Here is a 71,663-nt window from a genome sequence, read left to right as displayed (position 1 = left end):
ACCTGGAAAATGAAAAATAGAGCAGCTGGCTCTGGGAAAATGTGTTCTGCTTTGGGTATTTTTAAAATAGTTAGAGATGTAACTTGGTGTATACCTTAACAAAGGGAAACTCTGCTTAAACTGAGTATAAGCAAAAAGCTGTGAAGCTGTAGATAAGCAGTACAGCAGAAGGAATATGAACATCATAAAGCCCTTATCCTTAGAGCTGCGCTGGGGAACATTTTTAGTCTTATTTTCTTAAGTGTTAAGCACCGCTTTGTTGGGTGAAACTTGATGTGGTTGTACCTTCTTAGTGAGAAGTGGATGAGAGCTGGGAAACAATTGGAGCTTTTATCAGCCCCCTGGCAATTACCAGCCCTAGTTCTGCTTTCAGAAACACTGTCAGATGAAACTTTTGCCTGTTGTGGAATGGTTGGCCTCCATGGCTGAGCTAAAGAGGAAGGTCAGTGTTGGGTCTGCTGCTGGGTTGCCAGAGAGGAGGCTCCTCCCTTTCCTGAACGAATGCACTCATGTCACAGCTGTGTCTGTGCCTGCCCAGATTTTTTTTTTCTTCCGGTTTGTCCCTAGCATTCAGCAGAACTGTAGCTTTCAGAAACAGGCACCTCTGGAAGTTACGGAGAGAACTTATTGCTTCATTTTTAGAAAAAGCCCTCCCTCCTTTTGTGTAGCTGTGAGTGTCACATGCTACTGACAAGGTAAATAATTGGCCTGATGTTACTGGGAGCCCGAAGAACTGGCTGCTGTTGCTTGTGTCTGCCTCAGTTCTTCCCCAGCACTTACACTGCCAAAACAAACAGCTTCCTTCCCAATTCTGTTCTTATGACTGTGGTACCTAAGGGTTCATGAAGAGAATACAAGAATGAATGCTACCTCTCTTGTATTTCTGACTTCAGTCAGTAAATCACTTGTTCTGTGGTGGAAATACTGAGTAGTGTATCATGTTCCTAGCCTTATCTCTACTCTGAATTGCTTTGTTTAGCACAATTAGGGTTTTTTGTACTTCAGTGTTTTAGGCCAGACAAAACTTGAGACTTTTAGTTTACGAAAATCACTGCTTGCCTGCTCCCCTGACTCGTTTCCATAGTTAAAAGGGCTAACTCTCTATGGACCTGTATTTTGAGTCTTGAATTACTGGAGCATGAAAACTCACATGTTTCAGTTGGTAAATTATTCTTTAAATTACTGAAGTCTTTTTTTTTTTTTACACAAAATTTTCACTTTGACACTTCTTAAATGCTTTTCTAACAGTTGCAGTCCTACTTGCTTTTCCTACTGGAATTATTGATAACACTCAAATTTCTCTACTGTGTTAAAATGTAGTTGTCAACTGCTTTTTGACCCAAATAGTGTTTCCTTGTTTCTCTGGAGGTGGTAGGATGAAGATCTCTCTAGGGTACTGTACGTGCCTCTGACTTTCCACTTGTAGGCTGGTCTTTTCTTGCTCTTCTTGCCTTCATGCTGCTCATTTTCATACTTTCTATAAACTTTGTGAAGAGCTATTTTATAGTTCTTAGTCTCCATAACAGTTTTCCAGAAGTAAGGTGGTCTTCCCAGGTTAAATCAAATAATGTAGTAATAACAATGTAAGTACATTAAAATATGGGAATAGTCTTTCTGTGTCTTCCACCACTACAGTTTATTTTAAGGGATGAAACAGCCAGGGGGATTTTTTCCCCAGATATCATAAACAATCAGCTGATGATTCTTGTAATTGGAAAGGCATTTACATGAGAAGTCAGCCTGCTTAACAGGACTTCCTTTATTTGCTAAGTGTATGTTGAGGGGAAACCTGAAAACTTAAAACAAAAACAAAACAAAACAACGCCATCACCACCTCCAAAGCTTTCAGTTTGAAAGGTTTTACTTTGTCTTTACACTGGTGATTTAAATCTAACTTAGCGAATCCATGGGGCAACACATGGACCAGAGAGATTTCATAGCAGAAATAAGAATGTTCCAGGGACCCCTCAGCAATAACAGAAGAGTGTCATGTGATAGAGGAGTGCCTTGTAAAGGGGTTCACTGTGCTCTGCAGAGAGCTGTTGTTCACTCTTGCAAGTGACAGCAGCAGTGAAGTGGATGAGAACGCTCATTTCACTGTGCCATTGCTTAGGAAAGCTGATACAGTTCAATTTTTCTGTACAATCTTATTCCAATGCAAAATTCAAATCTTGTTAATTGGAGAGGTGATGAAAATCGGCATGTATAGGGAGGGGAAGTGATGGTCTCAGGTATTTTTAGAACCTATGGGCTTCTGCACGTTGAAGTAGTGTTTTCCTTTCTTCCTATGTAGGAATGTATTTTTCCTCTCATTTTGTGTTGACTTAGGCTTACTAAATTTTCATCAAATGTTGAATTTGTCAAATCTATAAGATAGGCATCAGGCTTTTCCCAGGCAGAGCTGGTTGCTGTCTGGTCCAAATGTGCATGTTTCTGACATAATAGGTATGCCTAGGTTTCTTGAAAGTCTGAGAATGTAATGAAAAGTTATCATTTGAATGGCTTGTGTGAACCTGCAGTAAATAACTTGGGTGCGACTGCTAATATCTGGGAGAAGGACTGAAGGTTTTCCCCGTTCCTGTGACTTAGAATACCTTGACAAGTGCAGATTTAGACAAGTTCCTGAAGTCATTTTTAGGTTGAAAAAACAGCAAGAAAGAGGGAAGGTATCTGCTGTGTTCTTAAACTGAAAGCCAACATTGTGTTAGAAAATGCACTGTCCAGTCAAGTAACATTAAAAGAATCCAGAGTTTCTGAGATTTGTGACTGCAGTGTTGATACTAGACAAGAAATCATTCTAAGTTTCTGTTTTTGTTCCCTGTGACACAGGGGAGAGAGGGAACTGGTTTCTGTATCTTAATTATTCAGAATTTTAAAAGCACAGTTGTCATAACTGTAAAGTTTAAAATAAAAAGTAAAGGTACTTTGCCTGGTTCCCGTATTTGTCAACGACTTTAGTTTTCTTGCTTTATCTTATGAGAAATGTATTCCTGCTGGAGCAGTGGGGGAAAAAGCAACTGAGTTTCTTGTTCTGAATGTTAGTATCGAATGTTATACACATAGTGGTTCTTGTGTCGTAAAAACTAACCATAGCTTTCTCATTTCCAGTTTAAGGCTTCTTTGGCTAAAACTTAATCCTTGAAAGTCACGATCAGAAACTGGTTAGACTTAGCCCACTTCAGGTTCTGTGACCTGTTCTCTTTGTCCCTTTTCCAGCAAGGGTGTATTAAGAGGAATAAAAAGTAGTAATACTTAGTTGGAAAAGTGTACTTATGTTGATTGTTGACCTTCACATTCAGTTTAGCCATTTGTCTTCTACAAAGATGTTTCTGATACTCATCTGTTGACTTTAATAATTGTTACTGTAAGTTCTTCTGTATTCGTACATGGAAAAACTTTGAGAGGTTTTTGATGGACTTGAATTGAAAATGACTGTTGAATTCATTAGTGTACCTTCTCTGAACAGATCTTTGTTTTTCTGTTTCTTCCAAAGGAACTTAGTGACTTAGCTCGTGATCCTCCAGCGCAGTGTTCAGCAGGTCCCGTTGGAGATGACAGTAAGTAATCCTAGGCTCTGTGTTTTGCTCTACTAACATGAAGCATACCATGCCTAGATAATAATGCGGAGTTTTTCTTTTGTAGTGTTTCATTGGCAAGCCACAATTATGGGACCTGTAAGTATTCTAATTCTTGTGATGTAATATTAAATTAGTAGCTCCTATTCAGGAAGAACCTGTGTTTTTTTTATGTTGTTTTTTTTAACTCCCATTATCAGGCAGTAGCTGTAGAGGTATTCCTTACAGTAACAGAAAATGAAAGAGAAAATAAATTAATCTGAACGCAATTTAGTTGCTGGGTTACTTATATCAGGACTCATGTTTGGGCTGAAATAATTTCTATCATGTGAACTGTTATCACCTTATTTCGAGAAAATGTTTACGTTTAACTGTTCCTGCACTTCAAATTATGACTGAGGAGAATCCTGTTCTTTAAATGTACAGTACACAACTGAAACCTGAGTATTTGTATTTCTTGTTGAAGAAGGCAAATACTTGTCCTTGCTAAAAGCATAACATGCAAGCACTTGACATCTGCAGTTCTCAGGGCTAATTATCTATATTTAGAAAACTTTTTATAACTTGAGACCAATATCAGATGCCAGTAGGACCAGAGCCCCAAAGTTATGCTTCTGGTGAGGGTCAAAGTAGGAATTAAGCATCAATGATGCTGAATTGCCCTACTTCTCTGTGTAGCTGCAAGCATGTTTTAAGTAGATCATCACTGAAAGTTTGCTTATCAGAGGTTGACTTCACTGGAAAAATGGCTTCCCATTCCAAATCTCTGGTCCTCATTGATTGTAACTAGGTGCCTTAAAAAGATAAAATAATTTGAAATGCAACAGATGTTCTGCACTGTACTGAGTTTGTTTTCATGTGCCTGGTGTCTGCATGGTCATAAGGTATTGAAGATCAGTTGATTTTTAAAATGACATTATTATTTTTAGCTTCTGGTTTAACAATGTACAGCTCCTTTCTTTCCCTGTGTGCTTTCTGTGGCGTCAATCAAAAAGATCTGTATTCCTGCTTCAAAATTGTCCTGACAGTGTGGTGTTAGTAGCTCAAGTGCCGCTTAGCGCCTTTAATAAAAGACAAGGGTAGTACCAATCATCTGGCACTCCTGCTTTGCTATAGGATATTACATAAGCTGTGATTTTCTTAGTAAGATGCAAGAGTGCTTGTATCAGCTTGTATACTTGACCACATACAAGAGGTTACGTCTATTGGGAGAATTTCAGTGGGATATTGTGTAAGATATGACCTGCGTGTTGCAGAATTTCGTTTGCTGCTATTTAGCTAAGAAAGGCATAATGTTATCTTTCATTGGTGTGAATGTTGTTACAGTGAATATTAAAGATTCAGTTAATGAGTAATTCAGAAGCGTACTCCGTGTCCCATGTCGTTTTTGATAGCTGTGAGCCTGGAGTTGTGTTGTAGCTTTAAACAGCAAAATTGTTATCTTTGCTGTGGAGATTTAATTGTAGTTTGAATGAAAAACTTCTCGCAATATCTTTCTTCTTGTAACTAGTAACTTGCACAATCAGTATTTAGTTGATCCATTTATTTTCTGCTTCCTATCAGCTTTTTCAAAAAAATGGAAGCCTTAATAGTTAAGGCCTAAATTATCTCTGCGATTGTTGCCTTGTTGCAGGAGTAATGTGTGGTACTCTCCTATACCTGATAATGCTGAACTTCTTTCACAGAAAAGAGAAAGTTCACTTTAATCTTAATGAGGTTTTGTTTTTTTTTTTACCATCCCCCTCCACGCACACACACTCTGAGGAACATGGAGTTAGCTATATATTGTTAGATTTTTGGAGTGCTAAGGGACACCGAAGTTAAAGGTGGAACTTACGGGAGGCCGTTGGCTGTTGTAAAATTGGGTGGTTTTAACAAATGCATTCCAAACACTATTAGTTTTTGAACTTGTTACACAGTACTTCCACTGTGTTACCATTCAGCTGGGCCATCTCAGGGAGATTGAGGTGCTTTTGCCAAGTTGTTCCGAGTGGAATGGCAGAGATTTCTCTGAAGTGTCAGCTCAGAGAGGTCCATCTGGAAGAAGAGATGTCTGTTCAGTATCACATACCAAAGGAAGTAGTAATTGAATTTTAAGTATGCCTGTTACACTGGTGTCATAGACAGTTCAGCCATTTAAACAAGTTTCTTTGTGTATTTAAAAACAACGTTGTCTTGGTATTTGTCCTGAGGATGATAATAGAAGAATTGTTTGTTTACTTTGGCAGAATGACAGTCCATATCAGGGTGGTGTATTCTTCTTGACAATTCACTTTCCTACAGACTACCCTTTCAAACCACCTAAGGTAAGTATTGTTTTCTCATCTGTGATGTTAGCTGTCTTTAAGGAACCAGCTAGGGGATAGAAAATGCCAATATCTGTGTTCTAATGTTGTCAAGGACTTGATTTTTTTGTGCATTCTTACAGTATCTTAAATGCCCAGGCCCTCCTCTATAACAGAAATTGTTATGTTTACATACGTTTTTAGGAGCAAATTCATGAATTCTGAATGTCTTGGATTAGTGTTTGGTTTTATTTTTGTTTTTCTTGATAGGAGAGCTTACTAGCTTTGTGTTACAACAGAACTCTTGCTAAGGGGGCTGTAAAGTCTTACAGTATAGCTGTGTGGGTTATTCTATAAAGACATGACTCTTGGTAAGCACTTGAAATCAGTGATGATTGTATCTCATAGAACTTGGCAGTAGTTATGAAATAATAGCTGTTAAAACTAAAGAACAGCGTGTCTCCCAATTTTCTTACAGTATGACGATGCATGCTGAAGTAACCATAACACGTCGAATTCTTTAGCTTCACAGATGATGCTTTTGCTGTGGTTCAAACACTTTGGTTGAGCGTCTTCATCATCATGTAGTCACCTGTGATTATAGCACAGCCCACCACTTGCCCTCTCTCTGAATTAGTTGGATTTTCAGCGTACTTTCAATTAATCTGATGGGGTTTATGGCTTAATTCTTTTCTTTTGCAGGAAATTGAGTTGACTAACAGTTTGACTGAGAACAGAAGGTGATATTGTCATAAACCGAATCAAACTCTTTGTATCTTTTTTTTGTTGTTGCAGGTTGCATTTACAACAAGAATCTATCATCCAAATATTAACAGTAATGGCAGCATTTGTCTTGATATTCTAAGATCACAGTGGTCTCCTGCTTTAACTATTTCTAAAGGTAACTTTTGTGAGGGAGAGATGTTTCCATCTGGTGTTGAATTCTATGCTTTTTGCTTTAACACTCTCGGGTTTCTGCTCATCTCTTGAGTTTTCCTTTAAATCCATCCTGTGTTTTTGCCAATGTAATAATGATATCTTAAGCTATTCATAAATGAAGGCCTGTTTTTTCAAATACCTTATTTTAAATGGCTGTTGGAAGGCCTTATCTGGCTGCTTATTTGCTGCAATATTCTTAGCAGAGTGTACTAGCTTCATCCCAGAGTAAGCTACTAGCATTTGGATTGAAGGACTGTGGTGGTGTATTCCAACCTGAAGTGGAGACAGTGCGTGTTTCCCTCTCTCCATGTAAAAATACGTACTTGCATATCAATTTAAAGATGGCCTTTCATTTTTAGTAATGAAATCTTCATATTTTTTGGTCAAGTCTGTCTAGGATTGCATGCTGCACTATGTTGTCACATCTCTGCAGTTAACAAAAGTGGTTTTTCATAAATGCTGCTTCTAGCTGCTGTGTGCTGGCTTTGCATGAACATCATGAACTAAACTCTGTGGTTATACTTGAGAATACATTGATTTTATGCTGGAGTAGAGGCTTTGTTGTTTTTTCACTTTAATATACTAAATAACATTGAATACTCAGTTGTCTTCATGATGATCAGATTCTTTTTTGCCTCAAAGGTACTGATCACTGTAGCTTCAAAAGAACCATCAAAGTTTGTTCATTATTTCATTTGTTTATAGAACTTGTAATTCCTGTCTGTGCAAGGAGTAGGTTTGTGATCTGGATGTGGATGCTCTACTTAGTTGTCACTATTGTTTTTCTTTCAAAATTGCTGTGAGAGTAGAGGATGCAGACTACATCAGTGTTACTCTTATTTACAACATTTGTTGTAGCTTTATCGATGCAAAACAGGGTATACTATCTTAGTACAGAGGAAAAAATCAACCTGATAAGAAGTAAATGAATAAGGCCTAGCTTTGGTAATTGAAACGTGGAATATTTTTGTCATCAGAATACAGAATAACATGCTTTAAATTGACTGTTGCCTTTCATCACAGTACAGGGGATAAACAACAGTGGTGTTCTTACGTGTGCTGAAAGCTATGAGAATTGGTTAAAAAAAAAAAGCAACACAAATTTCTTACAAACATTTAAGTTATCATATCTTGCGTGTATTTATTTAGAGTGGGCTAGAAATTTATTTTGGCCATATGTCAGGGGAAAAGTTATTTTGGGTTCTCTAGTGTCTTGACATTGTGCTGATGCAAAGAACTGTGCTTGAAGATAATTGCTCCTGTTTTGTGATTGACATTTATTTTTTTACAGTTCTCTTATCCATTTGTTCACTGTTATGTGATCCAAATCCAGATGACCCTCTAGTGCCAGAGATTGCACGTATCTATAAAACAGACAGAGACAAGTAAGTACAGATTGCATAAGAGCAGTATTCTAAGAAACTTGGTGAAGAGTGCTTTTTCAAACAGTAGTTGTACTGAGTGAGCCTTTTAGTGGGAATCTGAAATTGAGTGAACAGTGTGTCAAAGCAGTATCTGTTTTTTATTAGTAAGTAATTTAAACAGTGGGGCTTAGTATCTTTGAAATTAAGGGAGAAGGAAGCTACCTTTTTCCCCACAAGTATGGTGATATTTGAAAGTATATGTTGCCCATTTATTGGCTTACTACGCTTAAATGGGTTACGTATTCAGATGGAGGAGAAGACTGCTTTGTTTTGGTGCTCTTTTTAGTACAACTTGGTCTTTAATTTGAAAATTTCCCCGTGGGAAAAAAAGCTTCATAACTTTTTCCCATCTGTATTGAAACAATTGCTTTTTATTCCTTAACACGTTTTAAACTTTTTTCACAGATAGAATGACATAAAATAGCCTTCGTTTGTTTTATGTAAATATATTAATGCTGTATATACTTGTCCAATTAGGTACAATAGGTTAGCAAGAGAGTGGACAGAGAAATACGCTATGCTGTAGGGTAAGAATATCTGCACATTAGGGTGCGTTTAACAAAATGGAAACTTGTCAGCACTTGAGTGCTGCATGCTTTAAGGCACTGGATTAACTAACAGATAATGGATGGACCAGTTACTGAACTTGAATATTTAACAGCTTGATCTGTGGTTAGTGTGAAATGTATTGGCCAGTCACTATTTCTCACAGATACTGCTCTTGCATGGCAAAAAAAAAATAAAAAATTAGCAAGTTTGAGCCAGCTTGTCAACTTGTTCTGTCAAGTATTTACCCACATTTTGCCAGAATTTCGTAAAAAGTGATGCCCTGGAAGCAGTGCAGTGTAATCAGACCTCATGCATAGGTATGCAAGAATTTGGACAATCCAGATTTCAACTTCTATTATTCACTGGTGTCTGTCCTTATACTGCAGACTAGGAAAACATGTGGGGATTATGTTCTGCTTGAATAGTTGAAAATTAACTTCTTACTGACAAGCATGGAGTTAAGTATAAACTAATTGTCAGCTCAATTCCTGAGGAGGTAAAATACTTAAAAAGATAATAGTATTCTTTGTAAAAATTTTCTCAGCAGTATATTAATATGAAAAGGAAGTACGAAGTACAAAGAAAACTTACTGTTATTTTACAGTTAAATAAAAACTTTAAAATTGTATATGCATTGATACTATTAACCAAGTAATCTTTACTTATGGCATGTGAACCCCTGTAATCTTTATCTAAAAACAATATTCAAACAAAACACTCCCCTTGCCCCTCCTATCCAAGTGGTCTATATTCCTTCCACTGGAGTAGTTATTCGCACCTTCTACTTGAGTAGTTACTCACAGCAGATCTCTAGCAAACATGCTTGACTTGAGTTTGATCAGTTTCATATATATTTAAGAAAATCCTGGTTTGTCTAGGGAGGGATTGAGTTTTTTCACTTCATTATTAAAAATGGACTTTTCTTGATATGAAGAGAATCAGGAGATGGGATTAAAGTAATACTTAATAATTCCCAGTTTAGGAAATTGTTATTTTCTTGCTGGCAGTAACTCAGTTCTTGTTCTTCACAGGTACAACAGAATATCTCGGGAATGGACTCAGAAGTATGCCATGTGATGCTACCTTAAAGTCAGAATAACCTGCATTATAGCTGGAATAAACTTTAAATTACTGTTCCTTTTTTGATTTTCTTATCCGGCTGCTCCCCTATCAGACCTCATCTTTTTTATTTTTTTGTTTACCTCCTTCCATTCATGCACATGCTCATCTGAGAAGACTTTAGTTCTTCCAGCTTTGGACAATAACTGCTTTTAGAGTCTGTAAAGTAGTTACACAAGAACAATTGCCCAAGATTCAGAATTTTTTTTTAATGGAGCATGTGTATTTTGTGGCCAATGTCTTCATTCTAACTTGGTTATGAGATTAAAAAAATACATTCCTCATTGCTCTAACAGATACTGAAGATACCACCTGAAAGGGGTGAGAGGAGATGGATGTTCAGTTTTCTCCCATCAAAGAAGTAACATTGCTGTAGCAACATCCATCTTGTTACAAACCTAGTGTTAGAGAACTGAGGTTTTATTATATACATTTGCTCATAACTGATGTGTCTGGAGAATTGGTACTGAATCTATAGCATCAGCAGAACAGAAAATGTGATGTATCTTATGCATGTCAATAAAGGAATGACCAGTTCTTGTTTTACAGAGAATGGAAATTGGAAGTCAAACATCCCTTGTATTCCAAAATAGGGTCTAAGAACATTTTTGTAATTCATTTAAATTTTGTTAGGAGGCTTGGAGCTATTAGTTAATCTGTCTTCCAAAACACTGTTTAATATAGCACTGAATAAATGATGCAAGTTGTAAATGGATGAGTGATCAACTAATAGCTCTACTAGTAATTGATTTATTTTCTTCAATAAAGTTGCATAAACCAATGAGTTAGCTGCCTGGATTAATCAATATGGGAAACAAAATCTTTTGTAAAAGCAAAGCTGGTTTTTGTATATACTGTTGGGATTTGCCTCATTGTTTAACATCAAATAATGATGTGAAGTTCAATCGAGTGAATCTTTTGCCATTTTCAGTTATAATGCTCAGTCTCTTGCAGGTTGACACATTGTTCGGCCTGACGTATGCAGAATTAATAAGCTAACATAGTAGTGTAGCCTTAGTAGTGTGCTACACGTGGTGCTGGGAGCCCAGCGTTCAAGGATGGACTTGGGACCCAGCAGATCTGAAGTGGTGTATTGCGGAGATGTTTCCTGATGCACCTGTGTTTGCTGACTGAGAACCATTTTCTTCATCTTGTACGCTTGACAGCTGAAAGATCTTAATATGGGAGTAATCATGAGGCAAAAACATAAAATAAAGTACTGTTTTGATGTGGGAATTGTCATGAGGCTGTGTTGAAGTGAATTTACTATGTGGGATGTTCGTTACCATTGAAAAGGACTTGTTCAACCATGCTGCCATTTACATTAATGACTATTTTAATGCAACAGACACTTTCCTCATGTCAGGTGACTAAACGTGAATAAAGACTCATTGCTATTGGATTTTTGTTCTACAAGAAGCATTGTCTTGTGCCATTAGTTAATCTCTGCAGCAACAAGGGCATTATTAAGCATCCGGCTTTCCTGTTTCCTGTCCTCTTCCTTCATATTTTTCCTTGTTTGATTTTTTTTTTGTCTCCATTCTTAACATCCATAGCTTCATTTTCTCTAGTCTTGTATAGTCTTGTACTATCAGTTTATTGTGCATCTGTGAATTTGCATCTGCACCACTGTTGCACAGCTTGTAGTTATGTACATTCTGATTCCTTGTCCCCACATGGATGTGGAAAGCTAGATGTAAAATAAATGTTAAACCTTAATTTTTATAAAAAAAGAAAAAAAGAAAAAAAATTGAATATGTAGTTGGACATGGTTTGTTCCAGTATTAATATATTAAAGTGATTTTTTTTAAGTTGGCTTGAAATTAAGAAAGCCAGGCTGTCTTTAACAGTGCATGCCTCACTGAAATGACATGTTTACAGGTTTGTTTGTGAAGCTGCAGTTCATGTAGTATTTCTGCCTCACTAACCAAAGGTCTTTACTTGTGCCAGTTTTCTGGAATTGAATATACTTGAAATGCAGCTGCCAGTGGCATAGCAATCAAGGTAAAAGAGTGTATCTGTAATCTAGCAAATATCTTGCTCTTACCTTTGTGGTAATTGTGTTAATATAATGCTTATTACTTTGTCTTGGAGCCGTAGCCACTCAAACCAGCATTGTGATCAACTAGAAAGATGTGAGATGTAAGGCAGAACTCAGTGAGTTGTGAATGAGGGAGGTCAGGAAAGAAGATAGTGAAATATTGCGTGAACGATGGAAATTTTGCCTGGACTGCTGTGTATTTCTCATGTACTTCCTGATGGTAGGTACTTGCAATTATTTTCAGTAAGTGAAATGTATGTATTTTGATGAAAGAATAATTGGTGAGGTGTAGGTGGTATGTATGTGTGTCAGAGATCGTGCTCTTATGTTTATGAGATGGGCAGTAGCAAGTGTTCTGAGCTCAGAGCAATCGTGGGTAATGTGCAGGCTTCCCCTGAAGTTGTACTGGGGCTCAGTCTTGAATGCAGAGGGTGTTGAGGAGAAAATGGTTAGCACAAGCCCAGAAGGAAATAAAAGAATTCAAGAACTTCTGCTGAAACAGAAAGGTTAAGAAGTGAATACCTTACTAAGTCAGTCTACCTAGCACAAGTCTAGGTCTCAGTTGTCATGAAACATACGGAAGAACAGAAGTATGATTTGAACTTGAGAAAAGTGGAGGTTTTGGAAAGCACTGAAGTTGAGTTGTCCTGCTCAGCTCTGTTTATTAAAAGACTTACTTGAGGATGACAGGTACAGTAATAGCTTCAGAACTCTGGAGCCAACTCCATCCTAAAGTACTGAATTGAACAAAATCTCATTTTGTAAATGGCTTTTATTTGAGAGTTATAAGCAAAGTATTTCTGAAACAGAATTCTATTTTGAAGCAGATACAAGAGTACAGTCTGATTACTGTGGAGGGACGGAACTGCAGTCTGGTAATTGATTAAAAGACAACTAGGAAGTGTAAGTGTGTAAACTGTACTAGTCCTGTTAGATTTGGTAACTACTTAGGCAAAAAGAATTAGCATTAATTAAGAGGACTTGATCACTTAAAGATTTGCAACCAGAAATGAACTAAATAACTAGCCTTTTCTGCAACCTCTGCCGGTTGTTCTTACAGTTTTAGTTCAAATACTTTACTATTATAAAAAAAAAAACAAAACACTCTTATCCTGATTCCTAGTTGAGTGTTGAGTGAAACAAATCGGCATAGGATCAGGGAAATTAGAGAAATAACCCACAGTCAGTAAATGTTTCTTAAGGTATAAAGGTTATTTCATTGGAACGTGGGCTACACTGTAATCCCCTGAATTGAATCCCCCCCTCATTCCCCCACATCTCCCTAAAAAAAAGAAAAAAGCTAACTTGCTGTATGCTGCAGTTCTTTGTGTTGTTCAAAGAATGCTGTTTCACCCTAGTGTCTTCAACATTAAATTGTATAAATTGGAGAAATGTTGTATTTTGACTATGATAGGCAATTGTGTATGTTTAAAAAGTAGTTGGAATTGGGGCTGAGGTATTTATAAAGCTGAGGCATACGTTTTGGGAACAGTGCAGGTTCAGTGCAGAGAAAGCAGGGTGAAGGAAACAACTGTGGTTGTAAAGGGAAGGTATGGAAGGTGAGGGTGTGCGGCCTGTGTTGTGAAGTGCAAACGCATTGTTGTCAAACAGCCTGCATAGCGTAAAGTCAACTGGAAGTAACCTACAGTAAGATAACTCATCAGTTGTAACTTGAAGCGTCCAAGCTAGCCTGTTGAAGAGTATCACTTTAAACTTCGCTTTAGGAAGAATTAACTCAGGGTGTAGATAATAAAGCGTTTGCAGCTATGTATAGAATTATTTCATAAGCAACTGTTTAGTTTTTTCTTCCACACCATCCATTGGAAGGGCTCAGCTCTGAGAATAAAGTGTTTTCAAGCAGGGAGGTTTTATCAGGATGTACATAATGTGAATCAGAACACGTGTTTCAAAAGTTGTTTCTGTATGGATGTTTTTGACTGATCTTGATCTGTGGTAATAGCTGATTGACTCTTGTGGGGCACTGAATAGGATCCTTTCAGCTGCTCTGAGGGAAAAGAAGCCTATGTTTGTCTCTAAATCAAGCCTCCTTTTTTTTTTTCTCTGATCGGGTAAGCCTCAGCGTTTCTTACCTCACTGTGTTCGATACAAGTCTTAAAGAAAAATAAGATAGTCATGATTCCTGACTTGTGTTTTAAGGAGATTTTCTGGAATGCAAATTTGGATTTTAAAGTCAACCCAGGTCTTGCCATCGAAGTTAGGAACAGTGAGATGCAGCTGTGCGTACTGCACATGGCATGTATTTGTAAGTCCTTCCTCACTGACTTATTTGTGAAGGTAAACAGTAAAGATGTGTCATAGCTTTGGTGTTTAGTACAGAGCTGTCGTTTCTTTGGGGAAGGATGTTATTTTGCTAAAATAACATCTACAGAATCTCCACCATGCTGTTACCCCTTTGATAATGAGTGCAGTACAGTTAACTATCTAATTCATAGATCCCTTAGAAATGTAAGAATCTGATAAGTATAAGCTTTCTTTTTTATTTCCTCTGTGACAAGGATTGGGAAACTTACTGGAATAAGTAAGAGGTCCAGATCTCTTTGTAAGGTCTCTTGGTTGTTGTACTCAGAAGAGCATTGAGGAAAGTATCACTGTTGGCTGTTATAGGAGGTCTCACTTGACAGCCTTAGTGGACATCAAGATAACTTCCAGAACATGTTATTGATAGAATGCTACTTTAATAGGACTGGTGAGTTCTGGCTGGAGAATTGAGTATTAGGGACTGAATGTTATTCAAATCTTGATGTCTTAAATTCTTGCTTCTCTTCAGCATGTGGTCTAATTGATATGTACCTTGAAAATTTTGAAGTACAAATTTTGTTCAGCTTTTTTTGCACCTCTGTTCTTCCACCTTGCCCTTCCACTTTTTTCCTTTCTTTGGAGCCTATAAAGATTTCATTCTTGAGTTATAGGAGGCATCTGTAAGAACATAAAGTGCTCACCCCTGAGAGATTGTTGTTTGTTTGTTGTTCGGTTTTAAAGGCTAGAGCACAAACCATATACAGAGCAGTTCAGTTGAAAGCAAGATGCCAAGTAAAGTATGGGACATTTAGAGAAGGCTCTATTTGTTCAATTGTACTGTGATCTGAGTAGAAAACCTTACCACATAAATTTATAAAATCAGACTGCCTGTGTTATGTGTATTTTTATATATTAAGCCATTGTGTGATTCTGCAAATTTCTTATGCCACTGTGCATAGTAGAAATAAACACAAGCCCCCTGAAAGATGCAGGGTGAATGTAGTTTTCTAGATGATTCTTTTGCACTATTTTTTTGCTTTTTTTCAGTGTAGTAGTAAATATTGTATTTACTTTATGGGTATAAATTCTTCAGGATGAGATTACCCCTATGCAATTGTAGGTGCTTAGCTTTGCATAAATGAGGGGTTTCCATACACGCAGGAAGTTGAAGTTTTGCACTGGTAGGTAGCAGTGTTATAGAAGGCAGGACAGAGTTCTCCATGGTTTATCTGGAAAGTGTTAAACGTGTAAGCCAATGTGTGTACTTGAGTACATACGGTTTTTACTAGTGTAAGTGTTCTTTGACTTCAGTTTTTGTAGCATAAAATAATTCTGTTTTGGACTAACAGTTTGCTTGAGAACGGGCTCTAAGCTCAGCAGCAAGCTGCTATGGGACAAATGCAGATATGGAACCTAGCCAGTATAAGAGGGTAGAACGAGTCAGTTGAATCTGACTGCTTTCTGTTGCCAGCTATTTTAACTGCTCTTATTAATGTTTTTTACAGTTTGAGTTGTATTTCAAGAGGATATTCCTAAGTGATAGTGATGCATAGTGATTTATGTTTCCTGAGAAACCATTCCAAATTCAATGAAAGCTACACTTTGAGGTAAGGTTATACACCATCACAAGCACTTGAACTAAATGGGAGGGAGATGCCTGCTAGTTAGCTAGGTTTTTCTCCACTCCTATTTACTGTCACCTCTTAAACTCAGAATTACCATTTCAGTGCTAAGGATGTGAATTCTTGATTTTCTTAACTTTTTGTTTATAAATTGAGAAGGAGAGGAAGTGCATTCTGTTTGTATTAATTGTAGGTTATATAAGAAAAGGTTGTGCCTTGACGTAACACAAGTAACCGTCAAGTGTGCTTCTCCATGTGATATTTGAGACACTGACACAACTGGTGTAGAATACTACAGGATTTCAGAAGAAAAAGCTGATGAGAAGTCAGGCTTCTGGAAAGCCATTGACTAAGTGCTTTCAAGCTTTTGGATAACAAACTATTTAAAGGAAATTAAGTTTCTTTGATTAAGGTTTCTTGAAGGAATTTCCTTGAAACAGTTGTGTCATCTTACTGGACACACATAATAGGTATCACTCTGTACTTAGCAAAAACAAAAGCAACCTCATCAACAACTAAAATATAGGGATATGATAGGTACTGATGAATAGGTAGTGATCCAGTGGGGAAAATTCTGCTCTGTAGTTTAGTTAGGCAGAGTCTGGGGTCCCTGGATGCTTCTAGCTTCTGAACAAGGATTTTAGGCAGTTGCTGGAGCATGTTATGCTTCATGAGGTGCAAAAACATGAAGGAAAGATGTGGAGTAATGGTTAGAATATTACTAGCAATCTTTTGGAATTGTTCAGCTTGCTGCAGCAGTTCCAATTGGGATGAATGTTTTCAAAAGTAATGAAAATGGGTTAAGCTTTCTGAGCTCTTAGATGAGTAAAGGTGTGAAAACTGTGTATTAATATTCTGTATCTAAAGAGCAGATGTTCTGAGGCAAAGAGTAGGAGAGATCACTGTTGTTAGTGCCACAGAATTTTTTAAGAGAAGTTATCATGTAACATATGCTGAGACATACATAATGAATACTTGAGGGTGTGGACAGTGGAGAGGGCAGCCAGCTGTACCTTCTGAGCCAGCTGCAGCTAACTGATAAGCTATTCTTGAAGAGTTCTGCTAGGAGGAAATAGCAGTAATTACAGTTTGTGGTTACAAGATTGTGGATCACTGCCAGGAAGCTGGAAGGATAAACAGTGGTTCAGCATCCCTGGTCTTAAGAGAACACAACAGAACAAACAGGAGAAGTCTTGAAAAATTTCCAAGTTCAGATGGCCACCAGGAAGTTTACAAAACAATCAGTGACTCTTTTCAGCAATGCAGTGGGTTTTTTCTTGCTTGTGTTCATGTGCCCACTGTGAACTGTCAAAGTGGGTTATGGCAGAAGGAAGCATAGCTGTACCTTTGCATTCTCCCAGTAGACTCCCATGGCTGTGCAAACTAGGGAGGACTCAGAAGGGAATGCTGAGGAAAAACTGTGGTTATTTGTCGACTTGCTAGGCTTACTAAGCGACTTATTAGACTAAAGTGTCTAATTAATTGTTGGGATTTGTTTGATTCCTTGGTTGCTTTGTTTTTTGTTTTTTTAAATCTTTAGCTTCTGTGTGGTCTGATTGAAGTTCCACAGGGCGTAGTTCCAGACCTTAAGAACTATTTGTCAGTATGACAATATCACTGCTGATGAAACTGTTCAAAAAATGTGGAGAGAATCAACATAATAGAAGCTTGGGTCCACTTCCATTTTATTGACAGAAGTTTTCAAGATGATTTTCCACTTTAAACCTTTAAAATAATGTTCAACATGCTTAACGTTTTGAAATCATTACTGTTTTCTGTGATGAAGACAACCTGTGAACAAGAGAGCCTTTGGAAAGTACTGCTTACTAGTGCTTATTTTGCTAGTATGTAAAAAGTGGCAAAAACTGAGGTGTCTGGTCACTCTTTAACTCCATAATAAAAATTGAAACTATCTTCAGGATATAGTGGTACTTCTGTGAAGCAAGACTGCAGAATATATGCAAAGTATTTTACGGTCAGAGTTTATATTGCAGTTACAGTGTAGCTTCCTCATTTCCATAGATCAGTTCCAGTTCACACTCGCTACAGTTACTTCTGCGCTTATCTGCGATCCTAGCGTTGAGAAAACAATTTTACCATTCAGCTGGGACTCTTGTGGCAGCTCTCAGAAGTATAGGCAATAATTTGAGCGATGTACTGATTATGTGGTTCCACGGTGCTGAGAAGTTAGCTGCGAACAAAAAGTGCGTGAATAGTATCTTAACAACTCTGCTCCCAGAAGAGGTGAGGGTTCTTTCAACAAAGTCCGAGCTGGAGGTTCTTCTCACATTCCTCTTCACAGTGTTTATAGCCATAAAAATACTGCCTGCCCCCCTATTCCAGTACAAGTATCAAAATGCTCTAAACTTTTGACTAGTAGCAAAAGAAGAAATTCATAGTCAAAGGCAGTTCTTATTCTGTTTTCTGCAGTAGTTGAGTCTTGCTTCCTTTTTGTTATGGTAAGGATCAAAATGAACACACGATACTACTTCTTAGGTGAGTGTGTTTAAAGTACTATTTTTAAAGCTGTTTATGTACTAAGGTGTTTTGGAAAAGCAGTCCGTAGTAAAATATGTCCACTTGATTAACATGCATGAGTTGATTTCTGTAACTCATGCCTGAAACATTTGTGCCAGTGCACTGAGTGATGTGCTAGGTAGTAACATCCTGGACTGCAAGAGGATGGAGTTCCTTTACATTAACATCTTGTACTGGAATCATTTGGATGAGAAGAATTCTTTATACGTAGGCAGGCCTTTCAATCTTGTTGTTGTGTTGAGCAGAACTTGAACTGGGTCATTGGTTAAGAATTCTAGCATTTCTTATAAGTGTTTCAGGAAGTGACACTGGAGTGCCAACAGTTTTTATTGAAGTTATTTTGTATGTTCCTGGGAGCTTGTGGAAATGAATAGGAGTGGTGTCCTAGTGAAGTCCATAGCAGGTACATTACCTCTAGTTAGGATCTCTGTTTCTCCATGCTTAACCTGCCCCAGTGATTTGTCCGTAGCAACTGAACTAGCAAAGAAATACAGCTCCCAAGTGCTTTGACAGCTTTAAATCCATGTAAGTTTATTCATCTAGTTTATCATCTCTAAATTTTTGTTGACTTTCTCACAATGTTCACCTGCAAGGAAAGCATTCATTAAAACTGTAGGATGGAGCTAGTTTTGTGTTTAGTGTAACATGTTTGGTATGTCCTGCGCTCAGCTGACAGTGCTGAGTGAAGCACACTGCCTTAATAAAACTGAAGCCTGTCAAACCTCTATCATGGGGGAAACAGTTTGTTGCTCTGACAGCCACATTTTGAGGGATTTCATTTCAGGTGTTCAGGGACAAGTCATATGTTGTGGTTACAGATGATTAGTTTCAAGACCTTCAAGAGAGGTGAAGCAAGTTGTTTTGTACTACTGTCCTCATATATACTACTGTATTCCTGTAAGTGCTAGAGAATCAGTTTTGATTCTAGATATGTTTTAAATTCTGAGAGTCCACAGTAGCTTAGTCAGTGCCATGTAGTCTTCAGACAGTGCCTGTCTGCATGTGAGACAAAGAGTAAATGACAATGGTCAGTGTTATGTAATCTTGTAAACAGATTCATTGTTTCAAAAGCGTTTATAAACCAAAGAGAAAATAGCTATGAGAGTTGCTTCTTCTGAAGAACCTGTCTTTAGAAACATGATCATGGTAGCTTTTGAGAACCTTATGCCTTTTGTGTCTATACCATAAATGGTGGGGCTTGGAAACCTGAGTCCTGTGATTTGAGCCCATCTCAAAACAAAATGTTACGTTGAGGTACAAATACGGCTTTTTTCTATGGACATACTTGATCAAGTTTAAGGGCATAATCAAGGTATCAGCTGTCTTTCTGCATATGCAATTTTAAAATTCCTATTGCTTTTTTTTTTTTCCTCTCCATACAGTGTTCTCCTAGAGCAGTAGTTTTCTTTCCACATACTTACCTTGAATTACAAGTGGTTATTAGGGCTGAGCAATTTTGGTTGCTGGTGAAATACCCTTGCAATGACCTACAGACTTAATTATAAAAGAAACTTCAGGCCTACCACTTAGATCTTCTTCTTCTATTTTGTTCACAGTAACCCAGTACAGTGTTCTCTTTTAGATGAGGATACATCATCAATACATCAGTAGAAGCAATGCTAATTTATTTCCTCATTTTTTATTATTAGCTTCCTTTTTTGATAGATTCAAGATAAACATAGAATAGTCCTGAAATCTTTCCGTCCTTTATAAATTCATAGCTGGAAAGCTCTCTGTGCTCTATTGCTTTTATGCCAGCCCAGAAAGTAACTGTTTTGCATAGCAGTTCTATGTTTGTAGAGGCAGTCACGAAACAGAGAATATGCATTATACACAGAAGTTAAAGCTTTTGTGCATGTGCTGCACTATCAGAAGGGATATGCAATGATCTGAACACCGGTCCTGTTTTACATCAGTATTTAACCAACATGTCTGCATCAGTGTTGCTGCATCAATGCAAAGCTTTGTGAACACAAGGCCTGTACTACTTTGTGGCAACCTTTAGCAGAAGAATGATACAGGGTGGACGGGTGGGGGCAGTAATATCTTAAAGTACTGCAGCCAAATCTGCGAGTTTAAAACCTTTTGTGAACTTGAATTTGAAAGAGAAAGCATCCACAGCCTGTCATGATGATAGAGATTGCATAGCAATTGGAAACAAGACTTAGATTAATGCAGCAAAATTTGGACTGCTTCAATTGAACTAGACTGAATTTATTCTAATATTGTCAAAGATAGGCTCTTGCTCTCAGCTGTTTGTCTTAGTTGATAAAGAATATCTGCTTGCAGCCTTCAGGTAAGAATTATAGTAACCTAAGTATATGGCATTTCAGAAAGATGGAATATTTTACATGATAAAAACTGTGCATGTCTTAAAAGTTTAACACAACCTTTCAGACTGTATTATCATTAAACAGTAAAAATTTTATTTCTTTAAAAATACCCTCAAAGAAACAACAACAACAACAACAAAAAAAAACACCCTAAAACTGAGACATGAAAATGAGACATGATTTAACTTAATTATAAGCCTTGAACAAGGAAATGGCATGTTCTCAGAATACTTAATTACAGCATTGTTTTTAGGATTTTTTTGTGAGTTGTTTCAGTCAGCCTGTAGCAGAAAAATAAAAAGCGAAGAAAACACGGAAGTACAGTAAACATCTTGAAACACAGTTTCCTTCTTACTGGGAAGCTACCACATGACTTGCTGGAAAAAGCTCTTTTTTTTTTTAAGGAAAAAAAAAAAAAAAGCCAGCTTGCAGTTGTACTTTGGTAGCATTAAAACTTAGTTCTCTGTAAATCTTGTTGAGAAGTAATATCCTAGGTCGTCTCTCAAGCAGCACCACCATGTTTTTGGTGTCATATGAGTGGAATTTAAGATAAATGCACTGAATTGTGTGACAGTCCCAAAAGCTGGTTTGCATTACTATTTTTACTGAATTCTGCAACATGTGAAGCTAGCTGAGGTACTCAGCTTTCCTTGACAATACTCTTTTTTTTTTTTTTTTTTGTCCAATCTTACTAAGGAATAACTAGGAGCTGATCTGAAATGGGAGCTGGTTTTCAATTAGTCAATATTATATGAATATGAATTCCTGTCTTAAAAATTCACACACAGTAACCATATTTAGATTTCTGCACAGAATTTGTTGTCAGAGTAGGCCCCGACAATTCCTTTCTGAAGGTAATAGCAGAGTTTTTCAGTGACAAAACAAGTGTCAGCTGTTTTTCAGACCAGAATTTCTTAGAACTGTGCCCCTCTACTCTGAAAAAATAACCTGTGATTTTATCCTGTGTGTAGATGTATGGGAGGGCTGATGTTTTTGTTTTAACTTGAAATTAAGGGTTGTAGACTCAAAAATGTATATTCTTCCAAACCTCCCAAAGACCTATGAGAAAGCCAGAAGCTAAACCAAATGAACAAACCAACAAAACTCTGGTTATTTCTATTCTTGTCTGTAATCACTCTTGCATTCTCTGCTGAATGCCAGAAGCAGCAGCCTGATCTCATGTGTCAGCCATACTTTAGTCTTATGTGACTTAGTCTATGTATGTATGTTGTTGAAATAATTAACCTTTTAGCATCCTAAAATGCTTTACGTGTTTATTCCTAGATTTACAGTCTGTGATTATAGTCAGTAAGGAAACATGAGGACGGAAGTGGGAAAACAGAATAGAAAGGAAACTTCTGCAGTTAGTTGAGGTTTCTTGAAATGGTTGGTTGCATTTCTATGCAGAATCACACGTAGGCACCTCGGTATAATTTTGCATTCTTTGGATGTACAGTGACTTCTGTTCTAAAGAGGAAAAAATGATATACAACAGAAAGATGGTAGTGCTAGTGGTAGCATTACTACTTTACAGCAATTTGCATGGTTTTCTGTTTCTAACCATATTTCACCTTCTCACTTGAGTGTTAGACAGCCTGTCTGATTCTGAAGAGGCTGATAAGCTGAGTGAACATTTTTCAAATCAAAGTGCATGGCCTACGTTGGGCTTACTGTATCAGTAGTTTTGTGGGACAGTTAATTGGCTGTGCTTTAAGAACAACAAAAAGCTAAAGCCTGGAATTCTACAAGCAGCAATCTAGGGTCGTGGAGCAGCCGCTGAAAGAAGCGCATTCAATTTTATGTTGACATATTGTTGACATTTATTTGCACCCGAAGAAAAGCAAAACAACCGATCCTTCCGCTCATCCTTTTCATTCCTGTTTGTGAGCTGTGTCTGAAGGAACTCAGCCAGCAGGTTTTGGAGAGGATATTCGAGTTGCTTCTTTGTTGTTCTTACTTCTGCTCCGTAACCAGCTTTTTTTTTATAATCAAAACTCGCAGCAGCTGTGCTAAGCTTTATGAAAAAGCAGAGTAGGAGGGGGACACTCGTTCTGATTTTATATCCCTCTGTCATTTTAGAAGGAGAAAAGCCGTACGAAAGTCGCCGCGAGTCGTGGCCTGGCCGTCCCGCGTCAGCCATCTTTGTTCCCCCCCCCGGCTCCGAGCAGCCCTCAGCAGCCGGGGAGAGGAGGCGCGCGGCCGCCCCGCCCCCGCGGTCAACGGTCGGTGAAGGCCTGAAGCGCCGCCTCAGCGCTCCTGCGGCCGTGAGGCGGACGGCACCCTCTGCTGCGCTCCGGCCATGGGCTGCGCCGCCTTGCTGCTGCTGCTGCTGCTGATGGCGGCGGCCGCGAGCGGCGCCGAGGTGCACAGCCTGCGGGGCAGCTGGCGGCTGGGCAACGGGAACGGCTCGCTGTCGCTGCGAGGGGAGGTGCCGGGCTGCGTGCACACCGCCCTGCACCGCCGGGGCCTCATCCAGGTACGGCCGCGTGCGGCGGGCAGATGTCGGCGGGGGGTGGAGGCGGCTGAGGAGACGCCCCGCCCCGCCCCGCCCCGCGGGTGCCTGACGTGGTGGAGCCCGGCGCCCCGGGTGCTCGCAGGGGCCGGGTCTCGCCCCGCCCCGGGATCTGGGCTGCAGGCACCGGGTGTAGGTACGTCAGCAGGGTGTAAGTCATACTTCCTGGCCGTGTTACCTGGAAAGGAAGGAATCTCAGCCTGCCGTGCTGAAATACGGCTTGTTGATGCTAGGAGTTCAGGGATTTCAGACATTTCAGTCCTTTAAGCATCTCTTTTAACACATGCGAAGTACATCAAAACTGCTGAGTTAGCACACTCCCACGCTGCCTAAGGAAATTATGTTCTGAACCATGGCGGTTCAGATTTTGCTGAAACGCCTAGCTCCTGCCATATGCTTCTCAAAGCTTTGTTTTGTTTTTGTTTTTGTTTTTTTGGTCTTTGTTTTTATTTTTTGTTTGTTACTGCTCCTTTCAGTTCTTAGACTTACAAAACCATGGTGACCATTTCCTGGGATGAGTGACCAAAACTGCAGTCGTAGATTGGTGGCAAAGTTTATACTGATTACAGCATACGTTGTTTGTGACTCAGCACGAGGAACGTGGCACTGAGCAAGGCTGGGTCATTGTTATGATGCCTTTTTAGAAGGAAGTGTATAGAACATGTGTGAAACTGAAGAGATAAGAACGTTGTGAGGTTAAAAAAATCTATAGAACTGATACTCTGCTATACTAGAAAATGTGAAATAGTATTCTGCTGTCTGAGTACATCAGACATACCTATATGTCATATTTATTATGAGCCCAGTGTTGCTTTGCTTGTACAGTAATAATTTGAAAATTCTGCTCTGGATGCCTGTACTTTACGTGTTCTTTTCTTTCATATTTACTGTTTGTATTACTGTTGTGCTCTGCTCTGTCTAATATTAGGTACAAAGAAAAGTAAGCCTACTTTAAGCAGGGTAATTTTAGCATTGTTTTTTGTTGGTGTATGTTGGGAATCCCAGTACTAGTAGCAGATTGCAACAAAAGTCGGTGTCAGCTGAAGCGAGCAGAATCATAGAATTGTTTTGTTTGGAAGGTTCCTTAAAGTTCATCTAGTTCTATAGTCAACAGTGGAAAAGTAAATACACTGAGACGGAATAATTTGAGCCATTATGATGAGGTGTTTCAACATCTTGTGTGCTAAGTGTTGTGGCATTTGGAACTTCAATAATTAAGATGTTAAAGTGGCTTTTTAAAGCAAGTTTTAAAAAACTGCAGCAGTCAGCAGAGTATGCACGGAGGATCAGGACTGAGGGCTGTGCCGGTTTCTCCTATGCAGAGTTCCAGCGATGAGCTGAACGTCTCAGCTATTTGGCCGTGCTGTGAGACATTGTGTTGATAAGTGTGAGTAATCGTTCTGGAGAAACTGTGACCAACACACTGAGTCGAACTCACAAGTTAGTGCTGTAATGAAAGACTGGCATTTAACTACTTACCCATTAAGTACTCTCTTACGAAGTTGGAAAATGTGTTTGCTAATTTAACTGCATTGCTGTAAGCTGACTTGTTATGTTGGTCATTTTAAGTATGGCATTTGGAAATGAGTCTGTGATCATGAACTCTCATGTGCCTGTGCAGAATCCCCAGCCTGCACACAGATACAAGCTTAGTCAGCCTGCTGGCCCAGTCAGCTGCAGGACGTGTCTTGCTAATAGGTGGCTGGGCACTGGGCTAATTAAATCAATGACTCTTGCTTGTTGGCACTCACAACATGTTTATGCACGTACAAGTGCAAACTTGTTTGGGGCATGTGCTAATACGCCTAGCTGGGAACCTGCTGTGTACTGGAAGCTGTTGCTAGGTTGGTGGGGTTAGGGTGAGCCCACTCTGCCCGGGAGAGGAATGGACCCACATAGCTCACCAGTGTGTTTGCTAGGCTGGGCAAGGCTGCAGTTCTGTACCTCAGAAAGTGTTCTGTTGTTTTTCCTTACTGACATGTACAGGCAACTTAAGATCAATACAAACCCAAAGCAATGGCAAAGTCTGATTTACAGGAAGCATTCACACAAATAATTCCTACCTAATAACTTTTTTTAATTATTATTGTTTTGTTTAAATGAAGGAGCACACAAGAACATGGGAGTAACCTTAGCAGATTTCCAAAGTTATCACCAATGGTGTGAAATGTCAATCTCTGCCTCTGTAGATGTAGCACTCTGTCTTTGCTTGTAGGGTGTTGGTGAGGTCATCCTTCATGGCAACTCCTGCCTTCATTTTGCAAAGTACAGCTCAGTTGCTTGTCCCAAAGGTTTCATCATTGTGGTGAAAATGCTTATGGGCAAATGTTTCAAATGCAGCTGCCTAAAAGCATACCTTTGTATTTGTATGAGAGTACATGTACAGCCTGAGTTTTAGAAGCTCCATCAGTGATTAGTATCTCTGGAAATCAGACCAGTTTGGGGTTGTGTCAGGGTTAGAATTTGTAGTTTTATTGTAAGCTTTTGTATTTAGATGGTTTAGTCACACACATCTTCCTTTTGCTCTCTGTTGTGGAGTGTAGGACTTAAATTCATCCTACAGAAAATGTCAGCAGGCCAGCAATCCCAAAACTTTCTGCTTGTAATCAAAGTGAAGATTGGTCTGAAAATCTGTACCAGCAAACAGAAGAGAGCTGGTGGGAATTGAGTTGCTCTGGATAGCAAGACCCATATGTTCAGGGATCCAGTGAAACCTTTTTGCTGCTTTCCTGTATGATTTGCAAATAGCAAACAATGCTGTGTCCTTTGCCTCTCTATCCTTGCAAATTTTTCTTGGGTTAGCACTCTGGAAGTCTGAATTAATCGAGTCTTGGGAGGGTCTGTTTCAGCAACATAACTTAGTGAGTACCCCAGAATGAGGGGAAGAGGGGCAGCAAGAATAAGCTGCTGAATTCTAAGCCTACTGTTGTGGCTTAGATTAGAAGAATTAGCTACAAGAAACTGATTTGTCCCTATGTGGTTCATTTCAAACTTAGGTTGATGCACAGAGTGTTTTTTCCAGGTGTATTCTAGCTGATTGCACGTCCTTAGCTTTACTTTAATCTGCCACGGAGGCTATACATTTGAATAGACATTCATTTCTCTAACACTGAAGGCTTGTTACTCGTCTCTCTGGATCCTCTTAGAATTCCTTATAGAGATGTCACTTTGGCTTATAAAACATACATTAGACGAACCCATCTTCTTGAATGCACCAAATATACATCCTAGAAAAATGCTCGTGGGGAAGATGCTTCTGAGTTTCTACTAAAGCACTGTTTTTCCTGCGTTCAAGCAGCACGACTCAAGTGCTGAATTAACTGCAATAAAAGCTGTAAGGGGAGGATGTGGCATCAGGACATTTGTTCAGCTGTTTGCTTTTTAATTAAATTTCATTATGAATCAGTAGCCGTTACTACAGTTTATGTGTAAAATTTAAAAAACACGGGACAAATGCACATGAACGAGGGTAGTAGGCTCTTGAATTAAGTCATTGCAAAGCTTGAGCATAAGTGCAGACATTTTGCAAACTTGCAGCAAATCTTTTCCTAACCCCGTATCTCTGGAAAAAGATTTGTAGAAGCCATCTCATCTGGAGATTTAGCTTTTAGCTACGCTGCCAGCCTTGTGTTTTCTTTCAGGTAGCATTCTGGTAAGCATGATCTATCAGGAGCTGAATTATGCTTTAGATCTTTGCACCAGAAACAGCAGTCATCTAGCATGTGCTGTCCAAGTACTGCATGATGCCATTTCTACTGACAAGAGCACCAGTAAAATTTCACTTGTGGCAAATATGGCTTTTGTTACCAGATTTTCTCATCTGCCAGCCATTTCCATTCCTACAGAAAGGGTATTTTGTCTTATTAGCCATCGCTTTGATTTGTAAAGAACTGCTGTGGGGGTTGGAACAGTGATGCTAACACAGGGGCTGTGTATCACTGGAGTTTCTGTCCCATTGTACAGTGAGGGCATGCACTTGACACAAGGTTAGAGCAGTCTTGATTTTGCTTGGGTATTAAAATATATTAGAAACTAGCATAACTCGTGATATTTCCATAGTTCTGTAAAGCAGTAGGTATTTTTTTGTAGCTTGTTGTGCATTTGTATGAAGTAACTTGTTTTGTGTTTTCTGCCACTTCTTCATAGCTCAGATTCTTCTCTGCAAGTCTGATATCAATTGAGCCAGTTATCCTGTGGTTCTAGCAGATTAATGCTAGTCAGTGATGATGTACTTCATTAATATAAATAGATCATTTTCTGTTGAAATATTTGTGTTCAGTTGAGTTGTATGAGCATATGTGGAAGCATCCAGAAGCCTTGGCGAAGCTTAGCATGACTATTAAAGGACAGTCAAGTTTCAATAACTGTTCATTTCTGGACAATTACAAAGTCAGAGTAGGTAAAAGTTATAGCAGCCTTTTAAATACAGCCGAGCATTCAGGGAATATTAAGCAATGAGTATTAGCATCTTGTTGCTTATCCTAATATTAGTCTTCCAGATTTACTCTGCCACAGTATTTGGCTCAGTGTTCGGCTGTAAAATACCTTGACGATAAGATGACTTTCAGTTAACTGCTTTGTTGGAGCAAGAACTGAAAATGGATCACTTCTGGATGAGCTTCCAAAACTCGTGTTCCAAGAATCTGATCCATTCAGGTAGGTTCTGCTTCAATTCAAGCTGTAACCAAGTGGAATTGGGCTTGCAGCAATCTCTGTAGCTTGCCGTATTGAAGAGTGCGTGGATAGAGTAAACGTTCTAACGGTTTCACTTCACATTTGAAATTGGCAACAGCAAAATGTGGAATAGTGAAGCATTTCTTGAAGGTTTCATTTTGGTAATCTGTGGCTTCACCTGGATTTTCTTAATGATGTACAATCTAAAATGTCAGCAGAGGAGCATGCAAGGCAGTTTCAAATTAGGTGGTAACAAAAGCAGGTAAAAGGAGAAGAATCTGAGTTTGTTCTCCTTATTAAGTTCCCCTTTTCTACAAGCTCATGTGCCTGGATGCAGCTGATGGATGAGTCTTTCAGGTGTTTTGCTGTGCTCCTCTCGGTCCCTGGCTGCATAGGGGCCTGGAGCTGGCTCTATGTGGGGCCAGTATGTGCCTGGCACTGATAGCTTGGGCTCTGAGCCTCTCTTAAGGTGTGTTCATGTCTTATCCATTTCCTGCTAAATAGGAAAGGCGCTTAGCTCCTATGAGCGTAGCTTTTAACTATCCTCTTAAAATCTTTGCAAGGAGGAGCTGGCGCAGAATGCTTGGCAGTTTTGTACTGCTGGTCCCTTTAATGTCCCACTACCGAAACTGGAGATTGCTTCCATTTAGTGCTCTTTAGCAGGGCTTCATCCTGGCAGGATGTTCGCCTCTTGCTTACAGCACTGAAACTCGGAGCAGAGAGCATTCAGGCAGGGAGCTTCAGTTGTTCAGATTTTTCTTTCCTAAAATTTTAGGGAGCAGGAAAATGAAAGACTGTTATATTCCAATGGCACTAAAAATAGTTGTAGTTAACTCCACCCCTTTATGGCTTACTTCCAGAAACATGATGAGCTAATGAATGTGAAGTGCATTAGGTTCAAATGCAGTCTGTTTTGTAGCATTCTTCAGGTTCTCTCAGTGATTCTTACATTAATTTTTTTTAAATCCAGTTTTCTAAAAGAAACCTGTAATTTTTTAGTTTAATTAGCTGATTTAGTGCGGGGTTTCAGATAAACCCCAGCAGTTTGAGTTCTGTAGATACATCTTCCAGCGCTTGAAACCAGTTGCATTTAGTAATGAGACTGTCAATAATCTCATGAGTTATTGGAGAAGTCGTTTTCCTTTCTTAGAGGACTTTGTTGTGGTCATGCATTTGCCCTGACACTTCACAATTGCCTGGAAAGCATTGCTTGAACATCACCACATGGCTGAATCTGCAAACAATGTTTGTCATGCTTTAAAATGACTAACTAGTGTTAGCATTAAGTGGCTTTTCTGTGTGATATATTGTCTGTTTTTCTGTTTATAAAGCACTGGTATCAGTAAGTTTTAGGTAAAGGTACACAGAGCTATGACCTTCCCATTTGAAAAGGTGGATGTCACAGGTCTGAGGGAAAATGGTATGAGTTAGAAGGGGCCGTTAGCACTTTGTATGACACACATTTTGGCAGTCAACACATGAACTCTGAAGACTTCAGACTGGTAGAGGATAAATCTCCTTCCAGAAAAGTTCCTGTAGAACTCTGAGTGGATTTGAACAAGCAGCTCTGTTTGAACGCTTCTGTAGGAGCCCATTTGATGATGTCTTTTCTGCCTCTGATGAAACATCCCTCTCAGCTGTTAAACGGTTTTGTTCTCCAGACCTCAGTCTTTCAGGTCTTTCTTTTCTAACATCTTTAACATCCTTGCTTTTGTAGCACTTTGTTTTTTAAATGCAAGGTCTTGGTCTTTAATTGAGTCACTGATGTTGCTTGGCCACTGACCAAACAGTTTGGCTTTATGTTCTGCTGTTGGTAGTGCCTTTCCAACTTGCCTCTTGTGTCTTTTGTTAAATATTTCACGTATACAAGTGGCAATGATTGAAATTCAACATCTGCATTTTCCAAAACATAGCCTTAGATAAAAAAAAAAAAAATATATATATATATATAATGTTAAAGCAAAACAAATGTTAAAAATAAATATTTTGAAGGACACATTGTTCATTTTTATAGTCTGTTACATTTGCAGGTTGCCTTTGGTTCTATGAATGTCGTAACCTTACCAGAGTTTCTTTTATTAGCCTAAACTTTGCACTGTAATATGCAGCCAATATTAAAGCCTGAGATGTACTTGATAAACATTTTACATATCCAAATGATTATATGGATATCTTAAAATTCTTTATTTGTTCTGATAAGCTCACGATGACGTAGCTTTTGGAGAATACAATGTATTACCAGAGCAAAGGTCAAAGTTTTATTGAGGTGAAAATACCTTTCATTTGTGACTCTTATTCCCATTGTAATAAGAAAATTGGTTGATGAAATACAGCAGAGAGGCAAGGCTACCACTTTTTCTCTGTGTGGGCTTAAGGAGTGATGTTTATATATTGATGTGGGATGAAATTATGCTGCTAAGGAGAGTCACTTTAAATACCTCAGTCTTGCTCTGTTATTTAAATAGCTTTGTGTCTATATTACTGAGTGTGACCCTGTTAGTTGCAAAATGGGTATGAGATATAAAACACTGTTTATCAGAAGAATTAAAGAATTAAAGTCCAGAAGACTCTTCTTCGCTGGGTTTGAATCATGGAGTCCGGAGGAGATTGGTGGTTGTTCTGGAAAAGCAGTTGGGCTGTGCAGCTGTAGAAGAGGATTGAGCCGAACTGTCAGTCAGTGACATAGGTAGATACCTGTGCTGTGAGCAGCCTGGAATGGATGTAACATAATGCCTTTCTGCTGCTTTGTATGAGGTGCAAGATGTAGGGTGTCAGCTCTGCATAATTGATTCCTTCAACCTGGGTGAGGAATACTGTGACCTATCATAAGGTAATAATACAGCATGAAGCCAAAGAGGGCAAGCACATAGGTTACACCAGCCTTTATTCCTACTGAGTAGTGTGACTGAAGAGTAAAGAACACCTGTGACATATATGCAGCATTATTCTCAAAAAAAAAAAAAAAAAAAAAAGTAGTAATTTAATTTTATACATCAAACCAAACTGTTGTTTCTGTTATTTGTTTTTTTTTTCTTTTTTTTCTTTTTTTTTCTCCCTCCTTCCTAGCATAACAATTTTATTTAGACTCAAGGCTGGTTGTTGGCACAAATCAGCTGTAGTATTTGCTATTGTTTTAAACTGTGGAGATTTGTTCACAGCTGTCTAGAGATGCCTAAGGTGCTGTTTCTTTGCTTCTTTAAAATCTTATTAGTCTTACTTTTTGATATTATTATAATTACATTTCTGTTCCTCTCATTAAGTCATGAGCTGTCTTGAATTAAATAATAATAATAATAATAATAAATCCCTGGCATCAAATAAAGACAAACTCTTCACTCTGTTTTCGGTATAAATTATTATAGCAAATAGGGTTTGACCGATATAGTTAAAGCCAAATGTTACCAAAGCTTTGCTTTTAAATGTTATTACAAGGGCAAAAAAAAAGAATATTAGAACTAAAATAGGTGGATTTTGCATTTGCAGTCTAAGAAGTGCTCTTTTTAATAAATATGATTATGCATTTCATGTAGTAACGCTATTACTAAATAAATCTTGTACTTTTCTTCTTGTTGACCTGTTTTTAGGATCCATACTATAGATTTAATGATGTGATATACAGATGGATCTCACTGGATAACTGGACTTACAGCAGGACATTCAAAACTCCTTTTGACATCAGGTATGCAATAAGGTTGTGTCTAAAATACTTTTTGTGACATCTTTCATGCAGAATTTCTGGTTAATCCACCAGCTCAAAATCTGCTTAACACTTTTGTGTCTAATAAAACAAATTATGCAATATGTGCAGCTGCAAAGCTGTTGCCAAAGGGGTTGCTTTTTCCCATTTTTATCTTCATTGTTAAAAATTACTTACGAGCTGCCAACTGTGGAAGAATAATACTTCATTTAATTGGAATCTAGCCCATCTGATATTTCATGGGTGTGTGAATTTGCAGTGTTGCAGACTTTTGAGCCGCTTCAGCTGTCATCTTCATTTGATTATTTAGAGATATGATGTTTGACTTAGTGTGGCTACATTTTTGGATGTAGTTGATACAACTGTTACTGATACCTGAGACATTTTTACATTATCTGTTTTCCGACTGTTGTGAACTCTAGGTATTCTAACAGTGTTTCATGTGTATGTTGACTTCTGTAGAAAGTGGCAGAAAGTGAATTTGGTTTTTGAGGGAGTAGATACAGTAGCACACATCCTGCTCAACAATGTCACTCTTGGAAGAACAAACAACATGTTCAACAGATACGTAAGTAATGCGTTTAGTTCTGAAAGTGCCTTGTTTTTCATTTAAAGCAGTTTTGTGCTGAACACCTTCAGTGCTTTTAAGTATGCATGAAAAAGGTACTTGGAGCCATAAAGAGATGACCTGAGGACTGCACATATAATGAGATAACTGTTGGAAAGAGAAGTGTGCTTGCCTTTTCAGCAGCAGCATGATCAGATCTAGAGTATGTCAAAGTATGTCTTGTTCAAAACAAGTGGGCCCACGCAAGAGGATTGGTTTAGCTAATAATGCAAATCTTGCTTCTTGGAATCTGTCACAGCTCTAAGAAAACTTAAGCTTAAATCTGTTTTATTAGCTGTAAATCTGCTTACTAATTGCTATTAGAATGGTTCACATTTGAGTACTGAAATGAAAATACACATGGTACAAAACGTTTATAAACGTTTCCATTACTTTCCATTATACAGGGTTTTTGATATTTAGTACTGAACCTTTGATAACATTGTTACATCTTCCTCAGCCCATACTGGCATGAGGGTGCTCATTATAGAATGATCTGGAGTGTGGCAAAAACATTCAAACTAATTTTATAGCTTTAATGTGTAAAATGATTCTGCATACTACTGTAAGTCAATCCTGATTTGACCCTTGATCCTCCTCTTGGAGAAATAAAACAAAAACAAAAAAAAAGATTGTTAGTGGAATCATTCCATTAAAATGGAAATCTGGTGTCTTCGTATCTCTGCATTTACAATTCTGGAAGGTTTTTTTGCAGGTACTGAACTGAGATATGGGAGCTAGATTCTGCCACCTGACCTGAGTCTGTGTGACTTGAGACAAACCACTCATCTTCTCTGTGACTTAGTGTTGCAATCTGTGAAATGAGAGTTTTCGTAAAGTTCTGATGAAATTATGTAATTTTTGGAGAGTATTTAAAGGACTACCAAGTAGCAGGCTCTGTAAAATTGGGATGTGATACTAGTTTGCCCTTATTTCTGCAACTTCATTCTCTATCAGGTACAGTGCTGTATGCTATAAAAGTTAACTGTGTGATACTAGCAAGTGGAAGAAATTGCTGAGATTTGATTTGTCACAAATGAAAGCTATTTAGAAGAAATGGATGTTGTTAGAAGCATATTGTCTTGACAGCACAGAACAATTCTGAAACTGAATGTCTACTCCTCTATCCAGCCTCATTGAAGGGGGTTTTGTAAGCCAATGAGGAAAACTGCAAATTTTTTGTGAGGAGCTAACGTGGAATGTGTGTGTGTTTTATGGATGGGAGGTGGCATGAAATACAGGTTTGTAGCAGTCACACAGAAGTCAGCTTGGTACTTTGTGATAGAGAAGCACACAGCACAGTGTGAGTTGGAAGGAATCCTGTATAGAGCAGCCTTCTGATTTGGAACAAATTGCCTTTCTAAAAAGATGCAGATGAGTTCTGAGTGAGGCAGGAAGGGAAAGATTCTCTAGCTATCCTCATTCTTCAGGCAGTTCTGTGTGCAAGCATACTGCTGCAGCCTGCAGTGAGGACTCAGCGAAGGCGAAGGGGTTTGTCCAGAAAGATCTCATATATAGAGTTCTACTTTGTGTTGTTTTTGCTTTTTTTTTTTTATTTTTGTTTTTTTTTTCAATAAGGAATAACCTTTCTTTTCTTCAAAACTAGAGCTTGTTGTAGCTGTAGTTCAGGTGCTATTGAAGAATATATGCACGGTATTAAAACCAATGTGATGGTGATTATAAGTTTCATAAATAATGTCAGCACTGTAATGATTTTGTTTTGTTCTCTTAATCTAGAGCTTTGATATTACCAGCGTGATCAAGGAGGTCAATTTTATTCAAGTCCATTTCATATCAGCTGTTTCATATGCTGCAGAACAGAGCAGATGTCATAAAGCATACAGCATCCCCCCAGCGTGCCCTCCACCTGTGCAGAAAGGCGAGTGCCATGCTAATTTCATCAGAAAGGTAGGTACAATATTGTCTGGTTTTGCCTTGTGGCATGAAAGGAGGAATGTGCTATGTGCTGTCCTTGCAGATGTATTCTGAAACCTTCAGTGTCATTTTATTAGTAGGACGTGTTCTTCATTGTAATTCCTCTCTTCTGCATTGCTGAGAAACCTGTAACTGAGCATGTAGATAATACGGGAGGCATATGAAGGCCAAACTAACCACAATTAAGCGGAAAGAATTTTAAAAAGGCTTTTTTTTTTTAATCAAGGAGTCAGCAAGGAAACTGGCTGCTAAGAGAACAGAATAACACTGAGAAGTGTGTGTTATCATTATAGTTTGATCCACTGGGTGAGTTTAGCAATGTATGCTGACACTAGAGTTCCCTGTTACAAATATCAGTATGTGTAGCCAAGTCTGTAAAAAATTGCAGCCACGCAGCTTTATGAGTGTTTGCTACTTGCTCATTTGTTCTATACTATTTATACTGAGCAGCTCTGTCCTGAGAAGTGTTATCTAACAGAGGACCTGTTTGCATCTTATTACTGTGTTGTAAAGTGTGACTTTTAAGTAGGTATTCAATAAAACCAACAGTGTAGTATACAAATGAAACTCAGAAACTCTTAAGACATGACTCCACTGCTATTCTCTTGGTAAACTATAATTTGTGCAGCATCTCATTTATTTGTGACATCTTTGCAGAAGCCAGGGAGAGACAGAGGCTAGGTGAACTTATGCAACTCGCTCCAAAAATAATGCCTCCTACTTATTTCCATGAGAACTGCAACACATAGTAAGAGCACAAAAACATACCATTTAATAGAGCAAACTCTGAGCTACAAAATACTTTTTCAACAGCCATGAGCTATCCATTTTTGCCAGCAATGAACAGAAGCCTGCATGCCATGCTCGTTAAAACCTACATAGCCATCTAGACTGTGGCTTGTCTTTCACTTTGCTGTAATCACTGCTGAAACACATCACCCACTACCTCCTGTGCTTGCATGTATTGTTTGGTCTCCATAAATGTTCAGCAAGTGTCAACGAATGTCAGTGGGTGCAATTTTTTCTGCATGGAGGAATTCAGTCACACACTTTTGCTTCATATGCACTTCCATGTTAGGCACCATATTGTCACACTGCACCTCTGCTGCCATCTGTCACACAGCAACAAAATGTAATGGAATATCAGTGGAAAGGTTCAACCTCTACTGCCATACCACCAACATCCACTTCTGATATCATGGGCCAATGTAATAAAATAGGAGGCATTACTTTTGGAGCACCCCTAGTAGTTTGAAGTCACATTTATTTTCTCCTCTTTAAATGCCTTTCTTTTTAAGGAATCTTCATCTTTTTAACAAGGTCTTTTAGAAGCCTCTCAAAAGCAAGGTAAATCCTGTTAATCTAATCATGGCTTCAATTTGCTTCACATTTATTAAAGGAAAGGTGAATTTTGTGTTGTCCTCAGAACATACATCAGTATTAAGATACTGTCTGTATCACCACTTGCTGTTGCTTCTATTTTTATTGCATTTTAGAAAGTTGATTCTTTCAAGTTCATGCTGTCTCCGCTATGTTTCTTAGAAATCAATTCAGGGAGGAGCTTGAAAGAAAGAAGGCACTTGAGCAGCTGTAGTCTTATTTATAGAGCAAAAATGGCCAGGAATGAGTCTGTACATTACTAGCTATAGTTCAAAATTTGTACAAAAGTACCTTCATTCTTTTTCTCCAAGGAGTTGCTTGGCTGTACTTGGAAACTGCTCCAGACACTTCTCAAAACATTTTTAGTTCCAAGTACGTGGTAAAAACAGTAATGATGTCACACTTCAAAGTCAACAAACACACTAGAACATAGCTAAATGAAGCCGTCTGCTTATCATCCTCTAGTAATGTAGAGCTGAGTGCGTGTTTGAAGTTCAGCATTAAGTACAGTAAATGTATCTAAATCTTAACACCAATTTGTGGTGAAACACAAGTCTTTCACTAGTAAACGTTCTTTAGTGATACGAGTATATTGTTCTGATAATCTTTGTAATATTATTAGTTAAACTTGACTGTCTGTCAGTGATTCATTTGTTTATCTTTTGTAAAGGGAAGATTGCTTTCAATCTGATTTGTTTTCTAAGAATGTATTGTCCCTGTTTTCACACTTGAAATAGGTGCAGTGCTTGCTTCCTGGAAGGCTGTTTTGCAACTTGATAGGCAGGCAGACTGACTCCAGTGATGCAGGGGACAGGCCAGACTTGTGCAATGTGGTTTGCCAAAATTAGTATGCCTTGGCTGTAAGTTACTAGTCTCTAAATTTAGAACTGTAGGTAACTCTACAAGACTTTAAGGAGATCTATTGTGTTTGATTTGAGGGCTGGGGCTGTGTGAAGCTCGGAGGGCTGCTGAATAGATTTCTTTAAGGGGTTTGTTAACTAGAAGTCTGACTGATTTGAAAAACAGCTGAATAGAAAGCAGTACTTCTGTGCCTAACAAGCATTTTATAATTTGGATGGTTATTCTTTTAGAATCAAAACTAAGGTATTCCTCAAGCATATTTTTATTCCTTTTGTTTTTTGCATGAGAGAACCATAAAGAAGGGAGAAATGATGAACAAAAGTGACACGAATAAACCAGACACAAAAAAATAGAAGTTAAAGTATTTTAGATATGCCCATGATGTTTAATTTAATATCATTTTTTAAATGCTTCTCTTTGTAATGATTCTTTTTCTGCTTACTATGTTGTTTAGGTATGAAATTAAATACTGACCTTACAAACTAAGATAATTCAGAACATAATTGAAAGCAACTTTCTGACTTCCTTTTTTCCATCTTAACATTTTATTTTATTTTCAAATGTTGGGACAGTTAATTTGTTCTTTTGCTAATACAGAATTTTAATATATGAGGAAATTTTATACAGAGTTGTATTTTTATATAGTACAGGTAATAGCAACAGAGTTCTGTTTAAGGAAAGATAGTGTAGACTATTCTGAATTGAAGGAAATTGGAAAAATTCTTTCACTGCCTGATAATATTTCATTTCTAGATAGCAAATAATTTTTATTTCTGGTTCAGCATCATTTTCTGTGTGAAAAAATGGCAGTTATAATGTAATCATTTTGTATTTCAGGAGCAGTGTTCATTTAGTTGGGACTGGGGCCCTTCTTTTCCCACTCAAGGAATCTGGAAAGATGTGAGGATTGAGGCCTATAACCATTATCACTTGATATACTTTTCTTTAACTCCTTTCTTTGGTGAGTCATGTTACTACTACGTTTTATTATTTTTTCTCCTACATAATGCAGACCATTTTATTGTTAAGATACATTAACTGTTAATTTAGGAAAAGGTTCTATAGTTTTATTGTCACTTTCTAGTGCTTACCACAGCACACGTCTTTAAGTCTTGAACCAGTAGTTACTACAAACAATAGTGATTAATATGTTAGAATTCAGAATCTTTTTATGCTTGAAGATCACTGAATAATTTAAGAAATACTATATAGTGTAACTGAGATTAGCCTCTGTTAACTGCTTCAAAAAAATTATTTTCTGTTGGCATTATTTTTACTGTGACTCCCTGTAAATGAGTCTCACTTCTGTCTCACCTCAGTTTTAAACAATGACCAAGCTCCTGTGTGAATTTAGTTCAGTGTTGGGAAGGCAAATGCAGAGTGAACAGAGTTTCAAGAGCACTGAATTTTCAGGACACAATATGAAGTCTGAGACAGAAGAGCAGCTCTGCTACACCATGGTAATTTGTTAAGGCTGCAGTTTGAGAGAACAGCCTTCTGCATTCTTGCTATCTAACTTACCCAACCCATTTCTTCCCTGGACATGCTCTTTGATTTTCCTCTCCTTTGTCTTGAAGATTATTGCAGATGAGCAAAATAGTTAATTTTCTGTCGAAACTTTCCATTAAAAGTAATGTAGCCCTTTGTAAACCACCTGCATGATTTCACTGCCCACTGAGCCTGGTCTTCGGTGGAGGCTAGCACATGAGTCTTCTGCTCTGAATTGAATTTCAGCCCTTGGGAACAGGGTTTTTGTGTAGGAATAAAAGAGGACGACATCATTCCCTGGATGCTTTTAAAGCTTCCTGAAATAGCTGCAGATCTTAGTAAGAATTAATGTGACTGGAATTTCCATAGAAAGCCCCAGTACCAGCTCTGTGCACTCTAGAACTTTGTTACAGCAAAAATCTTTTCTGGTCCCTCCCACATTCCCACAACTCCACCTTCTGGTAGGCAGTGTTACTCTCTCAATAGCTTAGAGAGAGCAAACCTCTTTCATTGAACAGGGAGTACTTTGGAACCAGAGCCACCACATATTAGTATTCATACATAATAACATTAAAAAAAAAAAAAAGAAATGAACAACTTGAATTTAAACTGGCTGTGTGCTTACATTGCTCAACATATTTGGTGTCATTGCTTTTTGATCACTAAGTCTGTAAAAGATTCGTTGTTCATGATTTCTGTGCCTAGACTCCACAGTTCATGCAGTAAATGGGTAAGCTGGAATTTCTTTATTCTCTTGGATGAAAGGGAAAATGCTCTGTAACTACTGACCATTCTAATAGTTTGTGTGGGTTCTTCTTTTAAACTCTTCAACATTTCAGAAAATTCATCTTCCCTGGGTAATGCTGGGTGTAATACAAACTTGCAAACCCATTCACTGCTTGTAGTTCTAAAAAATGGACTGAAAGTCACATCAAGGCTGAATATGTAATTGTTTGGTTTTGGAAGGAGCTCTTATTTTCTTTCCTTGGAAGGAGAGCCAGAATATATGTATGAAGAGAAATCACATGATGAGCAGCTTAGGTATACAAAATGTGAGTCAGTTTTGTTTTTCCTTGTTTTCTGTTATATATTTGGTTTTGCTTGAATAGACATTCATCTGTTATGTATGAATATAGGAGTAGCTAGGATGCGCCTGTACACAGATAATATAATTGTTGAGATAAGTGAGAAATTCAGACACTGATCCTGCCTTGCCTTGTTTGCTAAGTTGTTCTGTTAAGGAGCGGGCTCCCTCAGGTTGCAGTGGGTAGAGGTCTTGGGCAAGTCATCACTTACTTCTTCCACCATACTTTAAGAGCAGAATGGATGCAATGATAGAGCCTGTCAAGTCTAGACATAATGGTCCCAATTCATTCTCAGCATAACTCCATTCATTTTGTTTAGTGACTCTGGGAAAAATTGGGCTTGTTTTCTGTTAATACTGGTTTTGTTTCATAGATAAAAGTGATTGTACTGCTCTGTGATTACGATCTTTCCCAAAGAGTACCATGTTCATATGAATGCTGACTAAAAGCAAATATAATGTCTGTGGGAGTTGTAGAAAAAAGAAACCTTTTCCTAGTGAAAAAGAGTGGTTGGTGTCACGTTCTCTGAATTCTGTACAAAACTCTGAAACAAAGTCCTTCGTAGCTTTGGAATGAAAAGCATTATAAAATATAAATCACATTAAGTAGTTCTATTCAAAGTCAGAAAATCTATTCTAATATCAAATGAACTAAGTAAGATTAACCTTGTAGGTCTGGTTCAAACATGGCCTGAAAATTGTTGAATTTAATCTGAGCTATTTAAATTGGTTCTTTGATGAGAGATCACATTAACTAATAGGTGCATAAACTCAATTTCTGCATTCCCATTTGTTCTTCCCCTTTACTAAGTGAGGAGAGCTCAGCAGTGGAGTCTCGAAATCAAGTCCATCTTTAATGTAGTCAGCTCCAAGCCAATTGCAGGTCTTGCAACTGTGAACATTCCCAAATTGCAAACACAGCAAACATACAGTGTGAAGCTGCAACCTGGAGAAGGCAGTATTGTGCTGTTTGTAAACATCAATAAGGTAAGGAGGTGTGCATGGGAGCTCTAGCCAAATACAAACTGTTTCGCTTGGTTTTCAGTTATCAGTTTCTCCCACCTCTTTCTTATTTTGCTCCTGACTTTGACAAGTACTGTAGCCCTTTCAGGATTGGAAAAAAGTTCTTTCCCTCTCTAAAAGTTGATTTTTTTTTAATCTGTGTAGCATGATGTCAAAAAAATGATGAAGCCTTTCCTGTATTACAGAACAAAATAAAAAGATCAGTTCTTCATGGCTATGGTTAAGAAAAGCTACTTAGGCAGATAAATTTTGCATACCATATTTCACTTCATTATTCTGGTAGTAGGTATCTTGTCTCTCATGCCATTGATTATCTTGTTGATTGGGACTGGAATATAACGCAAAGGAAAAGAGTAAATATCCTTTCAGGTAAATAAAAGCAAAAGAACCATGTGAAGAACTTGACTGGCAGTAGAGTTGGTGGAAATTTTGTGTAGTAATTCCTCATGCTGGCATTTAGTCCTTTGTGTAGGCAAGGCCTAGAAGGATTTTTTTTAGGTTAGAGAAAGCTCTAATGAGGAGAGTACTCAGCTATTTGGCATACACCCCAGAGATAGAAGACGAAAGAATGAGCTCACCTTGAGAGAGTGTTGGGAAGCAATCTAGTGGCAGGCTTAAATCATCAGCATTTTTTCACTTCTTTAGTTTTTGTGGTTTGTAGAAACTGTGTTTTGTCACATAGATGTAATTAAAAAGAGATACGTAGGCTCGAATGCTGATGAAGAAATTCAGTGTTACCTGTTCCTGCTGAAAATTAGGTGTCTTGAATTATGCAGTTAGCCTGGTGGGGCAAAATGAAGCATGAAGTTGGAAAGCAGGGGGTCCTGGTCAAGTTGACAGTAGCAGGCCCAGGCCAGTGGGCAGGGTGGGAGCCTGACAGGCACAGGGTCAGCTGCCTCTGATGGTGCTCTCTCTTGGAACCAAGCAGGAGATGTTGTACGCTTCATTGCCTTAGGGCATAGCCAAGTTTGTGGGCAAGCAGGCTGGAGCTTCAGATAGCCCTGGCGGGTAGTAACATCTTAATGTCTGTGATAACCTTTGGATGTTATACTGGGCCCTTACCAAAATTTTTGTTTTTTGCTGTGTAACTGCATTTGAAGCAGCTTGAATACGTTATGTGCATGTTCCTAAGTTATCTTGTCAGTTGCTTCAGTAGAGAAAAAGCGTGTTAAAGATGAACAGGACATTTGTGCTTCAGTATGCATATTCAGCAATTTGCCTGATTATGTGCTTTGCTTTATTTTGATGTGAAAGCAGAAAAGCATGCAAACATATGATTTTTGTTACTTTTGTCATCAGATGTGCAAGTTGTGTAATTACAAGTACCCAAATTAATTTTAAGCAATCATTAGTCTCTGCTTAGCCTTCCCAGGGATTACACTGAGCAGGCACAGCAATGTGAAGCTTCAAAAATGATTAATTTAATCACCCCACCCTCAACTTCAGAGGAAATCTGTTAGTAGGGTATAACTGTGAGCTTGAGAGGAAGCACTTCCTTCAGAGCAGAGATGACCATGTGTTATTATTCTTTGTACACAGAGGGCTTTGCTGCATGAACCCACAGCAGCTGATTTTACAAGAAGCCCTGCAATGTGTTCTAACATACTGGTGAGCATAAAGGAGTGCTTGCTCTGTACAACAGTCTTGAGAGGTGCATGTTAAATAGTGAGACCTCACCAGAATTTTTTTCTAGTTGTGAGTTTATTGTAGACTATACCACAAAGTCAGTAGATGCCTGAGTGGTGCATATATACTGAGGTGCATAGCAGTCTTCCAGAAATTGCCACACAAAGTGCTGCGTGACAGCATTTTGCTTATCAGCTAATGGTGAGCATGGGGATGACATCATTAGTGGCCAATGAGACACTCCAGCTGTTCTAGGTGGCTGCAAATGCTCCCTTGCTGTTGGGGCACGCGATGATTTTGTGTGCCATCTGTATCCATGCAATACAGAGATTAGCACTTCAGCACAAGCAGTTATGGTAGCTCCAGATCGGGGAAGCTGAAATGTTAGTAAATACATAAATTATTATGTCCAAGTATGGCTACAGCAAAACATATTGTTGGGCTGCTCTCCAGTCTCACTTTATATGGAAAGATAGAGGCACCCCTGTCATGGCTCTATTCAGTGCTAATCCCTCCATTGTTTGAATGCATGCATTATTGCTTTCTTTCCACAATTTTTGTGTTGTTCATTCAGCTGGCAAATGTTGGCAATAGGACTGAGCAGCAGAAGTAGGCTGCTGGAATGAAAAGGCATGGAAGTGTAGGAAACTTCTATAAATATTACTCTCTGTGGTTAGAAAAATGAGAAAATTAAACATTAAAGGTAGTTTTTTTATGTTTGTGAAAATCTTGGAGTACTATTGAAATGATTAGGAAACATAGAGAAAAAGCAGAAAGCAGTTTAAAGAGAGGATGAAACCTCTAATATGAAACAGTCTGCCTGTGTACTACCAAGGTCATAACTGAAAAATGTCACCTCTGTAAATCTGATTTTGTGTATCATTGGTAAAGGGGTCAGTTAGGTGAGGGGTATGATAGAGGGTAGTGAGCAGTGAGACTCATGTTTTGGGGGAATGTTCCATCAGCTTGTGTCTCTGTCTAGACACGCACATGCATGCATATACATGCTGATGGCCAACTGTGGAATCGAAGTGAAGCTGAGGCACAAGTGAAAAAGATCGCACTTTGAAGACTTTTCAACTCAGTGTTCCAGGTGGAGGGATCCCACTTACCTTGGCTCAGCTGAGATACATAAACTCATCAGGCCTCTCAAAGGCAGCTGAGTATCCAGGTGTACATTATGTCCTTATTCATAGAAACGTTCTGGCTTTTTCTCTTGTATGTTCAAGAACTCTACAGTAGAAGCTTGGTGGCCAAATGGACATGGAAAACAAATTGGATACAATGTGACAACAACTTTCATCATGGAAGGAGGGTACCAGATTGAGAAAAATTCAAAGGTGAGCTGTGTTTTATAGCTGGCATTGCACGGTTATAACATCTGCTCTGCATGTTGTGTATCTAAAGCTCCAAAGTGTTTTGCTGGATTATAATATCCATGTAAAAGCATTGATGAGAAATAGGAGTTTTTTAATGTCACAGTATATGCTTACCTGTTTTGTGGTAGCTTTAGCTTTTATAGATGTCTTTACTTTCATTCAGACTGGAAGATGGCTCACAGTTGGAAACATCAAAAAGGAAAAGATGCTTTCTTTTCTACCTTTTTTTTTTTTAAAGAAAAAGAAACTTTTAAACTTGATCTATAATGGTGATGTTTCTGTATCAAGTACTGAAAAGCTCATTTTCATTTCTATAAACTAAATGTTGAGGAAGGTTTGTTTATTACAGAAATTTTTGTTGCTAATTCATTTTTTTTTTTTAAAGCTAACATGCATCACATTCATTTGTTAGAATGTGGTAGAAGTGCTTCAGGTTCTAGAAGAAGTAACATCTTAAAAATGACCACAGAAGTAATATTCAGACATAAGATATTTGCCTGAGGGTTTCTGCAACACAGTGGCTTTATAATTATCTGATTGTTGTTACTAATAAGCACAGAATAGATAATTTCAAACTATCAATTGAAAAAAAAAACAAATAAAAAAGTAGGTATAAGTAAGATAGAGCCCCTTATGCTGTCAGCAAGTGGAAACAGACACATAAATATATGCATTAGGTGGTTCTGAGGTACATTGCTTCACTAAAATCTAATCCACCAGGCATCTAAAACTGCTACTTACTGTGATGTTTACTCATGTAGGGAAAACTTAGTAAAAAACATAAGTTTCTGGAGTCCCAGTCTTTAAAGCATTAGTGGTAAGTTTGATTATGAAGTCCTAGGAATAGTTCTTTGATATTATTGGTGATATATTTTGAAACAATTGAAAAAAACATACTAAATAAATACAGAGTATTGTGCTTGAGAAAATAAATAGGAAATATATCTAAAAGCCTGTACTTAAAAACAAACACATTATTACTGTGTAAAACCTTTACATGTTTCCTCATAGGGAAGTTAATTGATTCAATTTGCATAATTCCATCAGGATATTTCATAGAGCCCTATGGCATACAGTCACAGGTGTTTCATGGTCTACAAAAGATATTTATAAGCCTTTTTTTATTTTTTCTCTCCTTCAAGGGAAAGGCAGAAAAGAGCAAATGCACCACGTTGCTGGCGTTATAAATTAACCACATATGAAGACTTTATAGATTCATAGTGCAAAGTGTAGTTGTCCTTCACGTGTTCTCTGAGTCTTTGTGTTGGATTTTGACACATCCCTCCCCTGAGCTGTACACGTGAATAAAGGCTTCATGTACAGTTGTTTTTTCTAGCACAGTTTGCCCTCATGTCAGCAGAACTGAATAGCAATGCTTGTATGGTTTACTAAGAACTTTAGGTCGCTCAGGAAACTCTTGTAGTGACAAACATTTCTGAAAATTCCTGCAAGGTTTTTGCTGTGAGCCCAGTGCTGTGTTCTGGTGAGGTTTTTTTGTTTGTTTGTTTGTTTTTTTTTAAAGCAACTAGTAGATGTGAAACATTTTTCAAGTGCTATGTCTCTGTATGAGTTCATAGTATCTGCATACCTTTGGGCAGACAAAAACTAAAGGGCAATAACTGTATATGTAAGAATATGTAGTATGTATACTATGTCAGATCCAACTGTCTTTAGCAGGGACTCCTCTCTGTTTTTTCATATATTAGAGCAGTCTCCAAAACATTAGCTAATCCTTTGGGAAATCCTCTGGGTAGCCTCCTAGTTTGGGCTTGCACAGACTTTTGGGGCTCCAGCCTGTTCTGCTGGGAACCTCTTTGAGGAAGTACCTACATGCTGTCATTGAGAGCAGCAGAAAAACAAAATAGAATAGAGCCAATATCCAAGATGAGCTGGGTTTCTGTTCAGGTTTTGGTTTTCTATTTGAATGTTCTGTGTTAGAGTTTGTTTCTCAGGATAATATATAACAAAGTCATGGTCAGAAATTACCTTACAATGAAGTGGGCTTTCTCAAGGGAATTTGAGTTCTGTTTGCTATTGATAAATTCCCTGATGTAGGCATGGCAAGTAGAAAAGCGACTTAGTATTTCTTTCACTGTCTTTTAGGGCATTTATTTGATTTTTGAATTAGTTTTCTCATCTTTCTATATGCTTATTTCTTCAACACTGTATTTCATTATTTCATGATGCTATTTTAGTACTTGGATCTTACCTCCAACCATTGTTCCTTCTTTGCCTCTACACCCACTTCTTCCCCAGGCCTTTTAACATGACTTGCAAAAGCCTCTCCATTTGATTTAGTTTTCACGCACATTTCATGCTGTATGCTAGTTAGTTAGATCACTAGCGTGTTCTGTGATCTTATTTCAGCTCTGGACATCTTTGTCCCTGTTATTTTTCCTAGTGCTAAATCAAAGAATGCTGAACAATTCCCACAGCCATTGATTACAAAGCCTTTCTATATGACTCAAAAATACACATAACTATTTCTTAATTGTTGAGAGAACCAGATGAGTGTTTGTTTTTTGGTGACTAGAAAGCCTCTTCTCCATGCTCCAAGTCTGGGAGAAACATCAGTCCTTGGAGAGCGAGATATGTCATGTCATGCACATTGCAAAGTTGCCATGGCCAGAGCCATAAGTATACGTGATCAAATATGCCAGATCCTAGCAGTCCCCCTCTGCCTTTCCTTTACTCTGCTTGGCAGTAGGAACAGGAAAAGGTGTTGTGTTACCAGGTGGGTCCCTGGGGAGCAATGACTTGGGAACACAAAGGCATCAAACCCTGGGATTCTGGAAACATGAGACGGGGCTGAGGAGCTTTTTCCCTGTGCTCATGCTGTGTGGGTAGTCCTGGCTGAGTGTTTCAGCCTCATAAATTGCCTCTGATTTGTCCAGTTGCATGAGATCCACTTGAGGATGAGCAGAGCAGTATCATATTACTTCTGTTGGTAATATAGATGCTACAACTGCACTCTGAGACAGTCCCAGCCTGCCTGATGACAACCATTAAAGGACCTCCCAAATACACGTCTATAAATCTCACTCCATTTTGTGCCACAAACAAAGAGCTGTACTGGAGACTAATGAGTTTTTTTTTTCAAAGTAATTTAGTTTACTAGAGGAAGGTTAGAACTCTTCAGTTAATGTAGGTTGAGGGGTTTTGTTTTTTTTTTTTTTGTAGCCTTCAGCAGTTATAACTGTGAGAGTTGTATGATTACTTTTTCTTTTTAAACCCAACTTTTCATCTAAGAATATATATGCAAAATTCTATGAATGGGTGCAAGATTCTTGTCCTAAAGATAAGTTCATCGTGCTGGTCTACTTCCAGCTTACCCAAGGTGCAGCAAGATTGAAGTAGAAAAGAGGCTGGATGCTCTGTTAAGCATTTCTGTGAGCACAGAAATATTGGTCAGGGATGCAGAAGTGTCTTCTCAGTGGTCTAATTTTGTAAGCTTTTTTTCTGTCTACTGGAAATTCCTTTGGTGGTTATCCTTCACTGATCAGTTCTGATGCTGAGATCATTTTGCCTTTAATCTACTGTTACCCTTAGGGCATCTCTGTACAACACTACTGGACTTGTGGTATGTTCCTTTTTTTTTTTCCCTTATTTTGCATGTTTTGTTCATTGCCATGATGCAGAAGGACTGGGTTTGAGGTGAGTGATCTGTGATCTCCACTCAGGTACCTAGTTTGCTTTGCATCTGTCCAAGGATTAAACTAATCATTGATTAGTTGACTAAGGAGCACTTTTTGTGTGTGTGTGTCTTTTCTGCCATTGGAAATAATTTTTTTGTCTCTCTTCATGATTATTGATAAGTTAAAAATTGATAAACATAGTCATATGGTGGGATTAGTTATGTCCCAGTTGAAACACAGAATTGTTTGGTGTATGAAATAAATCATTACATTTCATTTTAAAGACAAGTATATCGACTGTACTTAATTAGGTTAAATTTAGCCAGGTTTACAGGCTGGATCAGTCCCAGCTATAGTGTAAAACAGAGAGAGAACAGTTTGTACTCTGCTACACATTTTGAAAAGGTCAGCTTGTAAATAGTCATTTGAGGGAGAAGCAGTTGCTAGCTTAGGGGTAGCCTAGACAAAAACAATTTCCTGCTCTCCTGTTCCAAATCTGTTGCTCAGTGTGCATTGGCTGAAATTTACTGTTTGCTTTCATTCACTTTTGTTTGGTTTCCTAGCTTTCTCACAGTGCTAGTGAGCAACAGGTACCAGAAGTAAAAAGAGTTTTCTTTCCTATTCAGATAAGTTAAAGTGGAAGAACGATGTGAGGAGAAAAAGTAGTAGAAGGTCTTCATGGAAGAAATGTATTCTGTAACACTTTTCAGCTGCTCAGGACCCAAATGTAGTCAGTGGTGAAGACACCTTTATGAAATAAGGATTCAGTGCAAGGTGTTAACTGCAGTCCACCTAGTACTTTTTCATGTCCTTGAGGTGTGACAATGGAGATACCTCCTCAGAACAGCAATCTCACTTTAGCTGAAATGAAGTCCCATAAAATACCCAGAATGATTTACTGAGAGGTTTTCATCCACCTGCAGTAAGGAGGAATGCTTTGGGTTGCTTTTTTTTCCCCAGCGTTTGCAATGCATGATATCAGGTACTAGAGTGAAAGAGCAGCTGTAGAAGATAGTTGGATGTCTGCTTGATCTGTGCTTTTATCTGCAATGGGCGTTAATACTTGAGATGGAGTTGGTGGTTGTTTAGCTGAACCGGTCTCTGTGAAACCTGATTGCTGAGCGTACTGTTCTGTCCAGACAGACCTTCACTTCCAAACCAGAATTTTTATTTGAATACCTATCTTTTAAGAAATACCATTTCAGGGTAACAACAGAATATGCTTTTGCTTTTACTGGATGAACCCGAAGCTAGATGTTTAGGGGCAAGATCTCCAGCAGAGCTCCTGCAGTTTCCTTCCACAAGGAGAAAATTTCAGATTAAATAGTGTATCTGATCTAATGCAGTTACTGCATTCCTCTCAGTGATTCCCAAATGGTGTTCTAACAGAGGTGTATTTGCTTTATGCAAAATTCAATTTCACACATACACTTTCGTGCATGTTTCTATACTTGAGCCCCCAACCCTGACTTCTTTTGAAAGTGAATAGGCTTACCAAAAAGATTTTTTAAAAACACTAACTTGTTTGAAAAGTACTGGAAGAAATGAAGCCATATCTTCTGACTTCTTGACAAATTCGAAGTTATTATTCAGTTGCGTTATAGGTTTGGATTTTTTTTTTTCCAGTTTGCTTTAAACCTAAGTTTTGTGTCTTCACAGGCCTATTTTCGGACAGTAGAACTTGTTCAAGAGCCTATTCCTGGGTCTCCAGGTCTGAGTTTCTACTTCAAAATCAATGGCCAACCCATTTTCATGAAGGGCTCAAACTGGATTCCAGCCGATTCTTTCCAGGATAGAGTGACCTATGACACGTAAGCCACTTCTGATATTTTCTTAGGAGAAAGGAGTATCTATACCTCCTCATGTTTCTCCATCAAAGGTTGGCACAGGTGGGGGTTGACTCCTTTCAAGGTAGGTGTAATGTGGTAGAAAGTGCAGCAATGACAGCAGAGCAGCAAGGTCCCAGGCTGAAGCAAGTGAAAATTTTCTCAAATGCAACAGCCATGGGCACAGAAATAAAGGAAGGAAACTGCTTACCTTCAGGAGATCTCAGGTATGCAGGGATCTCCAAGGAGATACTCTTGCCTTCCCTTAAATGAGGTCTGTGAAGGGTTGGATCCTGGCTCCACCCCTTCCTCTCACTTCGGTGTATTTCATACACCTGAGCTTCCCTGGGTTGGCCCTGCCTTCCTACCAGGTGCTCAATCACTGGTTAAAGCCATGACTGCATTTCTGCCACAGTAGGACACACATTGCTGGGGGCTAAGACCCTCAGAATTAAGACTTAATTAACATTGCAAGATCTGAATGATTTTCAATGCTTATAAATGCAATAGCCGATGGGAGAATGGTTGTTTGCTGACCACAGGCTACTGACCTTTCAGGCATTTTTAGGGGTAAACCTCATGTTGCCTGTTCCTATTGCCTGGAACATATTCATTGACATTGAGAGGGCGAACACTTCAGCCATGTTCCAAACCACCTAACGCAGGGGGAGAGAAATGCACGGCTGTCTTACTCTTCCCTATTTGGTCTGGGCTTATTGGATTTCACTGATATGACACACAGGAAGTGGGATGGAGGCCACACTGCACTTTGACTGCCTTTGTTAATAACGTACAGTATTTCCAAATGTGGTTCTGCCAATACTTATATAAAAGTAGGTTACTTCAAAAGTAATGCCATCTATTTATTTCCATGAAAACTATAACACATATGAAGAGTACAGTAGCATTATTTGATAGAGAAATTCTGAGCTACAAACATTCTTTTTCATCATAATCACTACCAGCAATTATGCATTTTCACCAGCGATGCACAGGAGCCTGCATGCTGTACTCATAAAAATCTGCACCAGTGGAGGTGACCCACTGTCTCTGCTGCCACTACTGAAACACACCACACACCAGCTCACTGTGCTCACATCTGCTGCTTGGTCACCATAAATGTTCAGCAAACACTGACGAATGTCAGTGGATGCAATTTTTTCTGCATGGGAAGAAATCGGTGATACACCTTGGCTTCATATGCACTTCCATGTCAGGCTCCAGGCTGCGTGTGCTTCTTCTGCCATCTGTTGCACGGCAACAAAATTAAATATTGGTGGGAAGGTTCAACCTCCAATGACATACCATTGACATCTGCCTCTGACGTTGTGGGTCAACATAATAAATTAGAAGACATTACCCTCTGAGCACCCCTGGTACAGATGCCACTTCATCTTTTTATGTTAACAGGACCAAATAACTATTTACACAAAAAAATTGCTTTTTGAGATCTCTCTCCAGACATGCAGGTTTAGAAGGTATCAAAATAGACTGGCTTCTGTCTGAATAACTAGGTGGCTTTCTAGAGATTAACGTTTGAGATTTTTTTATATAACCTTAGAAACTGATAACCTTTGTAGAAGTTGTTTAAATCTTCTTATTGTATTTGACAGATTATGGCTACTCTTGAAGTCTGCAGCAGATGCTAACATGAATGTACTTCGGGTTTGGGGAGGAGGAGTATATGAGCGAGATGATTTCTACAATATTTGCGATGAACTGGGAATAATGGTAAAAAAGTAATAATGCAGACTAGGTATTTAGAAACAAAAACTTGTAGGTAAAAGTCTACTGTAAATGAGTCAAATAAGAGAATTTAATACATAAGTTCTGGACATCTTTTCAAAGGATACAACCTCAGGTACCAACCTGAGAAGTTGAATCAACTTTCTATATGTATATATGGATATATATAACTTATATGCATATGCATATATATATGAGGGTTTATATCTAGAATTTGTTTTTTTAAATCTTTTTAACTTCAGTTGTTGCTCATTACTGAGGCTATCTGTTGAAACTGGAAGTAACATTTTGGAGAGTTTATATTAGCTTGTATTTTCTCTTACAATTAAGACTACAACTCTATGGCATTCATTTTTTTTCTCTGCCATCCTTCCCAGCTTGGAGTCTCACTTTGATCTTCCTTTTCTCCCTGCTGTCTCTATTTTTCTGCTTTACATTCCACAGAATCTGAGCTGGAGGCTTGTGCCTTGAACTCTCTGTCTTCTATTCAAACTCAGACTCTCCGACCTTTTCCAGTTTTACATTTTCTATTCTCTTGGGAAAGGATGAGAGGAAAAAATGAACATCTGAGGAAGTAGTGTTACTTAAAGTGTATGTTTATACTATGTTGATGTGCACAATATAGGAACTTCTGTGGGTTATAGTCCTGGAGCAGTCGTTAACAGGCTTGTAACAATTGGTGAAGTAGTCACAAAACAAATACTGCGTGGGAGGGGGTTATTCACAAACTCAGTCGTTTTTGTGCCACAGCCATACTGTGGGCCCCTGTAGCTGTGATTATGGACTAACTCATGTGAGAATAGCTCTTCTGAAAAAACCAGAGTTATTCAGTATATGCTTCAGGTTTGAGAGCGGAGACCTTGGAATCTGACCTTTGTGTGGACTTAAGACCTAATTTATTTGACTTCTGTGCTTACTTCTATGTAACCACAACATCGAAGAAAGTAGTCATATTTTTTCCTGCTGGGGAAATGAATGTTATTTCTTAAAAAAATGGTTTCTTCTTTTACAATGATAGCAATTTTTTTTTCCTTTTACTCAGTTTTCTTTTTTAAGTTTCATTTGGCCTGCATGCATGGTAGACTTTATCCAAAGGACCCTTTTGAACAAACTGTAATTGAGTATAAATATAGCTGTAAGGGAACACCTGCTGTAAACATTGATGATCTTAGATGAGTACCTTTGATTACGTGAGTTTGGAGGCACATGTTAGCAGGCTTTGGCAAAAAAGGAACTAGATGAGTGAAGGCTCAGTTGCATCAGGTATTAAAATCCCAGGAAGTGTGTTTGGTCTTTACAGCATAAAAAAGCAAAGGAACAAATTCGATACCGTGCTGCCTTATGCTTAACGTGCTTGGCAAAAAAAAAAATATATATCTATTTTAGTCATCTGAATGAGTGCCCTGGTTTTCAAGGCTTCTGAACACTTGCAGTTCTTTCACTTTTGTCTCTAAGAATCTAAGTAGGCCATATAGATCTGTGCCTGGGTAGTGCTCAGTGCAAGATATAAATCTTATTTAGCAGTGAGAACAGAAAATAGGTACAGAAATTAAAACTCTTTTTCTGGAGTGGGATGATGGTGGAGGGCTTTGGATTTATGAAAGAATTGTTGGTCTTGCAGGGACTTGAAAGCATTCGAGTCAAACTGTTTAAAGAGAAACAGCAATAGCTCACTGAAGGAAACGACAAGAGAAAGAGTTGAATTTGGTACAGGGAATTTTGACTCCACGATCACTGGAAGATTCTTAGTAGTTCTTCAGCAATAGCCTTGCTTTTTTTTGGAGTGTAAGACTGGAACAATTATTAATAGATCGATTACGCATATATTTTTTGTGGGAAATAGGGCAAAAGAATAATGGAAAAATATGTCATTGCAAGGAAAATAATTTAATGAGAAGTTGGGCTGGCTCTTCCCATTATTTATGTAGAATGGTGTTCAGAAAAGTGTAGTCTGCTGGAAATGGCTCACTATGTTAAGGCGCTCCTTCAAGCTTTTCATTTGAGGTAGATTATCAGGAGTCTTATTTATGGCACTTAAAAAAAAAATACAGGACTGATAGAATAAGAAATCCTACCCATCTCACTGGGCTTCTTCCTTTCCATTTTTTTGTAATTCTTCTCCTTGAAGTTACAAATGAAGGAGTTTGTTGTTCTCTAGCGATAGCTGCTTGATCTTTAAAGGGAAAGATGACCATGGTCTTAAAGGATCTAGTTTGTTTCTGCCTCACTGAGCATGATTTCCCGTTTTGTAAGATCAGTCTGTGCACTTGATGAGGCAGCATTTTGTTAGTATATATTCAGTATACTTGAAGACCTGTTAAACATATTTGATACTACATTAGAAGAATTACTTTCTTCTTTTAATAAGTAATGGGGATTTGGTGTTATACATGCAAAGCACTGAATTTAAAATTGCTATGTGCAGCTAGAGACTCTCAAATTTGTAGTTGAGCAGTGCATGGATTCTAATTATTCCATTGAAACCTATTGAAATCCATCTTATTGAGAAATACTGTACTATCAGTGAAGGCTGTCAGGATCTACTTTCTAAGGGTGAATATTTTGTAACTCTTTATATTTAAGAAAACCAATTTGAGTATGACAGTGAATGCCATGGAGAATGTGATTGTTTTGGTGATGCTCTCCAAGAACAACAGATACAGTGTTTCAGTTTAGTTCTCTTTGAGATAAATAACTTCTGTCTTGGCAAAGTGCATCCCAATAAGCATCTGTTTTTCAAATATGGAAAATGATTTACTAACAGATTATTTTGTAATTTCTTTCCTATTTCTCATAGATTTGGCAGGATTTTATGTTTGCATGTGCACTGTATCCAACAGACCGGGATTACTTGGAATCAGTAAGAGCAGAAGTTTCTCATCAGGTATTTTGTCCATGTGGTCTATTTCTCATAACCTACTTTTGACAGAGAAAATAATTTATGAGGGCTGCTCTGAAAGTAATACCTCCATATAATTATGTTGGGCTATGACATCAGAAAAGGATGTTGGTGGTATGGCAGTAGAGATTGAACCTTCCTGCCAATATTCTGTTACATTTTGTTGCCAAGTGACAAATGGCAGCAGAGGGGCAGTCTGATAATGTGGCACCTGACATGGAAGTATGTATAAAGTAAAAGTATGTAATTGAATTCTTCCATGTAAAAAAAAAAATTGCACCTGGGGACATTCATTGACACTTACTGAAAGTTTATGGAGGCCAAGTCGTGGATAAGACCTCAGTGAGGTGGTGGATGGTGTGTTTGAGCAGTCACAACACTGATGTGAAAGGCAAGTTGCTTTTCAGATAGTCATGCAGCTTTTTACAAGCACGGCATGCAAGCTTTGTTCATCACTAGCAACAATGTATAGCAACTGGTATTGATTCTGTTGAAAAAGTGTTTTGTAGCTGAGAATTTGCTCTGTTAAATAGCATTCATGTGCTTTTTGTATCTGTTGCATTTTCAGTGAAAGTAAATAGAAGGCATTACTTCATTACTTTCAGAAGGACTTATGCATCTTCCCAGAAATGATTATTTGAAATTGCTAGTGTACATTTAAGTAGCAGACACAATATGTAAACATGCTAAATCCTCTTTAGCTTGCTTGTAATAGTCAATGAGGCAGAGGTATAGGCCTTCCTTGTGTCCAAACTGCTGTTGATGATGTTCAGAGTGAGGTCTAGTGATAGCAACTTGTCAGCACAAAACTTACCCTTCACATGCGGCTGAATCAATGGGGATAATGCTACATGTGGGTGTATGGTGGATGTGTACAAGGATATTAGGTGTGCAAAAGTTTGGGCCTGATCTGGAGCTGGGGGAAAACATGACAGACTTGATAAAAAATGGAACTTGCAGACTTAGCTTTTATATTATGCACATGAACTTGTAATTCAAGTAGCAACAAATTGATATTTCTTTTTAAAGAAAAGTTGTTTTGCTTGATTTCTGAAACTGAATTGTCTTTCAGATAAGACGGTTAAAATCCCATCCGTCAGTTGTTTTGTGGAGTGGTAATAATGAAAATGAAGCAGCAATTGCAAGTAACTGGTTCGCCATACCACGTGCTGACAGAGAAGTCTATATCAAGGATTATGTGATGCTTTATGTGAAGAACATCAGAGAAATAGTTCTTGCTGTAAGTGATTTCAAGAAAATATGGGGGAACATGGCCTGGCAAAATATGTTAATGGTTGCAATTTGCGCAACTTGGGATTTCTGTGTTTTAGTATCATTGATTTGTTGTTGTTGTTTGTTTGTTTAAATAATCTTTGAAAATGAAAAACAACATGAGGAACTGCTCTTTCCAAGCTTGTGTAAGCTACTCTTTAAACTCAACAGTCATCCTAAATACAAAACAAAAACTGCTTGTCTTTAACGCCCTGTGTTATGCAAAGATGACCTGAAAATGTAGACAGTCCTGCCTCTTTTTTTCTTTACTGTTCTATGTACTCCTCAAATGCCTTCATTTGAAGTAGAGAAAAATCTACTTGCCCGTATTTTCATCAAGATCAATTTCCATGGTCTTGACTTTGTTGATGCATACTGTAAGGTGGATTTAACAGCCCTCAATCTTTTAATTGCAGTTGAAGAAATTCATGAAAATAATATTTTTTCAGCGTGTGCTTCCAAGTATGTGACTGGAGTGTCTGGCTGAAGTAGGTTAAACAAAAGCTATGCCAGTCTTTGTCCTTCTCATATTCTTTGGTCATTGTATTGTTCTTTTGTTGTACATGGGGTTTTAGTTTTTTTATTTGTTTTTAACAGGCTAATGATGTTTTACAGCATACAGAAATTAGATATTTGAGATAAGATTTGAACTGTGAGCATGCTGACTAAGAGTGCCTGAAATCAATGATGATATCTATTGTGATTTGGCACTGCTCATTTTGCACGGTTCTTGTAGATTTGTTTCTTCCTTACTGGAGCTACTGCAGCTCATTACTTCACAGAATTTACTTTTAACTATCTTTTGTTTGCATATGTGGGGTGAAATTGTTTCAGAAGTTCCAAAATTGATGTTGCATAACTATATAGGGATTATAAATGATGCTTGAACCACAGGTGAGTGTTCTTAAATCACCTTTTAGCTAAGAGATGTGCAGAATGATTAAAATATTGCAAGAGCTTTGTCTGGTTAGAAGTTCCCTCGTCAACAAGTGAATATGATTTTTTTGTTAACCTAAAAATGCTGATGGCCATTTCTTAACCCAGTTATCCAGCATAATGTTACTAACTTCAAGTTTAACCTCTTATTTTCCAGATGAGGTACATTTTATGTATAGGGCTTCATGATCTGAATTTTCCTTTGCACTAAGATAGGTAATCAGTACATAAGTGACAGTGATGTTATTGCTTGTTATTAGAGGCTACTGGCATTGTCAGAGTACTTGTACTCTGATGATTCATAGTATCTTTCTACTGGAAAAGTGGAGGTAAAAGGAAATTATGAAAATGAGGCTTAAGTGTGGAAGAACCTTCCGAAAAGGATTTGCTCTTGAGAGGTTGCTCATTCAAGTGTAAAAGATGTCTTACATTTCTACTTTACATCTCAATTCTAGGTGTCTGTATTTCTGTTCATTTCTCTGAGCTGAGAAGTTGGTACAGGTATGCTATGTATCTGTGCCTGGTTTCATGACTTGGATGGCCAGTGTGTGTACCTCAGTGAGGTATTCTGGCTTAATAATATTTTCTTAGTTACAGTCTGCTTGTGTGTTATTGCTCTTGAACAGAGACCCTCCTTTATTTTGAACCTATAGATAAATTATTTTGAGTGTCAGTAGGAACTTGTACTGGTTAAATGATTTCAGGTTCTGTAAAATACAGAGCTGGGGCAGTTCAGCCTGGAGAAGAGAAGGCTCCAGGCAGAGTTGGTAGCAGCCTTCTGGTATTTAGAGGGGAGCTACAGGAAAGAATGCAACAGATTCTTAAGCAGAGTCTGTTGTGATAGGACAAGGAGAAATGGTTTCAAACTTAAAGAGGGGAGATTTAGGTTTGATATAAGGAAAAAGGGTGGTGAGGCACTGGAACAGGTTGCCCAGAGATATGGTAAAAGCCCTGTCCCTGGAAACATTCAAGGCCAGGCTGGACCAGGCTTTGAGCAACCAGATCTGGCTGTGCATGTCCCTGCTCACTGCAGGGGAGTTGGACTAGCTGACCTTTAAGGGCCCCTTCCAACTCAAGCAATTCTATGATAATATAAACCAGCTGAGGAAACTGGTGTTTGTCTGTAACTGGTGGCAGAACAGGACTGTATCACTTAAAAGTCTTTTAAGTCTGAGCTAAAGATGTTGGGGAATCTAAGATATCCTGTAATAAATTGCTTCAGTTAGTTGTTAATTATTCACATCCGAAATGTTGGAGAGGGTTGGATCTATTCTTAAAATGAAGTATGTGTCTAAGTGCATTACTGTGTTGGAGCCAATTGCTGTAACTTGCGCCTGTGGTAATTCTGTCTTACAAGTAGAGTGACAAATGAATTATACCTGCAGAACAATTCCATCAGTGCTTTGTAGAGTACTGATAACAGGTGTTGTATACTAAATCTGCTGAGGTTATAAATAAATGCCACTCTGAATAATCTTAAATGTAACACTTGGCACATCAAAGAAGATGAGATTATACCAGATCAGCCACAATGACAGTAACCTGCAATGCAACTGTGCAGTCATTGGTAGCAGAATACCTTGGTTTTGTTGACATTAAATTTAGGTGACTACTTAATAACAAATAGGAAAAATCATGGAGGTATTGCTCCAAAAACACAACAAAAGTAATGATTTAAATAAAGAAGTCACAGTACTAAAATATTAATGTTCTTTGGGTTTATTTTTCACAAGATGCACTTTAAATATGTTTCATTAAGAATTTAGAAGTATATAAAGATAGAAAATCTCTTGATGTGAGGAAGAGAATCCCTTAGAACAGTAGAGCAAGCAATATCATGCCTAACTGTCTTCCAGGAACAGAAATAAGAAGCTAATTAAGCAAGTAAGGGTGATGAATGTCAGGACACAAAGAGGATTGTTTCCTAAGTGGTGACTCAGAAATTAGGAAAAAGCATTCTTCTTTACCCTCTTCCTTTTCAAAATACATTCCAGATATTCAGATGATAAAAGCCAATCAGTTCATGAAGACTAGTGGTGTTGTTTTGTTTTTTTTTTCTAATCACAGGAAGATAAGAGCCGTCCTTTTGTTGTATCCAGTCCTACTAATGGTTTGGAGTCAATTAAAGAAGGCTGGCTCTCCGAGAATCCGTATGATACGCATTATGGTGACACTCACTTTTATGACTACAACAGTGACTGTTGGAACTGGTCAGTGTATCCTAAAGCTCGCTTTGCTTCAGAATATGGATTTCAATCCTGGCCGTCTTTCAGTACGCTGGAAAAGGTAAGGCTGTTTTTCCAAACCTTATTGTTCCCTGTGCTCTCTTTTAGTAAGGGTGGTAAATCTCTTTCCAGCAAACCAGAGCATCAGGACTACAGCTGGGATAATGCAGTGTGAGGTGTGGTACGTGGCAGGTAGGATGGAAGTGTTTAGTGTTGTGAAGAAAAGGGAGGAAACTGGACTGTGTCCTTCCTCAGTGGTTGAAGATTTTGCTTTGTCATTGCAAGAGAAACCAAGTTTAATGCAATTAGGGGTGTTTATTAGGGCTGCCATGACTAAAATTATTAAAAAAAAAATATTTTATGTTATTAATCAGTAACTGACACTTTTCTCCATTTGAAAAGCTCAGGAAGCTTGTATGGACTGAAATGTTAAGTTGCTGCCCAATACTGGTTACTAGTTTGATTCCAAATGGACTTGTCTTACAGGTCCTTCTTCCCTCGGATACGACCTATAAAAGATAAGCATTTTGTCTGTCCATTTGTTCAGAGATGAATATTATGTTGATAAATGTGAATATTAAAGGAGTTCAGAATGTTCCTTTCAGTTTTATGGGTTAAGTATATTATCTGAGACATAATCACTATGATCATCCATAAAGTAAAATGAATCTTTTTCAATCAATTTGGCCTACAGTAGAACAAATTTAAATAAAAGATGTTATAGAGATTGGAATTATGATGAAAACTTAACAGTAGTAGCTGTATGACCTATAAATGTAGTGTTGTCCTTAGTTGAAAAAGAAAAACAGTTTCATAATTATTTGTTTCCAGAAGCAGACTATATCGTAGCAGGTTTTGAATGTATATTACTAGAATTTATAGCCCTGCTAACTTTTTGGTATTTATTAGCCTGGAAGGAATATGGCTTCTTACTTTTGAGCATACTAAATGTGCAACTTTATGCTTACATGTATTTGACTGGAATACATCCTTTCATCTCAATAAGGTGTTTCTGGTGTACTATGAACCCAAACAAACTGTTGAGGTCCCGTGGTCAAACTCAGTTTTAGGACAAATAACTCAGACAAAAATTGCTCTTGCAGGTTCAAAAGCACTGTCTATTTTCAGGTGCTTGTACATAGAGTACGAGCAAACAACATTACTGTCTAAAAATTCTTGCTTGGCTGTATGAGATGCTATAGAAATGTATTGCCCACTTTAATAGGCAATGGTGATGTTAGCAGACTGTAATAGATATCCTTTCCTGAATAACCTGTCAATCATTAAATGTAAAATGTGCATTTTAATGCACACATTCATTCAGATATTTTATTTATGTTTTTAAAAGGTTTCCTCCACTGAGGACTGGTCATACACAAGCAATTTTTCTCTCCATCGACAACACCATGACAATGGCAATGACCAGATGCTTAAGCAGATTGGATATCATTTCAAGCTTCCCCAGACCACAGATCCCATTAAAAAGTTCAAATATATGATTTACCTCACTCAGGTAATGGTGATATCTTCAGTAAAAGTAGCTGTTTATATTTGTTCCAATAGTTAGTTTTTGAGGTTGAAACCATACTTAATCTGTTAGGTATTGTTCAATCATACAGAAGCAGTTTCTGCACTGGAGTATTGGAGAGTCCAGTATAATTTGGAACTAGCTTGTCTCTCCATTTACTGTAGAGAATGCAGTTTTCATCAAAGAAGAGCTGGATTACTTCTTGAAGAATTTTGCAGAAACTGGCTTAGGCAGGAGAAAGTCGACTGTGTGTGCTATCTTGATCTCTGTCCCCTGCAGGACACACTTATGTTGCTGGCTGAGGATGCAGTGACATACTGGTCTTTCTTGGTAGACACTGCTTCCTTGGACTACTCTGTGTTATTCCTTATTTTAAACAAAGTATGTTTTGCTTTTCATTTGGTCCATGGGGATGTACTGCTTCTATTTTTGTCAGGAGGAATACATTAGCTTTTGAAAAAAAATTGTTTGTACAGGCTGTAGTTGTCTGTGAGATCCTCAGTAGCTTTTATTTTGTTGTGGTCTTAAATGTTAATGCTTTAAAGAATCTTTTTTTACTTATTTTTCTTTCTTTTTTTTCAAATCAGTAGATTATATTTTGCTTTTCATCTGAAGTACTTATGCCTCACACTTGCTTTTTTCCCTGCAATTTCTATGTGACTTTTAAGTGATATTATTAAGCAAGTTTAAAGTGCTGTTACTTTTTTTGTTGTGTTCCAAGAATTTCAGTAATGCTCTTGATGGGAATAGCTGGATTTGACAAAGGTTTTGATGTTTGTGAGCTGCTGTCAGCAGGTTTTATATAAAACTGAAGCAGCTGGAGAACTTTAAGCACTGATGACAAGAGAACAAGGATAGATGATGCTGTGAAATTGAAAGCAGGGGTAAAACTTGCACAGTGAGGTCATGGCACAGGAAGCTATGGGAGTTTCTGCAGGGTGAAGCCTGTAGAGGCATTACTAACAAGTTAAACAATTTAGGAACACCAGAATGATGATAGCAAAAACAATAAGGAAAGTAAAGCTGGCTTAATCTTTGTTCTTTAGGACAGCTCAAAGGTAACTTTTTCCTTCATTTTGTGACTTCTTTAATAAGTCCCTGCCCTAGTTGATACTCTTTGTGATGAAAATAACTGGTTATTTAGCTTCTATTGGGAACCTGTCCAATGGAAAATTATGGAAGGTGTTCTTTAAAGATCAGATGGGAAGTTGGGAAGAAAGGTGAATGCAGGCGAGAAGAGAATGCAGGCAAGAAGAGAACTCTCTGGGGTCACAGTTTTGAATATATAATGGGAATTTGTCTGTGTTTGTAAGTATGTGCTGCTGCTGTGAACTCTGTGTTATATGTGAGTAAATACACACATTGTGAAGGTAAAGTACAGTAAAATAACTTTTTATTTATTTAACTCAAGGTGATGCAGGCTCAGTGTGTAAAGACAGAAACTGAATTCTATCGTTCTAGTCGAAGTGAAATAATCAAGGGAGAAGGACACACAATGGGTGCTCTGTATTGGCAACTCAATGATATCTGGCAGGCACCTTCGTGGTCTTCCTTGGGTAAGTTTTGGAGCAGTCTGATAAAATGTACCAACTGTCAGTCTTTGGTTTGCTCAACTGGAAGTATCAGAATAAGAAGTAAGGCTCTGCAGCCTCTCTTGGGTGACTTTGTACTGTTCATCCTTTAAAAGTGCTTCCCAGGAGTGTTTTATAGGATCATCCTACTAGTCTGACAAAGAGGGTAATGAAAGAAGCAATTCCTTTACTATGGAAGTTTTGCTATTGCAGTTCAGATTTAGTAGCCACCAACTCATAGTCAAATTCTGTAAAGGTTTAGAGAATTTAAAATCATACATAACTCCTAATTCTTAAAAACTTTTTTTTCACATTTCTCCAAAGGAAATAAGGAAATCACTGAAGACAGATAAAGCTGCCTACTAGGAAAAAGTGATGTTTAAGACTAGGGGTACAACCTTATTTTCCAGACAAGTGATGCTTTTTTTTTTTTTTTTTTTTGCAAGAGAGTATTTTTATTTTCTTGGAAATCTCTGAGAAGTTCTGTTTCCAAGAAGGCCTGGAAATTCCTGATTATATTGGTTGACTCATCTGTACCCACCCACAGACAGAGTGGGACAGGGAAGAGTAAGAAGGAGCACCTGTATACGAAATTATGCTTTTCACAGTCGCAATTTGGTGTTTTTGTCCCCTCTGCCTCCTGTGGTAGAACAGTGAAAACAGCTCCCTTCAGTAGGCAGTAGTGCATTGCCAAAAATCTATGGAACTATGATCCTGTCTTGAGAAGGATTGGGCATACTGTCTAATGGTTAGTCATCTAGATTTCTTCTGTAGTTAATTGGCAGACATGGTTATTGCGTCCTCCACTGTCTGATAAGTGGGATGAATTATCTTATCCCTGCAGAATTTGCTTGTCATAGAACTTCATGTGACACCTCTCACCCAGCATACAGCTTTAGAGAGGTTCACTGGAGGAAGGGATAATTAGCTGAGGTTTGGTCTTACTTAATGTCAGGTGACTTGAAGCACACTTTGTGACTGAATTATTCTGCTAACACACTATTTAGCTAAACTAGACATGATGTCTCCTTTTATTCTTTATAATACATACTCTTTTTAGAACACCAGAATGGAGTAAGGAGGCATATGAAGAAGTAACTTGCTTAGGCAGTAAGAAATAGGGAAGGAATGTGTGGTATGAGAGAAGTGGCTGTGTTTCATATTTTGAACGTTTTGTCTGGAAGTCGTTTTGAAATGGAGGTGCTGTTCAATGACAGTTAAATAGGACTTAAGATTTTTTTTTTCCAATTTTAGTTATTTGTCAAATATTCTGATTTTGAAAATATTTCCTTAAGAATTTTACTTGTGATGGATATGAATGGACTAGAAAAACCTAGAAGGTAGTGCGCAGTTCTCAACCTGTCCTTGGAAAAAAATGCCATTTGGCCTTGTTTCAGAAGCTTAGCTTACCCCACCTTCCCTGTCTTATTTTTAGTTTTCTGGGAGTCATTTGTACCTCTGGCTTTTCAGTATTCATCTAGGCAAAGGAACAGCTGCCAACAATGGAAAACAAAGCACTAGAAGTAACAGACTATTTTGTTTACAGTGGTCCAACCATAACATTCTTATTTCTGGACTTCTACGAGGATAGAAAATATCCTAATGCTCATTTTTTGTGATTCTAGCAATGAGTGATGTTTTTAGACTCTCAGTGCCTCAGAACCAAGAAAGATGTTTGAAAAAATGTCTTTATAAATAGATAGAGGTGTATTGATAGACGAAGGGATTGGGAAGACCATAAATACGTATTTTCAAGTGTGGAGCTGATGTCATTGTAAAATGCATCAAATTCTTGAATTATTCATGTGTTGTTGAAGTTAGCTTGCAGAGAAGCAGCTGTCCCTTTGTTTTGTTCTGTTTCCTCAGTGGAATGAGGAAAGGTTTAATATTCATTTAATTAGGCAGTGTAGTAGAGGGGTTTTTGAAATGCTAATGGATGAAATTATGCAAGACTTCAGATAAATTAGTTTTATTTGCACTTCAAAAAGGTGTTTCTGCATCTTGGCACAGTGGTATCACCAAAGTGCCTCTTATTTAAATCTGTTATTTCACAGAGTCCCGTGGAAGTGGTTGCATAATTTCCTGCACCAAGAGGAAATGTTTCCTCGTGAAGTGGGGAGCAAATATCTCGTTTCAATTCACCTTCATAATATTTACCTGGAATCAAATGAAAAGAGTGTGGTATTTCTGTCCACAGTTCAGAATTTGAAAGGTTTTACTACAACTGGGTTTTGACTGTTAGCACATTCTTTGTGAAACCCTTTGTGCCACATGGACTGCTTCAGCATGCATGTTGTGTGTTCTGGTGAACGGTGCTGTGATGCATGCAGCAGTTATCACCCTACCCCACAGCTGTCATGTTAAGGTACCCAACTCAGTTATCATGAGATTCTCTTGAAGAGAGAACTGTTTTTTATTGCAGGTTCAGTATTCAGAGCCGTTGGTGAGCTGACACCGTAGGCTATTATGGAGAATAATAGATGCAAATCCATGAGAGTGATGTGAGGAAAGAACTAGCAGCATGCTTATCATGTTGCATTTAGTGGTGTGATTAATTGAAAATCTGTTCCAGGGAGAAGATCTGCTTGTTCTCACTCTTGCTATGAGTGTAGAACATTTCAGGGAACAGCCAGAAAGGGCTGGTGACATCTCTTTGCAAACCTAATTTTGGTTTCCTTTTCTGGAGTTTGGTATTATGGAAGAGTGCGGATCCATGTTATTGCCAGGAAAAAATGGGGAACTTGGATTTCTTCAAGAATCCATTTAAATGTTGGGGGGGAGGAGGAGGAGGAGGAAAACCACTCCAGGGCTGTTTTAACTAACTTTGAACTGTTGCCTTTGTTATGCATTCCTGTAACAGGAAGGTTTAAACTCAGAAATATCTCAGGATAGCTACTTGATCTCCAGATTTCTGGCATTCGTTTTTGGAGCAGAAGGAGTATCTTATATGCAACTTGCCTAATGTTTAAATCAAGAAAATGTGATGAGCTGGGATGAGCTGAAAAAATGCAGCTTTTCTATCAGTGAGCCTCTGTGCTGTCTGAAGTTACTTTGACAGTAATATTACCAAGATCCTACTGCTGAAAAAGTTGCCTTTGAAAGTCTCTTTCTATGTGAAACTGCTCCAGCAGTCTAGCTTTGCTCATCGAGTGGCTGTAGGCTTTTTTGGGAAAGGATATATCAAGCTAAAAAAGCTGATCTCGGGTAAGCAGACAAGTGATGTTTGCAAACATCTCAAAACAGCAGCTATAGAAGTTGAATCCTCAAATGAGTTTTGATAAGGTAAAAACTTCTAAGTGTGAGGCTTGTTTGCTGATTGTGAAGGTTTTTTTTTGTTTGCTTGGTTGTTTTCTCCCTCCAAAGGTGTAATGCCAAGTTTACTCTGTATTGTTTTCTCCACAGTGTCAGTTATCTGAGGGATCTCTATTTGGTGCCTAGGTAGAAAACCTGTTTTTCCCTTCAGTTGTTATTGTAATGTGGTTACATAAAGAAAATCAGACAGGAATCAAGACACAGGGGAAATGAAGGGACAGGCCCATTAGAGGAAAAATAGGAATTTATATTATGCTAAGTTACAGAAACTGCTCTACTTCAATTACATTGTTTGTTTTCATATTTAAGACAGCATAAGTCTAGATTTTCATCATGTAAATTAAACTGAAGGAAAAGTTCAAGTCAGCAGGCACTTGAAACCTCAGCCCGTTTTTGGTGTCTTGTCTGTGCTCATGGTGGGCTCCATCTGAGACCTACAGTGAAAAGCATCTGTTGCATGACAGTTGGAATTCCTGAAAGTCTTGTGGCAGTCCTGAAGGCTTCAAGAGATTTCAGACCTTCCCAGTGCTTGGGCACAGTGTTCATTTCTCATACAAGGATGACTGCTGTTCTTTTTCAAATAAGATCCTGGCCCATAGTGTGGTGTGTTTTAGGCAAGCCGTTTCCAGTCCAAATCTCTCATCTCCTCAAACCTTATGGCCCAGAAAAATAATCTGTTAGCACATCCTGGTTTTGAAGGAGCTATACTTTAGACTGGTAGTGCTTTCTACCCCGAGCTGTCCTGGGAATGGAAAACATAGCTTTGTTCATGTGCTGAGCTGCATCAGTATGCTGACTATGTTCATCAGTGCAGCAAACTGCCTATTTTGAAGAAACTGTACAGCCTCTCCGAATATACTTCTTCAGGCTTAGTCTCTTCAGTTTGCCTCAGTGCAATTAACATGAATGCCAGTGTTGTTTTGTTGGCAACAGTATGATATAATAACACAGTTCAGTTTTATATGAATTTTCCAGGCAGATACAAGCTTTTCTTGTCTGTTCGCCCATCAAGCTGATAGTGAGCTTGCTTAAAGCAAGGTGATGTGCAGGGTATTGAGCTGTAGCTAATGCACTTTGTTCTCCACGAAGTTCATTCATGTCTGTGTGGAGTGCAGGCTGAGCATGTTCAGGTCTGCCTGTGAAAGCCACAAACACACCCTTTCAAGACCTACATCACTCTGGATATGAAGTCCTTAATTGCGAGCTGTACAAGCACCAAAACACTGGGGTGTTACTGGAAATATTTTTCCAGCATCCCTGAACTTTAAACCTGCTGTATAAACAAAGAACCAGAAACGAAGTTGAAGAAGATATCTAGATTTTCTTATGAGAAAATGCATCTGACTTGCTAACTCTTTTTAGTGCTATTTCAAAAGTAGTTGAGCAAAGAAAGAGGATGCTAGGTAGAAAATGAATAGAGAAAGAAATGTTTCAAAATGTGTGTATGTCAGTGTCTCACTTGTCAAAGTTACTCTTTTTGGAGATGAGATAGGGTCAAAATATTAGAAGTAATGAGGTATAGTTTTCCTTTAAATAAGTGAAGCAAACTGGCTTATCTACAGTATGTCTTTGTTAAACCCCATGTGGTGAGCTTCGTTTCTAGACCTTGTCAAACTCATTTTGCCTAACTTAGAGCTGTCCTTGGTTTGAATGCTTGGACTTCATTGCTCCTGGTCTTCTAAGGAATAACTGAAAGTGGAGAACTGGGAAAAGGAGAAGAGAGAGATTCGGCAGACTGTTGTGTCTGTCTCTTTATGATGGTTGAGGTTGGTGGCAATGCCACTTATGCTTGTCTTTGCCTGTATTCTCAACAACATAGATGGCCTAACAGCTTGCTTAACATGTACTATGCTGTGTCAGTTCTGTTAAGGCCTCTTGCGTTTAAGGCTTTCCTCCATTGAGTGACAGTGTATCAATGGTAGGACAAAGACTTTTTAAAAACTTTGTTGTTTTGGCAAAGCTAAAAAAAAAAAATATCTTCGAAGAGCATCAAATTCATTCCAGAGGAGAGCCATGCTTGGAAGGAAATAAGATCAGCTTTAGTCATCCTCTTCACCTGATGGGGTGAAGGGGGCTGAAGGGGATGTTGTACTTTTAGAGCAGCACCTGAGAGCACAGGAAGGTATTGTGTGCCAAGGTAAAGGTGGATTTTGTCTGAATCTTTCTCTCTTTTAACCCTTTCCCAGAGTATGGTGGGAAGTGGAAACTGCTCCACTATTTTGCCCAAAACTTCTTTGCCCCCCTGCTGCCTGTGGCTTATGAAAATAACGGTGTGTTGTACATCTATGGTATCTCAGATTTTCACACAGACCACAAGCTGACTCTGAAGGTAAGTGGCATTTCTTCAACTACTCACATGTCTCTTGCTACAGACTGTCAGCTACTGAATACAGGAAAATTAAATGAAAACATCTTCATATAGATGGATTTCTCTAAGTCCATTCCCTAACTCAGCAAGATGCAATTTACTTGTGAACAGAGAAGGTCTCATGACTGAAGTGGCATTTGGTGGACGTGAATTAATAGTGACCATAAAGTAATTGAATTTAAAATCTTTAGTGATAGGAGGAAAACTGACTCTAAAACCACAACCCTGAATATGGGGAGAGCTGATTTCAGGCTGCTCAAAGAGTTAGTTTTATGGTACCCTGGGAAATGGCTTTTGAAAGCATTGGAGTCTGTCAGTGCTGCTCACTTCTTAAGTACCACCTGAGAGCACAGGAACAGGCACTTTTGAAATGCTTGATGTCAAGCAGGTGGGGCAGAAAGCTAGCTTGGCAGAACAAGGATCTTCTAGAGCTTGGGAGTGGAAAAAGGTGTATGGCTGCTGGAAGCAGGATCAGGCAATGTGGGTAGTCTACAGGGATGCTGTTTGCAGGGAAAAAATTTGTGTGGCCAAAGCTCAGTTAGAGGTGAAGGTTTTTGCTTGTGCTAAGCTTTGTGGTGTCTGAACAGGTCATTGTGAACTCCTGGAGTTCTCTGGAGCCAGTATGCACTCTTGCCAAAGATGGTGTGACTGTTAAAGCACAAAGTGCTGTTTCCATCTACAAGGAGTCTATAAATGCCTTGCTGGAAAGATGCAGGAGTTGTACCAGGAAAAGCTGTGTTGTTACTTTTTACCTTGTGGGAGAAGACAGACTCCAGAGTCCAATGAATCATCACTTCCTTTCATCCCTGAAGGATGCTGTAGGATTGGAAAAGACACAACTTAATGTAAGCATCAGTCATGTTCAATTACTGTATTTGGTTCTGCTAATCCAAGTGTTTTGAGTTGCCTCTTTTACTTTCTGCTTCCACTGAACATTCTGTCTCCTTAGCTGCAGTAATTTAGCCTCTATGTAGAGGAGTTCAGAATCATATAGGGATTTTTTTCTGTCACCACGTGCACCTGTTCTCTTCATGTATGTGTTTGTTGTTGTCATTTGCTTTTTTTTTTAATAATGAAATCTCCATTTGTTTTGTCTTTCACCTTACTGCTGCAGCATTGCTCCCTTCATTCTTTTTGTCTCTAAGCAGAAAATAGCATTGTGGCAAAGTGTTTTGGGCTTGAAAACAGGGTAGGTTGGTACTAGGTCAAGGCAGCTCAGCTGAGTGTGGAGTACATTAGTGTCAATAGTATTTTTTCTTGAAGTGCTCAAGCTCTTTCAGATCAGCGTAACATTGTTAACATGCAATGTTGAATGCTCATTTCTTTGTTCTGGAAATCACTGCTTTCCAGATATGAAACTAAGATTTGCCTAACAGTGATTGTTTCATAATATCTGCAAAGTGTGGCAGTCTTCTGAACAGACACAAAAGCAGTGAAGTGTTCCATAATGTTTGCTTACTCCATTTACTGCCTGTACCTTCATTTCTCCTGTTCCTTGCAAGCTTACTTCCATGTAAGTGTATGCAAGCTTACTCTGTACATAAACACTCATACACACACACAGATTTGGTTAAGCTTCGCTTTTCAGTGTGTAAATCTTACTCTAAAATTCTCAGTCAGCAGAGTGGCTGAATGGGGACCTGTGTGTTCTCACATGTGGCTTCCAGACTGCAGCCTTGCTCTTTAGTGCTAAACTAAACAAGGGGAGAATAGAGGTCTTTAATCTCTTTAAATCTGGACCAGCATAATTGCTTTACAAAGAGAAAATGGGCTAGATTTTCCCCTCTTATCTCTTTGATGGCAGCATGTCCTGCTTTCTGAGTATACAAAGGAAAGAAACCACCCTGTTTTTTATTTATTTTTTTCAGCTGGTGGCACAATCTGGAGTCTGAGTCATGCTGGCTTTTTCTGTTGGTGTTTTTTGGAGTATGACATCACCGATAATAAAGCTCTGCAACTGGAACATGGCTGGGAAATTTCATGCCTTTTTCCCATGGCTGTGTTGTCTCTGCAGTAGCAACTAATAAGGATACCTAGCAAGGATAAATGCAGGGTAGTTATTTTAAGAGCACATACAGCTGTGATTTAAAAAATATTTCTGTTTCACGAGAAGGTGGTGCTTCTATATGTAGGTACTAATAATCTAACTAATCTTTCAAATACATTGCTAATCCAAGTGCTGCCCTTCGTAGTGTTGCTTACTGTCTCTTCAGAAAGCAGAAAACACAAAATTATGCCCACTTTTTCTTAAAAACTAAAGGTTGTTTTTCTTTTAAGCAGGACATGTCTTTTGCATTGCTTGCTCTATACATACTGGTATTTAAAAACAATGCAGCATAATGCTTCTTGATGGGGAATGGAGGCTGCTCCATGAAAATGCATTCTGGCTGTACTTTTAAACCTAAGAGAGATTAACTACTGGTAGAACTTTGCATTAGGCTTTGTTTTGATATTTCACAACACAGCTGCCTTCTCAATGTAGCATGAAGACTTTGCTCCCCTGTTCTGTTTGAAAGAGGTGACCTCTTGTGTTGCTGTGACATTTACTGTCTTCTGCATCTGTGTAGTTCTATTACTGATGTAATCAGAAAGACCGGCTACCTTAGAGCATAAATTTATAGGTTGTATGTGAAGTACGTAGGTAAAGGGGCAAAATCCATAGTAAATCATCACAGTAAAAATAGGGTACAAGTTCTGGGTACAAATCGTGTTACTATTAATTTTCAAAAGAAGACAGTAAAGTGAAAACACTCCTTAGCATTTTTCACAATCTGTGTTATTTTGAAGAAAAGATATCATCAATGTTTGCAGTTTTTGCATGATTGTTATGTATTTGACCTTTTAGTTCCAGATTATAATTTAGTAATAGAATAGGAAAATAAGAATGGCTTTAATGAAATGTGTGTTTTCAGCCTCTTTAATGACAAACTGTTTTTTCACTGTTTGGATGTAACTGGTTGTTCTGACTTAATAAGTAGGCTTTTTATTTTTATTTCTTTTTTTCTTCTAGGCCACTGTATCCCAACAAGATGATGTTTATGTATTTGATCTTCAGACTACTGCAATTGCTCCTTTTGTTACTCTGGATGTAGGGAGTATAAAAGGCAGGTTTAGTGAGAATGGTTTCCTCATGATGGAAAAGAAGAAAGTGGTTATTTTTTATCCTTGGGAGCGTACCAGTGTTGAAGAACTAGAAAAGTCGTTCACCTTGACGTCTTTGTTGGATGTTGCCTGATGATTTATTTCTAGTTGACAAGACAGGGAGAGGAAAAACTTGGAAAAAATTGACTGTAGTTGAGGTGACCTCTGAGATGAGATGACTGAATGTTTTGTTCTGTCCTGTGTGAATTTTAACTGCTGGTTCAATGTAAAGATACTAACAACAAAGCTTGCTTATAATCTATGTGGTACATTGAAAATAAGGCTTTCTCAGGTAATTGGAGAATTACATCCCACACAAAATGAGAGGGATTAGTTGGTGGAAGAGTCTTCCAATCAACGTAAAATAAATTACTGGGTTGCAGTTCTCTCCGAAGTCAAAGACAACACAAATACGTACTTCTAGACTGTGTCTGTAAAAATTTATGTTTTTCCCACTTTCACGGTGCTATAAGTGAAAAATTGTCCTAGGACTACTAGAAGGTAAGGAGAAAGGGCAGAGAATGAAGTTGAGGCCACCTCCACAGGCCAACCAAAAGAGTTGAACAGTGCATTTTTTTCACCTGGCTCCCACTTAGAGTGGTTTGTTTCATGTGCAGTGGTCCTTGCCCCATTGGATCTATGCTGTCACTGCAGGCAGGTGTCCTGCATGCCTTCTGCAAGGTAGGCTTCTAAGTAAGCCTGAAATCTGTCAAGTCAGGTGTCAGCAGGTCTGTTCCTGAATCCCAAAGTGGAAAAATATACAAGACTTGTTTTCTTGTCTCTTCTCACTGGCCAGATCAGTGCCATGGAGACATGAAGCAGTTGTCAGCTCCAGCCACCCCAGAGTGTTCTGGCATCTTGCTGTAAAGGAGCAGGAGTGTGAAGAAAGCAGCTGGCCAGCACCAAACATAGGATGATAGTGTTCACTGGCAGCATCCTCGCTCTAAGCGTGCTGCACTCACTGCAAAGCCTTGAGAGGCATTCCTACTTGAGGACAGATCCTGCTGTACAGCTTGTTGCCATGCAGGAGAGCTCAAGGGGCTCTCTGTCTGCTCACCATTTATGAGGTAAGATGATTGACTCAGAGTCATATTTTGTTTTTAGGTGCATACTCAACTGGCCCTCGGCTGTTGAACCAGGTGCTTGCTATCAGTTCTTTCAGCCCCCCTAGTTTTAGACAGATTTGTGGCCATTAATCTGATTGTTTGTGCAAGGCCTTATTTATGAGGCCAGGTTGAAGAAGGAAGTTGGGATAAAGAAAGAAAGAAAGGGGGAAGCACACCATCACACAAGACTGCTGGTTGGTGCTTTCTGCATACCGCTGCCTCATTTAAGTCCCTCTGCATGTTCCTCATGGCAGTGGCAACAGGGGGCCTGGAGGTGTTCAAGAAGCATGTAGATGTGGTGCACAGGGACATGGTTTAGTGAGCATGGTGGTGGTGGGTTGATGGTTGGTTCTTAGTCTTTTCCAACCTTAATTATTATATGGTTTCCAGACAGCTGCAGTCACAAAGTTTGTTCACTCATCTGGATTCCTGCTTAGTGTGGCATGGTACGAGATGTGCCTGGCTGTGGGAAAAGGAAAGGGAGAAGAGCTGGCAAAGGTGCAAAGCGAAAGGAAACAACAGAGAAAATAAATGGTTATTGAGAGGACCACAGAGTTGGAATTGTCTCCTTTTTCTCTGCCAGATGTATACTGCAGGGACCGATGTTCTTTCTTGTGACTTGCTACCTCCTGGCACTCCTTGTGAGTGGCCTGTGCTCCACTCTGGGCCTCCTCTTTCCAGAGGAGTTGGCTTAGCTTTGGTTATCAAGGAAATTGTCTCATAATTCTGCTTTGTGTGTGTTTGTTTGTTCGTAACCCTGTGTGCCTATGTGTTACCTCTAAATGGTGACGCACTGGAACAGGTTGCCCAGAGAGATTGTGGATGCCCCATCCCTGATGGCATTCAAGGCAAGGTTGCATGTGGCTCTGGGCAGGCTGGTGCAGTGGTTGGCGACCTTGCCCATGGCAGGGGGTTGAAACTAGATGATCTTTGAGGTCCTTTTCAACCCAGGCCATTCTATGATTCTATGAAAATATTATATGGACATAATCAAAGGAAAACCTGAATATCTTTAATCTGCTTCTTTGTGTATACTTTTCTCGTTAAAGACACTGCTTACTCATGATTAGATCTGGGGGTCTGTTATGTTCAGTAGTCCCTAAGAGTACCTGTGCTTCACCTTTTACTCTGTTTCTGAATAAGTTCTT

The 71,663-nt window shown here is 38.5% G+C and overlaps 2 protein-coding genes across 4 annotated transcripts in view; both read left to right on the top strand.

Moving 5' to 3' along the window:
* UBE2D3 (ubiquitin conjugating enzyme E2 D3) overlaps positions 1-10,675 on the top strand; it is a 20,880-nt gene extending 10,205 nt beyond the window's left edge. The window contains exons 2-8 of one of the 2 annotated variants that reach the window (XM_065736926.1): positions 3,494-3,557; positions 3,643-3,674; positions 5,804-5,881; positions 6,656-6,761; positions 8,091-8,184; positions 8,701-8,750; positions 9,804-10,675. In XM_065736926.1, coding sequence (XP_065592998.1) covers positions 3,494-3,557; positions 3,643-3,674; positions 5,804-5,881; positions 6,656-6,761; positions 8,091-8,184; positions 8,701-8,749 — 423 coding nt within the window. In that variant the 3' untranslated portion in view covers position 8,750; positions 9,804-10,675. The remainder of the gene's footprint in view (positions 1-3,493; positions 3,558-3,642; positions 3,675-5,803; positions 5,882-6,655; positions 6,762-8,090; positions 8,185-8,700; positions 8,751-9,803) is intronic. The other variant, XM_065736925.1, reaches the window with a different exon arrangement.
* Positions 10,676-22,983: 12,308 nt separating this feature from the next.
* Positions 22,984-70,276, top strand: MANBA (mannosidase beta). 2 transcript variants are annotated; one of them, XM_065736927.1, is made up of 17 exons: positions 22,984-23,160; positions 31,455-31,549; positions 32,030-32,135; positions 33,912-34,082; positions 37,188-37,311; positions 39,734-39,909; positions 42,801-42,911; positions 48,245-48,396; positions 50,025-50,142; positions 52,955-53,041; positions 54,129-54,296; positions 57,332-57,550; positions 58,838-59,002; positions 60,429-60,573; positions 66,087-66,229; positions 66,856-67,113; positions 69,279-70,276. In XM_065736927.1, exons 1-17 carry the CDS (start codon positions 22,984-22,986, stop codon positions 69,501-69,503), a joined length of 2,640 nt encoding a protein of 879 aa, XP_065592999.1. In that variant the 3' UTR covers positions 69,504-70,276. The 2 variants fall into 2 exon arrangements, with proteins under 2 accessions (XP_065592999.1, XP_065593000.1); XM_065736928.1 differs by lacking the exon at positions 66,856-67,113.
* The last annotated feature ends 1,387 nt before the right edge of the window (positions 70,277-71,663 follow it).

This window comes from Cyrtonyx montezumae, unplaced genomic scaffold (assembly GCF_038088225.1).
Source record: "Cyrtonyx montezumae isolate F1298 unplaced genomic scaffold, pur_monq_1.0 scaffold_2, whole genome shotgun sequence".
NCBI classification, from domain to species: domain Eukaryota; kingdom Metazoa; phylum Chordata; class Aves; order Galliformes; family Odontophoridae; genus Cyrtonyx; species Cyrtonyx montezumae.
Note: the sequence above shows the minus strand (reverse complement) of the source record. Positions and strands in the feature narration are given on the sequence as shown.

Bases quoted from the DNA above. Each gene is read 5' to 3' on its own strand.
- MANBA (XM_065736927.1), top strand. From the start codon at position 22,984: ATGGGCTGCGCCGCCTTGCTGCTGCTGCTGCTGCTGATGGCGGCGGCC. The intron at 39,910-42,800 runs GTAAGGAGGTGT...TGTATGTTCAAG, and splicing joins TGTTTGTAAACATCAATAAG to AACTCTACAGTAGAAGCTTG. The intron at 42,912-48,244 runs GTGAGCTGTGTT...GTGTCTTCACAG, and splicing joins AGATTGAGAAAAATTCAAAG to GCCTATTTTCGGACAGTAGA.